Source organism: Staurois parvus, unplaced genomic scaffold (assembly GCF_062004578.1).
Source record: "Staurois parvus isolate SC_StPar_1 unplaced genomic scaffold, SC_StPar_1.0 ptg000018l, whole genome shotgun sequence".
NCBI lineage: Eukaryota > Metazoa > Chordata > Amphibia > Anura > Ranidae > Staurois > Staurois parvus.
The window spans coordinates 21,393,077-21,465,165 of record NW_028317814.1 but is presented as its reverse complement, the minus strand read 5'-3'; the positions used below and the strand labels follow the sequence as shown (position 1 = coordinate 21,465,165).

The 72,089-nt window shown below is 43.7% G+C and overlaps 2 protein-coding genes across 2 annotated transcripts; one reads left to right on the top strand and one right to left on the bottom strand.

Annotated features, from left to right (window-relative positions):
* Positions 1–20,560: 20,560 nt before the first annotated feature.
* On the bottom strand, positions 20,561–51,709 carry LOC149473173 (structure-specific endonuclease subunit EME2-like). Its single transcript, XM_089681762.1, has 8 exons — positions 51,703–51,709; positions 51,242–51,378; positions 32,315–32,406; positions 28,657–28,761; positions 26,480–26,582; positions 24,602–24,717; positions 22,805–22,994; positions 20,561–20,791 (listed from the first exon to the last, which is right to left on the bottom strand). Exons 1-8 carry the CDS (start codon positions 51,707–51,709, stop codon positions 20,561–20,563), a joined length of 981 nt encoding a protein of 326 aa, XP_089537888.1.
* On the top strand, positions 51,709–59,433 carry LOC149473172 (small ribosomal subunit protein mS34-like; the record flags this gene model as incomplete). Its single annotated transcript, XM_089681753.1, has 3 exons — positions 51,709–51,807; positions 55,505–55,547; positions 58,982–59,433. Coding segments are annotated over 3 exons (435 nt in total), but the record flags the coding sequence as incomplete, so codon positions are not given.
* Positions 59,434–72,089: the final 12,656 nt, after the last annotated feature.

Genomic DNA, 72,089 nt, shown 5'->3' with positions numbered 1-72,089 from the left:
GATCTTCTCTCCACGATGACCGGAAGTGGGAGCATCATGGGCATGCTGTAGCATCAAACCTCTAAATTTAAGTGGGACGACCCATTGTTGTACGCCACCCTTTGAGGTTCGTATCAACAATCCCTGGTATAAAGAAAATTGGGATTTGGATTTCATTAAGATACGTAAATCCTCCTTCCCACTATATACTTCCTTATTTATGGGATTTTGGTTGGGATCTTCTATATGACTATAAAACAAGCCAATTATTGGGTCTTCTTTTTGGGCAGTAATTAAATCCTCACTAGGAGAATCGTGACTCCATTGTAATGCATTTGGATCACCAGTTGTTCTGGCCTGTTGCCTGGTGACAGCTTCAACCTGTACGGTACCTAAAAATTGATCAATGTCTAACAGTTCACCGGTGATTGCCCCTTCCTTGGCTAGAGAATCGGCCAGATCGTTCCCTTCTTTCTCGGCACCTAGAACCTTGGAGTGGCCTTTGGTCTTCTTGAAGTGCAGAGTGAGATCATTGTACCTTACCAGTTCATCGATGTGACAAAAGAGCTTACCATGTTTCACGGGTTTGTGATTACTCTTGTTCATGTTGTTTCGCTTCCACCTAGGAAAATACTCCACAAAACTATTCCTGACATAATTGGAATCGGTTATGATGGCACACTCTCTGATGTTGAACTCTATAGCCATCTCAACTGCTCTAAGAATTGCAGTAAGTTCAGCAACCTGACTGCTTTTTGGTCCAAGTTTGTATCCCACAGAAATTGGGGTGACACCTTGGGTCCAAACGATTCCAATACCTGCCACTAGTTGGAGCTGTTCCCCATCCTTGTGATGAAAAGCACAACCATCCACATATACACACGGCAGCTGTTTACAGTATTCTTCATCGTAAACCTTGTAGGGAGAGAACAGTTGTTCTTCCAGAAAGTCAGTGTCCGGGGCCTCCATAGCAGGCGTAGTTGCGGAACAATCATGGAGCTCGGCTAGGCCCTGGGCTACTGGACTTTCCTTGTTCTGTTTGTACCGAATTTCAAGAGGCCACCCTTGCAAAGACAAAGTCCAAGCAGTGATGCGGCTATTAGACACATTTCCTCCCTTGATACGTTCACTCTTTAAATACTGTAAAGGCTGGTGTGCCGTTTCAACAATGATTCTCTCTCCCTGAATGTAACTGCGAAAATTCTGTAATGCCCACACGGTGGACAATAGAGCTTTTTCACAGTCACTGAACTTTACTTCAACCGGGGACAAAGTTTTACTGGCATAGGCAATCACCTTACTGACATCATCACGTTTCTGGTAAAGAACAGAACTCATACTTACCTGCGTAAACCCTGTCTCTAGATAGAAATTTTTACCCCCTTCGGGATATCCGAGACACGGCGCTTGTGTGAGACGTTCCTTTAATTCCTTCATGGCGTCCTCCTGTTTCTTACCCCACGACCATTCGACATCCTTCTTCAGTAGGTGAAGCAGTGGCTTGCTTATCTCGGCGTAATTATCAATAAACTTACGCGAGTAGTTTACCATACCTAGGAATGATCTCAATTCTTTAAGGTTAGTAGGGACTTTACAATTCAGAACCGCCTCAACTTTCTTCTTTTGTGGGTTCAAACCTTCAGCAGTAACTTCATGGCCTAGGAAGTTTACCTTCGTGCGACACCACTGGGCTTTTTGTAAGGACAGTTTTACTCCTGCTGCTTTTAATTGGCCCAGGACATGCCGAAGTTCTGTAATGTGTTTGGCCATATCAGTACTTTTGATCAGGATATCGTCCACATATGCCAACGTCCCCCTTTCGAAGGCGTCTGGCATGGCCTTGTGCATGAACACAGCAAATTCATGTCCGGAATTTATGAATCCGAAAGGCATTCGTACCCAACAATATTGTCGATTCCCAAAACTGAAGGCCAGTTTGTATTGGTCTTCCTCACTCACCTTTATGGTCCAATACCCCTGTGCACAATCCAAAGCTGTGAAAACCTGGGATCCTTGGAGCTGGGCGAGACACTGGTCTATGTATGGGACCGGCCATCCTGACATGTACACACGTTTGTTCAGCTGACGGAGATCAGCGCATAAACGCCATTGTCCATTGGGTTTTAAAATACCCAGGATCGGGTGGTTGTAGGAGCTGTGGATGGGCCTAATTATACCCCTTTCATGTAACTTCCTGATAATCTCAGCTAGAGATTCATAGGAAGCTAATGGTAACCTATACTGTCTTACGAATACTGGTGGGGCATCTGGATCTGTTTGGATCCTAGCGATGTGTAGGTCAGTAGTCCCACAATCGTAAGAATCCTTGGCAAAGATCTCTTGGAATTCAAGGAGAAGCTCTCGGAGCAATTGTCGGTCGAGATCACTGGCACACGCGTCGGCGAGGGCCACCATCTCTTCCACTAACTCCTTGAATCCAGGAAAGCTTTCCGGCTGACCTATCTCATATGCCTCTTCAAGTTTTGTGGTGAGGTCATTGGGTATGTGATGTGTGTGTGTGTTCTCCTGCCATCCAGGTTCTTTGGGGTACTCTTGTTCTTTGATTGGGTGATCAAAGACAATTGATGTCTCTTCGATTCGACAGGTGCCATCTTTAGAATCGAATGGATAAATGGACTCTATGGTAAAAATACCCTCTGGTAATGAATGGAATGTTTGTTCAATTAATTGTTCCTCCGACAAATATTCATCGGGGATGAGTCCAATCACCTGGTTAGTAACCCCAAAGGTATAATATTCAGTCTCTACCGCTAGACCAATAAGGGTCTCTTTGGGTAAGACGATGTCCTGATTGGACAGATTATGTACGTAAATGTACATCGGGGATTGATGTGTGTTGACTAAGGGCGTGTGTGTAATGTTCAGTCCCTCCCCCTGCATTTTATGGGAGAGGCATACTAATGCATCTGACCCCTTCAGTCTATGTCCCTTTTTAACTTGGATGGGGAGTATGAAGTTATTTATGCCCTTAGGAATTGTAATCCTCTGGGCTACCTGGACTTCAACAGCATAAGGCATCTGTTGCTGGGATTTTAAAGCTAAGTCCAGATTTTGGTATTTTTCGGGGTCCCCCTTTAGTCGACTCCATAAACAGTCATTAATTAGGTCGACTTGCATTGCAAAGCGATGTAATACATCGTTGCCAAAATAAATTTTAGTTTGGGGATTATCCAAGACTAGGAACACATGGGTGGCTGTTTTGTTTCCTACAGTGACGTTTAAGAGACACCTAGCCATTGAATTGTAATCATCAGAGTCATCAAGGGAGTCTGAAATCCAATGACGCTGAGGTGTGGAGAAACGGATCATTTCCATTTCGGTCAGGTGTTTTATCAACCCATGGCTTACAAAGCTGTGTTCCTGTCTCAAATCTAGTTTGGCATATTTTGACCTATTAAGACCATTTATCCGGATGGGGATAAACAAGTCGCTGTTAACCCTTTCAATACCTGTCAAGAATTGGGTGTGATCTCCCCCTTTTCTTGGTTTATCCTCCTGATGAAAAGATATCGTAAGGATGTCATCTTGGAGGGAAATATCTTTGATTTTATCTTGGGGAATTCTAAAAATGTGTTCCTCATCTCTTCTGATAGGGTTATGGTCATCAGGTTTGATAACCGTTATATCAGGAAGTTGGCTGTTCCTGAAATGGATTTCTAATGATCCAGGCCTTTCTTCCACCAGGTGGCAGTGTTGTCGGGAATGGGGAGTTTTAAGTTTCCCATATTTAATTGGGGTATTTACCTGTGACCACAGGACTTGGTTCACACAATCAACTATGGTGTTCAGCCTTTTTAGGAAGTCCATCCCAATTATCATGTGGTGCTGGGAGATACTGGCAATGATGATGGGGTGTCTCAGTTCCTTATTACCCAGTTTCAATTTAAGCCAGGCGGTACCCATGACTTGTAACGGGTCTCCACCTACACCAATCAATGAGCTGTCAAAACTTTTAAGTCTCGGCTTGGTGGGCATGACATTCGCCACTTTGTCAAAATGTTCCTGTGACATGATGGTTGCTTGGGATCCAGTGTCTATTAAGCCGACAATCGAAAGATCACTGGCATCCTGCACCTGCACCGTGGCATAATATCTCCCATCAGATTCAGTCAGCTCACACATGAAATTAGTGTGGTTGAAGATCTGTGGGCCCTTCAATAACCTATGACTAGCTCTTATCTCACCGCATGTGGTGGACACATCACCCTTATCCTCCCTGGTGGGATTCTTGGACTGTCTCAAGACAGAAGCACAACTAGAAGTTGGTGCTCCGTCTGGCTTGTCAATCCCGACGACTTCCGATGCCGCGACTATATTAGGGGCAATAGATGGACACTGAAAAACAGGAGAATCATTAATAACCAACAAATGGTCCCCCCTTGCCTGAGAACTAGCTTCTCCATTAGTAGGCGTGTCAGGGACGGGGCACACATCTCCTGTCATTTGACTCAGTGTCCTCCCCTGTTGGTTTAAGGCTTGGTTGCCTGTTAATTCTGTGACCCTTGGTTGGTCACAGGAGCTGCTCCTAAAAAAGGATTGGATGGAAATTGAATGACAAGCCTGTCCATTTGTTCAGCCATTTTGCTGACCTGTGCCTCTATTTGTCCAATACGCTCAGAGGAGTCATTCTGTTGATTCTCCCTCTTCCTATACTTGCGCTTGTATTTTGGACGGGACTGGTAATGAGACTCAGAGTCAGAACTACTGCTCTGGTCCCGACGCCATTGTTCTCTCTGAGGTTTTGGGGTCTCCCTGTTATTAAAGGGAGCCTGGGGTACTGTATCCCCCCTTTGAGCCTGAGGGTGTTCTTGGCGTGGAGGAAATCTTTGGAAATCGGAGTTTTTATTAAAATTGGGATTCTTATTGTAATTATGGTTCCTGTTGAAATTGGGGTTCCCATAAAAATTCCCATGTTGGTTTTGGCGAGGATAATAGAACCTCTGAGGATACCATTGCCTCCTTTGATTTTCATCACTGTACTGGCCCTTACCATACTTTTTATTCTTCTCACTTCCACTACCGTAGTTCCCTGGCTTTTGCCTATCCTTTCTCACCCACTGGTTTTGGGGTGCAAAGTTATGGACCTCCTTCACTTGCTGGGTTTGAGGTGCAAATCTAGGGGAACCATTGGTTTTACCCCCACGGACTACTTCCGCATATGATTTCTTCTCTGCCTGCACATTTGGATTTGGAGGGGAAACGGTAGTGGCTGCTACTATCTTGGGGCTATTTTTAGGTTCTCTTTTTATCCCGCCCTCACTGGACTGTTGGATCGAGAATAAATAGTCACTCTCTCTCACCAACCAGTCAAGAGAGCATCCCTTTCTGTAATCCTTTGCAAGTCCCAATTTTATGTAAGCAGGTAATGCTTCATAGAATAGTGTCTTGAATTCTGGCTGGTTAGGATTGGGATCCTTTTCAGCCAGGAAATAGGCATTTCTGAGGACAGCCAGAAATTCTGCAGGGCTTTGGTGAGGACCACACTTTAAATTGTAGGCCGCAGCCTTGGCAGAGGTTACAGTTTTATAAGGCCCAAATTCCATGTGGCACTTATGTTTAACCTCTCTCCAGGACTGATTGGAATAGGCCCTCAAGGTCTCAAAGAATTGCCGGTATTTCTCCTCAAACACCCATGGCAGCAATTCTATTTTGGTGTGGTCATCTCTAATGCCCAGAATCTCTAACGTCTGTTCATATGTTTTCATGTGTTCGGTGATTTCAAGGGACCCTTTCTTAGAAAACATAGGAACAGTGTCCTTCAGGAACTTAATGACCTTTGGGGTGTCATATCTCCTGAATGACCCCTGGGATTTCCCTTCCTGCCTATATGAAACCTCATATCTTTCTTCAGAGCGCTCTGGAGTGTATCTTGAAAGCTTAGGAGGTGACCTATATTCTGACCCTGACTCACTATCAGATACTTCGCTGTGATGCGGGTATCTCCGCTCATCAGCCTCTGGCTTGACTGGGTTGGTCCGTCTTTGGACCCCAGAATTTATTTGGGCCGTCAACCTTATAATCTGCTCCTCCAGAGTTTTCTGCTCAGATTTTATCAAGGTAAGTTCTGACTGGTCATGCTTATCCCCTGGGTGAACTTTAATTTTGACAGGAGATAACCTCTCTGATCTGAAGTACTCCACCTCATCTTTTAAGTCCTGATACTTCTTTTGAAGTTGTTTTAATTCCTGAAAGTTTCTTTCATATAGGTCCTGAGCACTTCGAAAGTCTCCGACCAATCTATCATAATGTTTCTCGGATTCGTCTAAACGAACACCGGCATGACCAAGCTTCCCTTTCAAAGACTCAATGTCCTGATTTTTGCTTTCTAACAAGAGGCGGGCCTCTGACAACTCTTCCCTTAGAGTCATGGTCCGCTGGGCAGCTCCAGCGGTCATGAACCATAACATGGGCCAAGCTTCTAGGAGAAGTCTGTCACGGCCTCTATCACTTTCTGCTCCAGCAAATGCCATTAAAAACCCAACAACCTGGCCCTTTTGGTTAAACAGGTCCTCAAAGGTGCTCATAGCCTGTTTTTTTTCTTCATCCACAAACTCATTATGGCTATCCCCCAGACCTAATCTCTTGCGGAGATAATCTATTACTCCACATTCAACATAATTCTGCCAAGCACCGGCAGCTTTCCGGGCTGGCTTCAGAGTTTCTTCCTCAATACCTTGGGCCGCCATATTTTCCTCGTTATGATTGGAAGAGGTGGATCCGTGATTACTGGATGCCATTTTGATACCAAATATATGTTTGACAACGTGTACAAATATACAATCACCAGTGCGTTTTGTGTTATGGTACGATTTCTATGGATCTCAGCAGTGCCTCCAAATTTATGTTGTGGTGGTTTATGTAAGGATATATTATTTATAAAGGGCGTGTCCCTTTCCCTTAGATGAAATATTACAGTGCCTCCAGCCGTTAAAATACGGCAAATATTTAGTAAACCAATAATTTGGACACCTTGATAATTTGATCACCACTTATTATTATACCTTGAATTCTTTTAGCCAATATGATTTCGTACCATACACACAAAATTTGCCTTATAATAGATAAATATAAAAATTTATTTATGTACAAAAATTATATATATATTAACACAAAACACAAAAGACTGGTGATAAATGAATATTGGTACACACAATCAAAAATATATCCTACCAATGTAAGACACACTAATAATGTCTCTAACTAATTACATCAATCACAAATTTAAATGATATGATTTTTATTAAATTTATTAATAATTAATAATTTCGAATATCTCAAAGGTTATATTCTTACATGCCGTGGCCATAGGCTTGCAAGAAGTAAGCCCTTGATATATGATACTCTGGTTATTAATATTCAATAAATTATGAAATATGGAAAAATTTATAATATGGCAATCAACAATTTTTTTAACAGTAACACAGTATCTGACTACATATATCTAACTATCCAATATTGTTGTAATACACTACGGTAATTTTTATGATTCTACACAACAGAGAAAGTAATTAATACAAATCAAATAAACATCTCACCACACCCGGACGTCAGACTAGGCAACTCTCCCGTGGATTTAGCTGGCAGTGGAACGCCTTTAGACTGATATATAGGCAAGTGAGAGATTCAATAGGGGAGAATGTAGGAAGTTATAAGTTTAGAGGTTTAAAGTTTTAGGAAGTTTGAAAAGATGGAAGAGTAGTTATTTCAGCAGAGATCTTCTTCAGATGTCAGGTCTTTCCATGAGGTCTTATGAGGGTTCTTCTTTTTCATGAGGTTTTTTTTTTTTGTTACAGCACATGGGCTTTTTATATCCACTAGTCCATTGTTCTAAGATACCTTCCCACCAGGCTTCCTGATTGGCTAGTTGAGAAATGTGTGTACATAAGCTATTTCTCACCTGCCCGCCAGGTGGCGGTCATGTATCACAGAACAATGTGAGTATTTGATATGACTCATATCTTGGGTGGAATCTTCAGGTAATTTCAGGAATAAAATATACAGCACTTTCCAGATATAGCAGTGATCATACCTATGATATTCTAAATAGGGACCATGGAATATAGGTGTATATTCGGTTATTCCTCCTTGAAGTATCATCCTGTTTGTTTCCTGATAAGACATGTAACTAATGCTAGTTTATAATACATCTTACTTCCCATCATCTCAATACTCAAGTTAGTGATATATAGTTCCCATTGCTGAGTATTTAGTGGTGTTTAAAGTCTATGACATCTTATTTATAATCTGTTTTTGTAGTACATTTTTGTAATGATATACAGTGAACTTTTAAACTTAAATGTCCTGAATTTCACCCCTTGGTTTCAGCATCAACATTCCCTCTGTGTAGGGAAAAAAATCTCTGTTTGCCTAGCCCTTGTATTTGACTCATGGTAAACAATTGTTAATGCTTTCACCCTTGGTGAACAATAGTAGATAGTAATAGTTTCAGAGGTTTGTTGGTTCATCACACTCTACAGGTTTTGGTTAAGCTCTCAGACAATCAGTTTGGTTCCTCTATTGTCATGTCCAGACCTTGTATATGTTTACCTGCTTATTGAAGTCTGAATAATGGTGTTTGATCACCTGAGAACTTTAAAATAGTATTGTCTCTAGGAGGAAAGAAAAACAATCCCTTTACCCATTACATTTCTCTAGCTAGATGGTTCAACCAAGACAAAATTAACTCTTAGCATCCGGCTATTGCTGAGCTGTTTGCCATATAATATTATGTCTTGATAAAAGTCATATTCTTGAGACATGATTCAAAAGCCCACAACAAGCCTACAATTCTTTAGACAAAGCTCTGTTATAAAATAAAACACTCTTAAAACATTCAGTTTTAGCCTACCTAAAAGCTTAAAATTGTTTCATCTCAAATGGGCAACCAAATCATAAGCAAGGTGGGCTATTTAATGTAGAATTGAAGAGTCAAATTTGGTTTCCAGCAGCAATTTTATGGAACCAAGAAATATACAGTAAAGACATCGAAAATGATTTAATAGCTGTCTCCTGAACGCTAAGATTTACATATTGGAATCCTATTCACATTCTGCATCTTTTTTCTTTTAATTTCATATTTTACAGGCACTATGATGTCACATTCAGAAGCTACAATGACTGATCAGCCTGACAGTTTTTGCACTGAAGGCAATGGAAAAAAATATCTAAAAGTAGGGAGTCAAAGGCTGGGAATAGAGATGAGCGAATCGAACCAGGCGAACCGGAATTCGATACGAATTTCAGGAAAAATTTGATTCGCGGCGAATCCGAATATTTGCCTACTTCGGGTGCGCGAATTGGATTTTTCCCGATCAGCCGGCAAAAGTGTCCCTGCAGAGAGCTCCGCTATTTCTGACATTTCTCTGACAGTTCCTTCACATGTACAGCGGTTGAAACATTGTATCTATTAGTTTCCATTTAGGATACAGATGTTTTTATTCGGAAACAGATGTTTCAACCGCTGTACATGTGAAGCAGCTGTCAGAGAACTGTCAGAAATAGAGGAACTCTGCAGATACACTTTTTGCCGGTTTGGAATTCTTATTTTCATCCTACTTCTTCTTCTTCTTCTTCATCCTCATCCTCATCCTCAGAAGAAGAAGAAGAGGATGAGGATGAGGATGAAGAAGAAGAAGTAGGATGAAAATAAGAATAATTCCAAGCCGGCAAAAAGTGTATCTGCAGAGCTCCTCTAAGTGTATCTGCAGAATAGAGGAGCTCTGCAGATACACTTTTTGCCGGCTTGGAATTATTCTTATTTTCATCCTACTTCTTCTTCTTCTTCCTCTTCATCCTCATCCTCTTCTTCTTCTTCTGAGGATGAGGATGAAGAAGAAGAAGAAGTAGGATGAAAATAAGAATAATTCCAAGCCGGCAAAAAGTGTATCTGCAGAGCTCCTCTATTCTGCAGATACACTTAGAGGAGCTCTGCAGATACACTTTTTGCCGGCTTGGAATTAATCTTATTTTCATCCTACTTCTTCTTCTTCTTCTTCTTCATCCTCATCCTCATCCTCAGAAGAAGAAGAAGAGGATGAGGATGAAGAAGAAGAAGAAGAAGTAGGATGAAAATAAGAATAATTCCAAGCCGGCAAAAAGTGTATCTGCAGAGCTCCTCTATTCTGCAGATACACTTAGAGGAGCTCTGCAGATACACTTTTTGCCGGCTTGGAATTAATCTTATTTTCATCCTACTTCTTCTTCTTCTTCATCCTCATCCTCAGAAGAAGAAGAAGAGGATGAGGATGAAGAAGAAGAAGAAAAAGAAGAAGTAGGATGAAAATAAAAATAATTCCAAGCCGGCAAAAAGTGTATCTGCAGAGCTCCTCTAAGTGTATCTGCAGAATGTCATTTATGGAAACAAATAGATACAATGTTTCAACCGCTATATGGAGTGAATGTCCCAGAACTGTCAGAAATAGGCTATTTCTGACAGTTCTGGGACATTCACTCCATACAGCGGTTGAAACATTGTATCTATTTGTTTCCATAAATGGATTCATTTATGGAAACAAATAGATACAATGTTTCAACCGCTGTATGGAGTGAATGTCCCAGAACTGTCAGAAATAGGCTATTTCTGACAGTTCTGTGACATTCCCTCCATACAGCGGTTGAAACCGCTGTATGGAGTGAATGTCACAGAACTGTTAGAAATAGACAGAAACTGTCACAGAACTGTCCTTCTTCTCATCCTTCTCCTTCTTCTCATCCTTCTTCTCATCCTTCTTCTCATCCTTCTCCTTCTTCTCATCCTTCTCCTTCTTCTCATCCTTCTCCTTCTCCTTCTTCTCATCCTTCTCCTTCTTCTCATCCTTCTTCTCATCCTTCTCCTTCTTCTCATCCTTCTTCTCATCCTTCTCCTTCTTCTCATCCTTCTTCTCATCCTTCTTCTCATCCTTCTCCTTCTTCTCATCCTTCTCCTTCTTCTCATCCTTCTCCTTCTTCTCATCCTTCTCCTTCTTCTCATCCTTCTCCTTCTCCATCTTCTCATCCTTCTCCTTCTCCTTCTTCTCATCCTTCTCCTTCTCCTTCTTCTCATCCTTCTCATTCTTCTCATCCTTCTCCTTCTCCTTCTTCTCATCCTTCTCCTTCTCCTTCTTCTCATCCTTCTCCTTCTCCTTCTTCTCATCCTTCTCCTTCTCCTTCTCCTTCCTCATCTCCAAGGGCATTTAAATTAAAGGTACAGTGTTCTGCACTAATTTAAAGGCTCTCTGAAGCCTAGAAACCCTTTTTATAAGTTAACTTCGTAGCGAATAAATTCGCATCGAATCGAATTTCTTCCTGAAATTCGCCGAATCAGCCGAATCGAATTTTTGAATAATTCGCTCATCTCTAGTTGGGAACATGGTACAGTGAATACGGAGCAGCAGTAAAGGTTATTTTAACAACTTGGTACATTTGATAACAGCTTACCCTGGCAGGTTCTCCCAGCTTTACAATGTGGCATGTGATTCAGAACATTCTTCATGGTAAGACAATGGGGAAGACTGCATACATGCATGACACCACTGCCTTTCTGCTGTCGTTGACACTTGTGTGCATGTAGCAATAACACCAACTGCTGCTGGATAAGCTTGCGACGTTCTAGGCCAGTAAAGGTTCTGGTTCCCATTGAGGAAAGTGTACCTGTGCTGGTTTCAGTGGTAGGAGTTGTGGCTACTGGGTGAACCCAAGCCTGTAAAGGGGACTGGAGAATGGAAAGAAGACATCCAAACACTGTAAAGTACATACGCTAAAAATAAAGCATACTTTATTCAATCAATAAAGTGTATAAGCAATAAAGACATGGGGCAGACATAGAGAGAGCTGACAAAAACTTACCCACTTCAATCAAAAATTAATAAGTGCAGTCAGAAAAAACAAAAAACCTACAACAAAGTGTTAGCTTTATGCTCCAAGCATTGCCTTGAATCTGTCGGGGAAGGCTCTTGATTTAACTTAAATACAAAACAGTCTTCAATCATATCAAAGCAAACCAAGCCCTAGCAACCTGAAGGTTGCAGACTGATAGTGCTAAGCCACTATCTTCCAATTGACAGTGGCATTGTCAGTCTGCTGTGCAAGTTGCCTTAGTTGTCCATTTGGCTGCCTCTCTGACAAATCTGATAGGCAGCCCTATGGCCAACTGAACGAATTCACTCATCAGACTGGAAATGGTAACTGGAAACACAAGGGAAATGTGAAAAATATTCTGAGAATTACATGGGACGAAAGTGATCAAAAGGTGAAGATTAGGTGGCCAAAGGAATATTGTACAAGTAGGAAAGATGACAAGGTGAGTTATATGGGGTCATTGAAGGTTTATGAGGAGTTACCTGGAAATAGTGAGTGAGGTGTGGTCAGGCAACAAAGGGTTCATGAAATGGTGTTGGTCAATGTGATTTAGGTGTGGACAGCCAGCACAGGTTTCATGGAGAAGTTCTGTATCAGAAATAGAGGAGTGATGTGTAGTAAGGTAGTAAAGGGTTCATGGAAAGGTGTAGGACAGAGGTAAGCAAGGTGTGGTTGGGCAACAAAGGATTCCTGGAATAGAAACGGAGAGGTGAGTGACGTGGGGACACGAATCAGAGGGTTCACAAAGAGGTGTCGGGAAGAGGAGAGTAAGTTGTAGGCAGGCAGCGGAATGTTCACAGAGAACAGACAGGTAGAGATGAGTGAGGTGAGTGATGTGTGGACACAAAAATAAGAGTTCATGAAAAGGTGTCAGGTTGAGGTAAGCAAGGTGTGGGCAGGTAGGAAGAGGGCTCCTGAGAAATGTGAACGAGAAGTGGGCAAGCAATAGGTTGAGATTATAGAAGGAGAGTGGATGGCAAAAATGGAAACATGAGCAGAATGCTCTTAAAGTAAAAAATATAGGACATATAGGAAATTAATAAGGTGTAGTCAGGCAGCAGGGGTTCATGGAGAGGTGTTAGGGAGAAGTGGGTCAGTTGTGGTCAGGCAGCAGAGGGTTTAGGGAGAAATGCAAGTGAGATGTGGACAAGGCATAAAATAGCTAGTATTGGGAGGTGTGGACAAGCAGCAAAGGGTTCATAGAAAGGAAACAAAGAGATGTGAGTGAGGTGTAGATGGCAAGCAGAGGGTTCATGAAGAGGTGTCAGGCAGAGGTAAGTAAGGTGTGGGCAGGCAGAGGGTTCATGGAGAGGAAACAGGGAGAGGTGAATGAAGTGTGGGCAGGAAGAAAGCGGGTGGGAGAGGTGAGAGGTGGGAACAAGTTGGAGAGGGTTCATAGGGAGATGTTGAGAAGAGGTGAGCGAGGTGGGGACAGGTAGCAGAGCACTGATTGAGATTACAGAAGGAGAGTGGAGGGCAAAAATGGAAACACAGGCAGAATACCCTTATGACAAATATATACAGAACAGAATTGGTAGCAGGGGTTCATGGAGAGGTGTTGGGCATTGGTAGATTACGTGTGGTCAGGGAGCAGAGGGTGTATGGAGAAGGGTTGTGTAGAGATGAACAAGTTGTGGACAGGAAACAGAGAATTCATGGATAGATGCAGGTGAGTTGCGAACAAGGTGTGGTATGCCAGAAATACAATCTAAGAAACAACAAGAAGCTATTTAAATTGGCCAGTGAGCTCCTAAATCACCAGCCTGGCATGTCCTCTTCATACATTGTGGGGGACATTTAACAATTTTATTGCACAGCAAGGTAGTGCTAAATAGGGATGAACTCTGGTGTGTTTGGATCCTAGTCTAAACTCTACTACTTACTCCGCATTATATTCACATCATCCTCTGCCTCGGAGCCTCTATACTGGAACACAAGACTAAGATTCCAATACTAGAATCTACTTATCTGAGACCAGGGTTCAGAATGAGAGCCCTGCTTGCAGTGGTTGTGGGGTTGCTAAAGCTGGAGAAACACTCCCTGAGCACAAAAGACAATAAAGACTTCCATGTGATCTCATACTAACAGACTTCAGGATACAAACACGGGAACAGAAAATGAAATAGAATACATACATGATACCCCGGTTTTCTCCTGTTCTCTCTGCATTGATCTGAAGTATTCCACTATATTACGTAGCTTCCTGTTCTTCTTCAGACAAGTCCTCTTTGGGTACTTTCCTCTGCATTCAGGACAGGTATAAGATCTACCCCCTTCCTGGGTGTCTAGTGCCTTCACTATGCAGTCATGGCAGAAGTAGTGACCACATCTCAATGATACGGGATCCGTGTAAATTTCCAGACAGATACCACAAGTCAGTTCTTCTCTCATAGCAGCAGACGCCATACTAAACAGAGCAAAATGAAAGTGAAAGAAATCTCAGGAATAGGTGACTTCTCAAGGACTCCAGATGGTGTCAATACTGAGCCACTGGCCTGAAATAAGCAGAGAGGTAGAAAAAATGACAGCACCTGATCCGCATTCTTGTCTTGGGTTGGTGATTCTTTACTTCTGAACTTCAGCCAGCAGTAAACTTGTACAAATACGGGTAGATAAGCGTTGCCTTATTGGATATTCAAACGCATAAGTGCAACACAACGTGTAAACAAATATCACTATAAAAAGTCCATCATATCAAAAGTACATTAATATCAGTGCCAGTGTGCTGTTCTCCATACAATTAGTGGCAAATTCACATGCTGTGCTCCCCACCAATGATCCCACTCACTCACCGACTTCAGCGGACTCTTAGACTTGGACTCTAAAGCACTTAGTGGGAAATTCTGGCTCTGCTGGGGCTTGTAGTGCTCCTTGATTCAGACGATATCTTAGAATGTAAGCTCCAAGGAGCAGGGCCCCCCTAACCCTCTTGTATTGAACTGTATTGTTGCTGTATTGTCTCCCGTTATATTGTAAAGCGCTGAGCAAACTGTTGGCTATATAATAATAATAATAATATAATCTCCACATATTTATTTATTTCAGGTACTTATACAGCACCATCAATTTACACAGCACTTTACATATATATTGTACATTCACATCAGTCGCTAACCCTCAAGGGGCGTACAATCTAAGGTCCCTAACTCACATTCATACATACACACACTAGGGCCAATTTAGACAGGAACCAATTAACCTACCAGCATGAGTGGCGGACCAATGGACTGTAGAGCCTGTGCAAGAGTTTGGAGTGGAGAACTAAGAGAGGAGAAGGAATAAGGAGTTTGCCAGGAGGGATATACCACTGAGGTGGAAACAGCTCTGCGGCCCTGTGAGGGTCAAGGAGGGGAGGTGAGCAGGCATTGCTGCCATTTGGAGGATTCATTTTACACCTAGAAGTGGAGAACACGAGTGGTTTTAAAAGCACAGAGTCACATGCATGGACATTTTATCACCTATGATGTATATATAATGTGTGTAAATTAGGCACGATATTTTAGTGGTTAATTGATATATTATATGAGTTTTTATTCACTTGTATATTCACTCTTAATTTGATTTGTGGAGTCCTTTTGATTATATGCCCTGCAAAATAGTATCTTTCACAGTGTGTGTTAATTCACCAATTTAATAAGTTTGGTTGCACCATTTTTCTTCCTCCGCTAGAGGGAGATATTAGCGTATATTATATAGAGTTGTCACATATTATTATATTTATTATAATTTTTGAAGGCACTTTTTATTTTATATTAATTTTTATGTAATGTAAGCGCTTCACTATTTTTCTTTATTTATTGTTGCTGTATTGTCTCCCGTTATATTGTAAAGCGCTGAGCAAACTGTTGGCGCTATATAAATCCTGTATAACAATAATAATAATATAATCTCCACATATTTATTTATTCCAGGTATTTATATAGTGCCATCAATTTACACAGCGCTTTACATATATATTGTACATTCACATCAGTCGCTAACCCTCAAGGGGCGTACAATCTAAGGTCCCTAACTCACATTCATACATACACATACTAGGGACAATTTAGTCAGGAGCCAATTAACCTACCAGCATGTCTTTGGAGTGTGGGAGGAAACCGGAGTACCCGGAGGAAACCCAAGCAGGCACAGGGAGAACATGCAAACTCCAGGCAGGTGGTGCTGTGGTTTGGATTTGAACCAACGACCCTGTACTGCCAGGTGGAAGTGCTAACATTTTAGCCACTGTGCTGCCCAACATATACCAGGATGTCCCGGTTTGCACAATCACAGGTAATGGATGCTCATGTATGGAAAATAAAGGATGGGGGCCATGTAGTGTAATTTATGAAAAGCGACATGTTTACTTACTTTCCCTCACCCCACCCACCTTGCTTAAAGTGGAACTCCACTTTCTCAACATTGATTATTTTAATTTTTTTGCTGCCAGCAAATGAGGTCATACATCCCAGGAGTCTTCGGGAGGGGAGGAGGGGTTTTCTCAGCTAAGCACACCTTCCTGCCTGTATTCCTGAGCTAAGGGCAGATAAATTCCAGGAAGTGAATGTTACATGAATCATCTGCCCTTACTCAAGATGGCAGCAGCCAGAAACGCTAGGGAGTTGTTTTTCAAAGTGATTTATAAAAGGACAATAAACCATGGAGACATGGCTTGATGGGGGAGTTTGCTTTGTATATTAAAAATGAATTAAATAGCGATCTTGGTTTGTGGTGCTCAAATGCAGTGTAGTTCCACTTTAACTTAAAGGAATATTTTACTGAAATGAAACAGAATATAGACAGATAGCTAACACTTTGTCTGAGCCTACCTTGAAGAAGAATTTCATTAAAGTGCTTCTAAATGCAAAACCTTTTTTACCATTAAAGTTAAAAAAGTACTGCAATACCTGTCCTAGCCCCCCTGCCCCTAAACATCTAGCTGGCTCATCTCACCAATCCCGTGCTGTCTTGGCTGCAGCACTGCCCCTCCACTTCCTGGGTTCAAAGGCTCCTACTGCTGTCATCAAACTTCTGAGCAGGGAGCACAGATGTGGCTTACCAGTGCTGTGTGTGTCTATGGATGCATACAGCCTTGCTCGGAACCGCTGCTGCACGGGTGCCCCCTTAGCACACGGCTTACTGAAGGGGCACCCAGAGGAAAGGGGAGCAGACAGCACTGGCAGGGGACCCCAAAAGAGGAGTTAAGGAGCCGCTCTGTGCAATATCACAGAATATCCTTCTACAGAGCAGGGAAGTATAACATCTTTTTTTATTTTAAAGCAAAAAAAGTATCCTTTAGTATTGGTTTAAAATAGTTACAAACTACACAGCAATGAGCAACTTTTGAGAAAATAAACACTTTATGCATAATAACTGTATGTAAAACATAACATAGCATATCAGGTCTATGTGACGCTCTAAACCAGTGGTTCTCAACCTGTGGGTCGCGCCCCCTTTGGGGGTCAAACGACCCTTTCACAGGGGTCCCCTAAGACCATCAGAAAACACATATTTCCGATGTGTAAAGAGCAGCTACTGTGTAGAAAGCAGCTGCTGTGTTGAAAGCAGCAGTATTGGAGGTAAAACGACACTCATGAATTATAATTACTGGATAAATAATTTTATGGTTGGGGGTCAACACAACATGAGGAACTGTATTAAAGGGTCACGGCATTAGGAAGGTTGAGAACCACTGCTCTAAACCGTATATAGAGCATAGCGGTCAGGACTATGCAATGTACATAGCAGTGCTGGAGAATGTACTTACATTTCTGGTCAATGGCAGAACAAATACCCCAGCATCAGTGGAAGGAAGAAGCCTCAGCAGCAATGGTCAGTAGGGGAAAATGCCTTAGCTTCAGTGGTTAGAAACAAATACTTGTGGTTAGTGGGAGGCTGAATATCTGGCATCATTGTCTGGTGGAAGAAGAATGCCCTGACTTTGGTGGTCAGTAGGAAGAAGATTGCCCTGGCGAACATGAGCAAATTAGTTTTTTTTTCAAAGTGTAAAATCTTCAGATCCCCCTTTACATTGGTGGTCAGTATGAGGGCTTTCTACCCCGACCACCAATGTAATCTGAGCATTACACTGACCACCAATATAATGGAACATTTACATTAACCACCAATGTAATGGAGCAATTACGCTGACCACAGAAAAAAAATGGAGAGTTCTACATTGACTTAAAATTTAAAGACGATCCTACACTGCCCCGACCTCCTTTCATCCACTGATCACCTCTGCACCCCCTCCACCTGCTGGTCAATTCTTCCCCCACCTCCATCCTCTGGTTACCTCTCCACCTCTTTCCTTAATCCACTGGTCACCTCTTTACCCACCTCCCATCATCTACTGGTCACCTCTGCACCCCCTCCATCCACTGGTCATCTCTGCACCCTCTCCATCCGCTGGTCACTGCTGTACCTCCTTCCTTCTCTGCTTACCTTTGCACCCCTTTTCCATCCATTGGTCACCTCTACCCCCACCTCCATTCACCAGCAATCTCTGCATCCCTTACCTTCATACGTTGGTCATCTCTGCAACCCCCCCCCCCTCTTCTATCCACTGGTCACCTCTGCATCCTTCCTCTATTGGTCATTTCTGTACCACCCTCCATCCACTGGTCACCACTGCACCCCCCATATCACCTCCATTGCTCACCTCTGCAGCCACTCCCTTCCTCTGTTCACCTCTACACCCCTCCCTCCATACACACTATATTGCCAAAAGTATTGAGACACCCCTCCAAATCATTGGATTTAGCTGTTCCAATAATTTCCATGGCCATAGGTGTATAAAATCAAGCACCTAGGCATGCAGACTGCTTCTACAAACATTTGTGAAAGAATGGGTCGCTCTCAGGAACTCAGTGAATTCAAGTGTGGTACCGTGATAGGTTGCCACCCGTGCAATAAGTCCATCCGTGACATTTCCTTGCTACTAAATATTCCACGGTCAACTGTTAGTGGTATTGTAACAAAGTGGTAACAACAGCAATTAAGCCATGTAAAATCACAGAGCGGGGTCAGTGCATGCTGAATCGCACAGTGCGCAAAGTCACCAACTGTCTGCAGAGTCAATAGCTAAAGGCTGCCTTCATATTAGTTCAACAACAGTGTGTAGAGAGCTTCATGGAATGGGTTTCCATGGCTGAGCAGCTGCATCCAAGCTTTACATCACTAAGCGCAATGCAAAGCATCGGATACAGTGGTGTAAAGCATGCCGCCACTGAACTCTAGAGAAGTGAAGATGTGTTCTCTGGAGTGACCAATCACGCTTCTCTGTCTGGCAATCCGATGGGTTTGGCGGTTGCCATGAGACTGGTATTTGGCAAACTGCATTGTGCCAAGTGTAAAGTTTGGTGGAGGGGGGATTATGGTGTGAGGTTGTTTTTCACGGGTTTGGCTTGGCCCCTTAATTCCAGTGAAGGGAACTCTTAAGGCGTCAGCATACCAAGACATTTTGGACAATTTCCTGCTCCCAACTTTGTGGGAACAGTTTGTGGATGACCCCTTCCTGTTCCAACATGACTGCGCACCAGTGCACAAAGCAAGGTCCATAAAGACATGGATGAGTGAGTTTGGGGTGGAAGGTATTGACTGGCCTGCACAGAGTCCTGACCTTAACCCGGTAGAACACCTTTGGGATGAATTAGAGCGGAGACTGTGAGCCAGGCCTTCTCGTTCGACATCAGTGCCTGATCTCACAAATGTGCTTCTGGAAGAATGGTCAAACATTCCCATAGACACCCTCCTAAATCTCGTGGACAGCAGAAGAGTTGAAGCTGTAAAGGTCGGGGCCAACTAAATATTGAACCCTATGGACTAAGACTGGGATGCCATTAAAGTTCATGTGCGTGTAAAGGCAGGCCGAACAATACTTTTGACAATATAGTGTATATGGGAGTGGCCTCATAATTATTTTGAGGGGTATTTTATGTGGTGGAGGGGAGGGAGGAGAGTGGACACACGTCCACTCTCCTCCCCTTCTTGCTGTGACCCAGAAAACTATGTGTATGACATCTTTTCCAGGTCACTTGTCACTTTCGTTGGCTAGCAGAGTCGGGAAGGAATGTATTGCAGTGCGATTTGCATTGCAGTACACTCAGTGAAGTACAGAGGAGACATCTTTTAGACTGAGAACCTGTCACCTAAAAATCATCAGCAGGTAAGTAACTTCAGTGCAGAAGAGACAAAGCATGTCTTTTCTGCATTAAACTTCCTGCCTGTTTGCCCATTTTTATTATTTTAGCTAAAGTACCACTTTATTGACTGTAGGCATGTGGCCCTTTCATATATGATGTGTGGCCCTCAGACCTTAGTGGTCTATAGTGGAAACATCGATTGGGGCAATAGAATTGATGTTTACTAGTTTCATGTAACGTGTTCCCTGTTTTCTATTGTCTTCAAAAGCACACCCCCAGCCCAAAATGTGGCACGTCTACACTCTCTAGCCCTCATTTTCATCTATTAAAGTCTGAAGTCTCCGACAGTCCACTCAAGCATTATATATATTGAACAGTATGTGCGGTCCTTTGGTAATGTCAGGGGCCACATTTGATGCCCCCTTTATCTCATACGTTGACAACCACTGATCTAAAGTGACTATAGATCTTTCCATAGGGTGTGAATGAGCCAGTCATTAAAACACACAGGCACATTTTCCTTACTGCAATGATTGGAAACATATTTTTATTATAAATACTTTACTGCCAAATAACAGTACAAAAGCACCAGTGATTATGTACTAGGAATTTAAGTCCAATACCAGTTCTGGATTGGTTGAGGTCATGAACAGCCAGATGCGTCGTGACAAATCAGGACCAATGCGCCTCTCTCTTGTCTGGTCTTGGTCATTAGACTGTGTGACATCTTCATCTGGATACTCCATATCGTCTGTGGCACCTCCAGCACGTGGTATCCTCAGGTTACTGAGGAGAGATAGTCTCTCTTTATCAGTATTACATGCCACATATGCCTGGATAGAGAGAAAAGATACAGAATTTACTTTCTTTGAATAACATCAGCTTTATACACCGACTACTAGAATTAATACGGAACAGATGAAATGCGTACATGTGAGCTTATTTACCTGCTAAAGGATTTGTGTTTCTGTCCATCCGGTCTTACCATTTACACAGCTCTGCCTCACAGCACATCCCTGCCTGGAAGGGGAGGGGACTTGATTTGTCTCTGCTGTGGATTCATTTTTACTTACAGATCTATTTTCCACCCCACCCTGTGTCAGGGCAATGAAAGGAGAAGCAGCACACTGCGCTCATCCCTTCATCACTGCTCTTTTATCAGCATGCTCCTTTTGCACTGCAGCAACACCTGGCTGATTGTGCTTCCTCCTTTCTGAGCTCTGCTGTACAGGGGAATGCAGGCTGATACCAAGCCAAACATGGTGCTTACACTGCTGACACTGAAAAAAATACATTAATATGATGTAATAATGATTACAGAACAGCATCAATGTATGTTTCTATTAAACTAGTAAGGTAAAGTCTAAGAAATACTTGAAGCACTTACCTTTTAATACCTTCCAGACTAGTATGGTAAAGTCTAAGAAATACTTGAAGCACTTTCCTTTTAATATTTTCCAGATCCACCAGAGATCCCCATATTCTGGGGTGCTCGAATATGCAAATATTGCCTTAAAAGAGTAATGGTGAGGGTTGACACCCCCTCCCCCTCTCCTGGCTCCTGTGCCTCCCTATTGGCCACTGAGCTTACCTGTCAGTGGGGAATAGTAGATGAGAGGGGCTTTGGGAAAGATTGTAAAATTTCAAAACCACCTTATACAAGCAATTAAAAAACAAGGTCTATTTTTATATATACTGTACATCAGCTTGATGTAACTAAGTAAATGTCTTACTTCCAGTCAATTTCAGATATGTGCTTTTCTACGGCATGCCTTAGAACAGTGGTCTCCAAACTGTGGCCCGGGGACCAGATGCGGCCCTTTACTTGCTTTTATCTGGCCCTTGGGGAACTATTTCATCCAATGATACCAACAATGGGGCATAATTACCCTCACTGACACCAATGATGGGGCACTATTCCTGCCAATGACACCAAGGATGGGACACAATTTCTCCCAATGACACTAACAATAGGGCCATATGACATTAATGATGGGGTACAATTCATCTCAATGACACCAACGATGAGGCACAATTCCTCCCAATGACACCAAAGATGGGACAGAATTTATCTCACTGATACCAATGATGAGGCAAATTTCCTCCCAATGACACCAAAGATGGCGTCAATGACTTTTCCCCACTAACATCAGGGACTTTTTTTACTCCTAATCCAGCCCCCAGAAAGTCTAAAGGACATTACCCCTTGGCACCGGCGCCTCCTGGCCCTTTAAGGGTTTCAGAAGTCGGGAGGCGGGGCAGGGTTTAGCGTCATGTGACCGCTGTGACACACTGTCACATGATCGGGAAAGGTCGCGATCGAAAGAGGAGATTGGGACCTTTCCATGAGTACTGGACATGTGTGCTGGGAGTGCGCAGGCGTGTGCTCTCAGCACATATGTTTTTTTAATAGAACGCAAATGTGCGGCCGCTCAGCGTCTAGGCCCAGACACCGGGAGGCCGCACATTTGCATGCGTCAAGAGGTTAAACTGGCCCTTTGTTTGGAAAGTTTGGAGACCCTGCCTTAGAAGATGGTCCATTGTTTTGATAGGAGTGACCAATGATCCCTATGGCTATACACTCCTCTGTCTAATATCTGCAGATGCTCAAGCTTTCCCTTTAGTGTGAAAAATAGTGGGGGAGATTTGCTAAAACTGGTGCACACAGAATCTGGTGCAGTTGTGCATGGTAGCCAATCAGCTTCTAGGTTTTATTGTCAAAGGATAACTGAACAAGCTGAAGATTGAAGCTGATTGGTTACTATGCACAGCTGCACCAGCTTTAGTAAATCTCCCCCATTGCATGTGGATCCTGGGCAGAAAACACATTACACAAAGACACTGACCTGCATAAGGAGTTGTGGAGAAGGATAGGCCTCTGTTATAGTTGCAGCCATTGCTGGACTGACTCTATTAAACTGCTGAATCTGTCTCTTCCAGGCCAATGGTAAGCCAGTGAGCGATCCTTTGGGTCCCCACCCTCGCCAGGTGCCTGCTGAGGTGCAGAAGGAGTAGCTCTGAGCCTCCCAGTGCAACCTGCAGACAGAGAGAGAACGTTGTTTACCACGGTCCACCTTGCTGCACCATCACTTATAGGTCATCTGACCTCAATGTTTGCTGCAAAGAAAAGAAAAATTTGGGGCATGCATGCGTGTGCCCACTGCTGACCCCCACTGAGACTGGACACTGTGCAATTTTGTCAGCAGGTTTCATCCAATGATTTATGGCTGACACCTGCTGATTGGCTGTATCCATTCACAGCACACAGCCCTGTGTTTACAAACACACAGGACTCTGTACACAGAACAGCGATCTGTCTGTTTCTTCTCCCTGAAAAGCAGGGAAAAAAAACAGCCAGATCTCTTGGGCCCCTTTCACATAGACGTTCTGATCGGGTCCATCTGCCCGTTTTTCAGGTGGACCCATTGAAACCTCTATTCTCCTCTATGGAGCGGCGGGTGTAAATGGACATGTGTCTGTTTACACCCAACGACATCCAATCCGATTTGATCCGTCGAAAAGAGATGGATGGGGATCCATTCCCCTTCTGTCCACCGGATCGGATGGGATGGCAGTTGGATGGAAACACACAGGCGGTTGTTTTCCATTCGACCGCTCATAGAAGACAGTTGATCCGCTGACTGGTCCACCCCGTCTGAAAGGGGCCTTAGTAAAAGCAGCACATATTACACATACAACACTTGTTAGGCACACAGTTAACCCCTTGACTGCCCCTTGATGTGAACCCTTTCCAAGCCAGTGTAATTAGTACAGGGACAGTGTAAAGTATTATATCTGATCACTGTATTAGTGATGTCAGTGTCATTTAATTTACCTCCCAGTGACGGTCTGTTAGCACTAGATTGCCCACCACACTATCACAGTCCAACTGTAAGTCACTGATCACCAGCACAGCGTTAAAGCTGCGTAAATTCCAGTATATATACACCATAGTTTTTAGATGCTATAACTTTCAAACAAACCAATTATTATACACTTAGTGGGATTTTTCCTTTACCAAAGACATGTAGCAGCATTTTGGCCTAAATTTATGAAGAAATTAGATTTTTTACATTTCTTTATTTTTTATAACAGAAAGTAGAAAATATTGTGTTTTATTTCCCCAAACTTTTTTGGGTTTTTTTTTTGTTTATATAATAAAAAATAACACCAAAAGAAGACTCAAATTTCACTTGGGTACAGTGTTGTATGACTGAGCAATTGCCAGTTAAAGTAGCACAGTGGTGAATATAAAAAAAATTCCCTGGTCATGAAGGGGGTAAAACCTTCGAGAGGTCAAATGATTAAACAGAGGCTAAGAAAATAGCTTCCTTGGCTGTAAAGGGCAAGAGGGTTTAGCTCTGCTCTAAGTGTATGTTATTTCAAGATGTTGCAGTTTGGTTATTGGCGTACACCTAAAACGGAAATAATTTAGTAGGCATTCAGTGGATTCAAAATAGACAATTCATTTTAAATGTAAATTCTTTTTCCTTTATACCACCTGAAAATGCTGATTTGCTGAAAAACAGAAATCTAAATAATCCATTAAAGCAGGGCAATGATTATAAGGCTGCTCATGTCACTTGTATAACCTTTCACTCACAAGGAATTTACATTGTCCAGTCACTTTTTTGTGAACTCACCGGAACGGGCGCTGAGCTATACTCTTGGTCACAGCACACATATGTTGCCCCAGTTCTCTCCATGTATCCAAGAATAAGACTTCGGTCTCATGGTACAGCTGTAGAAAGATAAGTGCCTACCTCCACAGAGGAGGATAACAGTTATCAAAGAAGGTGACATCACAGAGAAAACTTTATTAGAATATACATAATGCTTTCACATTAAAATTTAGATTTGACAGCATGCCTAACAGTGATAATAAACTAGAGAAAAATCAGAGTTAAAGGGCAACTCCATCTTTTTGCACCATGTTACGCCCATATTTAGGTGCTGCCCCAATCTAAAAGGATCTTGTAAAGAGATGCAAAGGTCGCTCCTTTTCTTACAAAATAATTTTACATTCATGACTACAAAAAGTAAAAAAAAAAACAAAAGAAAAAAAAACACCTAAGCCGGGGCCACTGATGCAGAGAAGGTCTGAGATTCTTATTACAGCTCTGAAACTGATCAGAAAGAGGGCTGATCTTGCCACTTGGCAGTCAGTTTGCAAAAAGTTTTGACAATAACTCAGTTTCTACTGTAAATTACACAGGAAGGTTAAATAAAGTGACAAATCTTTAGTAAATTCTCCCCAGAAGCTAGTTTGAAAAATATATTATGGCTTCAACATAAAAGCCTCATTGCTCACTGGGTGTTTAGCCCCCCGTGCCTGAAATCCTGGCATTTTGGTGCAAATGAAAAGTTCACCATCCAGCCCCACTGCTGACAGTCTGAAAAAATCTATGAGAGGCTGAAAGCTGCTGCGGATGGATGGGACTGGATGGTGCGCAGAGTGGTACTAACATTTAGGGCAGTATGTTCCCAGGAACGAATACCCAGAATACATGCAGTGTGCACTCCCAGCATTCATCCTTGGCCACATACTGCCCAGGGGCGGACTGACCATTTGGAAACTCGGGCACTGCCCGAGGGCCCGGGGTCAGTAGGGGGCCCCATGAGATGCCCCTGGTACCTTTTTCATAGGCTTTTTTGAGTTTGGACAAGGACACAGGGGCCCCATAATCCCCTATTGCCCGGGGGCCCCATGAGTTGTCAGTCCACCCCTGATACTGCCACAAACATTAGGAACACTCAGTGCAACATCCAGGCCTGTCCAGCCGCAGCAGCTTTCAGCCTCTCATAGAGTTTTACAAGTTGCCGACAGTGAGGCTGGATGGTGCAACCTTTGCCTTCCGCCCGCATCAAGATGCTGGGATCTCATGCTTCGTTGCTAAATGTCTAGTGTGCATGGGACCTGAGGTGTCTGGAACATGTAAACTTAAAGTGGAACTAAATGTAAAATAGAAACATTTGTGAACAGGCAGTCTTTTTATTGCAGAAAAAAAATGCAATGTTACACTTTCCTGCCTATTTGCAGTCCTCTGTAGAATGTACACTGAACTGCACAAACTGGCAAACTCCCAGCGTGCCCGGATGACTGCACTCCTGCACATGTATGGGAGTGATGTCATCCCACATCAGCCAATCAAAACAAACAAAAACCAGGGTCCAAAAGAACCCAGGGAGAAGAGAACAGCGCCGAGCAGGGACTTTATGGGTGTCAGATTGTTGGAACTAGAACTAAGGTAAGTACGTGTGCCTTTAGTTCCACTTTAAGACAAAAATGTATTGCATAAGCTCACTGGGCCACATAGTCCCCCCCCCCTTTAGGACACAATGCAGCAAAGTAAAAGAACTATGTAGCAAAACAAAATTCATTTTAGGCTCTTGCTTAAAACAAAAAATTGTATTCAAAATTTAGTTTCCAAAACTAATCCTAGAAGATGATACTAAAGAAGATGATGTATGGAGAAGTCTTTAACCGAGGACTGGTATTTAAATGTAGATTAGCTACCAACCTCATCTATATGTCGCCTGGTCACTTGGCTTTCTGGCTGTTCATCATAGCAAAGGCTTGGCTCTAGAGAGTGTCTCTCCATCTTACGCGACAGTCTTTGACATCTGGTGGTCAAAAAAACATTTACTATTAAAGCTCAGTCAGTTCACTTATACCATCTCAGTGTTTTCCGTCTTCAAGCATAAAAAGAGAACCCCAAATAAATAAATAAAAAAGTGAGTGCTTTCAACGTCAGCAGCTATGCACTAAAGGTAACCAAATAAAACTTCAGTCAAAACAGTAAGTAAAGTGCAGCGCTATAAATAATTAAATAAATGATAATAATGTCTGTATAAATGAATATTCTTATGGTGACAATCCGTGTGTAGAGTGCCCACTATGGCGGTACTTCAGTGCTTGTGTTTTTAAAAGTGGGGTAAGAATACGCACTCACCAGATGTGTAAAGAAATTACGCATTTAAATCAATCATCAGAGGTCCCCTTTAAGGAAGCGGATTAAGCCATGTATAGAGATATCCTCCCTCTGTATGGGTGGTATGTCAGGCACTTCTGGGTGGTATATGGATCCAGTAAACCAGAGGTCCCCTTTAAGGGATGAGTGGGTGTAGCAACCTGTGTAGCAGGAACTCCCTCCTCTGTGTAATAAGGTAGATCTTGATTCAGGGGTGAGCTCTAGGAAATCAATGACTCCACTTCATTAAAGGGGACCTCCGATCATTGATCTATATGCGTAATTTCTTTACGCATCTGGTGAGTGCGTATTCTTACCCCACTTTTAAAAGCACAAGCACTGAAGTACCGCCATAGTGGGTACTCTACACACGGATTGTCACCATAAGAATATTCATTTATACGGACATTATTATAATTTATTTACTTATTTATAGTGCTGCACTTTACTTACTATAAAAAGAGAACCCACCTCTTTGTTACGTTAGCTTTTGGAACCAGAAGTCTGGTGTTGTTAGTGCACGGTTTTTAGCAAAAAACTGAGGACTTGGGGTAAATAATGCAGGTGCCTGTGAACTACACCCACTATGCACTGATTACACTTGCAATGCTCTGCAGGACTGAATGCATATATTTAAAAGAGAAGCATTGCCAATCGTCTCCTATGGATCATAGGTGTGCAGCTTGTTCTGCACTCCTGTGATCCATTTTCTGACCTCACAGAGCCAGTCCAGGCTCCGAAAGATCCTAACCACATGGTTGGAATCCACCCAGAATCCTGGACCGGCAACTGACTCAGCTTCTCAGCAATCCACTGATATCCTGAGCCAGCCACTCCCACCCCCGCCTATCACTCCAGTGAGTGCTGGAGGGGCAGAGCAGAGAGCCAGTCACTGACAATCACTGCTCCCTTCTCAGAGTGGAGGGGAGAACTGAGCGATCAGCAGTGTCTGATCACTTAATTCTCAGTGGATAGCCGGTGGGGGACAGATGCAGCATCAGATTGATGCTGCATCAACCTAGGTGAGTAGAAGATTTTCTCTTTGTATAGCCCATACTTCTCTTTTAATAAATGCACATTTTTGATTTTATTAATGTGTGTGCAACCTCACCTTCAACACTTAACCTTTAAGCAGAAATCGGGGCAAAATGTTTTTTGAACCATTCAGTGGTGCTGTGCCCATACTGCACGGGCCATCTGCTCGTTTTTGTCTAGGGGTCATAAGAGTGAAAATATACTTACCGAATCAGATGATCCTCAGAGCGCAACACTGGTCCTTGCCGCTTCCCCCCCCCCGCATACTAGCGGTCTTGTCAATGGACTGTTCCTGACGTCATCATGCCAACAGACCGTCTCAGAGCCTGAGGATGGCAGGAACAGTCCACCGCTGGACTTGGGGGAGCGTGGTTTTCCGGAGGATCGGAGGACGGGATATATATAGCTTTTCCACTAAACCCCTGGACAAAACGAGCAGTTTTCCCATGCAGCGCACAGCCCCACTGCATGGGAAAGTAAAATTTTACATGGAGTTCTGCTTTAAATTTCAATCTGTAAACCAGACTTGCATCTTAAAATCAGACTGACTATTGAACACTGTAGCTTTGAACAGAAAGTTTTTTGGACAAAAAAATGTAAATAAAAATGTTTAACTTGAATCAGACTAATGGTATTATTTCAAAAGTGAAAGGTCCTCTTTAATGAAAGTTGCAGTCTGTAATCCAACTTACCTTCTATAATCATGTAGCCCCAAAACAGCCAAGGGGATCTTCTTTCCAGAACACTTCCTATCTATTCCAAACACAGAGGTCGGAGTCATGGCGTTTTCAGGAGCCAGGAATGGAGAGGGATCAGCTACTTTAGATCTTACAAGGCTGTTATTAACTTTTTCACTGCTGGGCCCGATGTCCATTTTTTCACCTCACATACCCAGACCACTTTGGCAAAGTTTTCACTGGTTATGATCGGCAGCTGCTGATTGTGGCCCTTCATGAATTAGGAGAGTCTCAGGTACCACTCTGCCATAAGTTCATGATCAGCGTAGTGGCTATTAGCTTATAGACTAAGGCAGTGGTCTCCAAACTGTGTCCCGGGGGCCAGATGCAGGCCTTTGCTTGTTTTTTCCAGCCCTTAGGGCACTATTTCTTCCACTGATACCAACCATACCTCCCCCCATCACTGATCCCAATGAAGGGACACAACTCCCTTTAATGACATCAACAATTGACACCAATGATGGAGCACAATTCCTCCCACTGACACCAAAAATGGGGCATTGCGTTTTCCCACTCATGTTAGGACCTTTCTACTCCCAAGGGCCACAATCCGGCTCCCCAAAAGTCTGAAGCACAGTAATGGCTCTTTGTTTAGGAAGTTTGGAGACCCTTGGCTTAAGGGAATGCAACTGCAAAAAGGATTACTGACATGGCCTACTGCAAGCAGTTCTGCCCTTACATCAGTGCCAGTGAAAGGATTAAACACAACCTCCACCCCGATCATGCCATGCTTTTAATACCAATGAAAGCGGATCTATCATTACAAATTGGAAAGCACATGAATCAATATGGGAACATTTTACCATGACATTCTTTTGAGTAAAAAAAGTACCTTTTTGTTGTTATTAAAAAAAATGGCTGCTCAGGTGATCTAAAGCCTGAGTGGAAGAAAATGTGGGTTCAGTTCGCATCACTCCCTTGTTTTCCCCTTTGTTCTATCTGTATACTTCATATCTTTTCTATATCCATCTACAGTACATGCCTTTTCTTACATATTCCTTTGTAATTAAACTACTTCCACGTATAATCTCCCAAAATGAAAACAACTGAAATATACATAGACATTTAGCAACATTTTACTACTTCAAGTCTCTCTAAGGTAAGATTCACACTACTGTTGGTTGTGAACAAAATTGTGCGCTTTCCTGACGCAAAACATCCTGTACAACAAACACTTTACTCCTGCGCTAGGAAAGGACTCAGTAGACCTAATAAGAATGTTCTGGAATTTTCTGGAATATGCACTGCTTGCTGCCCTCAACAGACCGGGGTGGTCCGAATACACTGGATACAAATGGAGAAACAGAAAAAGGGCGCACCGACCTAGTGCATTATCGTTTAAAATAATGTATTAAAGAAACAAAAATAGGTATCATACTCACAATGGACATAATAACACAGGCATGTCAAACTGAACAAGGTGTATGATCCAAACAACATCTGAGTCCATACGATGGAACCCTGGATGACCAACTGGCTAACGCGTTTCGAGGACACAACCTCTTCTTCAGAGCCAACACTACAGGAGTCTGTACTTCTCTTTATATAAGTTACTAAATGGTAACAAAAGGGCTGTCCTTTGGCAGACACGTGGCAGTGCCAATATTTCTGAATTAATTAATTATTATTATTAGTAGTAGTAGTATTTATCAACTCCTAATGGCACTCCCATGCGTCTGTTTTCACACATACTGAAATGCAGGGTACGTTTTGATGCGGCATAATTTTTAACAGGGGTCAGGGGCTTCTTTACCATGATTCCTACATGTAGGGAAGCCCACTGAAATTAATAAACTGATCCACACATAACTCACAGGAACTTGATAAAAACGCAGTTAAATGCACAGATGTAAACTGAGCCTTAAGGCGGAGCTCCTCCCAAAAGGTGAAGTTCCGCTTTAAGGACTGCTCCCCCGCTCCCCATTAAGGACTGGCACCTTTGGGTGCCCAAATTTGACAGGTACCTGCTCCCATTTCCGGTCTGATTGCCTAGGCGATTGGAAACAGAAGTTGTCCTCCCTCCCTCTCTGTAGTCTTTTGGGACACGTGACAGGTCCTAGAAGACTACAGGACCATTCAGGAAGTGCAGCACTACTCGCGCATGTGCAGTGGGTACCCGGCTGTGAAGCCGCAAGCTATCACAGCTGGGTGCCCACACTGAAGATGCCGGCCTCCTGGAATACATGACGGCCTGCTGGCCTCCTGGAATCCAGGACGGCCGGTGAAACGGGCTGCGGGAGACACACCACAGGACCGAGGGACAGGTAAATGGCTGTTTTTTAAAAGTCAGCAGTTTTGTAGCTAATGAGTTATTTTTTGACAAGTGAGTAGAACTCCACTTTAAAGTGTTACTAAACCCTGGACCCTGCATTAACTATATCTGGCCTCCCACAGTACATAGAACATGGAAATATAATTATTTTAGTAAATATAAACTGCTAAGTACCTTTTATTTTATCAGCGGGTAGAGCAGTCCTGAGACTTCTATCAATGTCCAGCAGAGTACTGGATAAAGATGGTAGGAGGAGTTTTCATTCTCCCGACTGACTTATGAGGCTGCATGACCCCTAAACCTCTGTCTGGACAGTGCTTATTGACCCTGTGCTGGATATATGCACTCTCCCAAGAAAATAAAAAAAGGTCTCTAGCAATACACACCAAACTGTGCATGTGCAGCTTGTCTCCAAGGCTCTGTTCTATCAGCAGATGGATTGGGGACAGCAGTAGAAGGGGAGGATCAGAGAAGTCTGGATCAAACATAATTTTTACACAGTGCAGAGGATTAACCCCTTAGGTTCCACAGTGAGTATAACAAGCATGATTTACTGCATATACAGACTGATTTTACTGTTGGGGGTTTAGTAACACTTTAAGCGCAAAAAAATAAAAAATCTAGGACACATACTGTAAACCTTTTTTTACATCTATTATAATTGACCTCAGCAAATGCAATTATTGTACATATGGCACATGGATATTGAGCTATATGCCCCATGGGTCCCTATATTATTATTAGTATATTATTATACAGGATTTATATAGCGCCAACAGTTTGCTCAGCGTTTTACAATATAACGGGAGACAATACAGCAACAATACAAGAGGGATAGGAGGGCCTTGCTCCTTGGAGCTTACAATCTAAGAGGGAGGGGCTAGTGGTTCAAAAGTTAGTAACTGTGGGGGATGGACTGGTAGGAGGAGTAGAAGATTCCATTATTAGCTGAGGGCAGGATAGGCTTTCCTGAAGAGATAGGTTTTCAGAGATCACCTAAAAGTGAGCAGAGTAGGCGATATTCTGATAAATTGGGGTAGAGAGTTCCAGAGCATGGGGGAAGCTCTGGAGAAGTCCTGGAGATGAGCATGGGAGGAGGAGACAAGGGAGCTAGAGAGTAGAAGGTCGTGCAAGGAGCGGAGAGTACGGTTTGGATGATATTTGGAGACAAGATTGGTGATGTAATTTGGGGCAGAGTTATAAATGGCTTTATATGTTATTGTTAATGTTTTGAATTTTATCCGTTGGGCAATGGGAAGCCAGTGGAGGGATTGGCAGAGAGGGGTGGCAGATACAGAATATATATAAATCTGCATGTTCTTCACCTTTCCAAATTTTACCTGAATGTAATAGAAGACACTCTTGAGAAATTCTCTAGGCTCCACCAGAATCAGCATTTGCTCTTCTTCCCCTTTACATAGATCCAGACCATCCTGGAATATAGAAACAGCGATTGGAAAATCCAGAAATATTTTTGTGTTAGCTGAATGAAAAGAGTTCGGAACTTCATTTCTGTGTTTCTCGTGTGTAGAGCAGTCCATGGAAATGAACAGGCTGCCATTCATGCCACACATGGAAATGCACCTGCATTTGGTTGCATCTGCAGGTGTGAACCAAATCTAAGAGGAAGAGAGGACACCCCAAGATAGCAGCTCTCAATATCACCATTCTGAGTAAATATTTGTAGTAGGTCTTATGTGCACTCCTTATCCCCCCCCCCCCCACACACACACACACATACTTCTTTTTGCCTCATAACATATTATTATTACAGTGCTAGTGTTACTGTTTGTGTTCTTGTTGTATAATTTTGCTGTTGTTTTGGTAAAAATTCTCTTCTTTGGTCCCGGTAGAGTAACAATTTTCTTACTTAATCCCCCAATACCAGGGTGGATTTGATTTAAATCAAACTGATTTAAATTACGATTTAAATCACTAGTCAGTAAGGCTTGATTTAAATCAGAGTTTTCTACATAAAGACTAATTCTTGCTGGTATAACTTTAATATGCAAGTAGATGAAGATTTTTAGAATAACAACTTTTCATATTAGTTTTTTTATCCCCAGTTTAATAGGTTAATCATTCATATTTGGACAACTTTTCTGTTGTACTTAGGAAGGAGAAAAATAATCATTACCTTAATAATAACAATTTAAATAGATTTATTCAACTGAAACAATAACATTCCAGCATATGTTATTTGCTTAAACAAACATCCATGTTTATTTACTAATTTGGCTAAACAAAATATATATATTTTAAGAAATTTAGACTGTCAGCCCCTTCCTCCTCACACTTAGTTTCACTTTTTTCTTGTGCAGATCTATTCCACTCCAAACAATCAGAAAAATATTGTTTCTATTCTATTCACTGAACTTCTTGAAACTTAGCAGTGAAGGGGTTGATTCTGTATTCATAGGTTTGTAGAAGTTAGGATGAAGGTCTTTTTCTTAACTCTGTTCATGTTAAAACATTTTTGCTGTGAAGAAGAGGCATGTGATCTCCGCTGAGTCAAATTCAGTTTTGAGAACTGCAAAAGTAAACCAAGCATCTGTGATAATATCTAGAGATGAGCGAATCGAAGTATCCGAAGTGGAATTCGAGTCGAATATCGGAAAAATTTCGATTCGTGCCGAATCCGAAAAATAGCCTAATTCGGACGCGCGAATCGAAATTTTTCAGAAAATGGCGGCTGACATGTGCGGCGACGGAGCGGGGATGTCTGGGAAGGCGCGCAGACAAGGCGCGCTGACCCATAATGCATTCCTCAACTACATGTGATCGCATCAGCCTATCAGCAGCCAGCCAGCCAGCACTGTGTAATGGTCGAGCTATAAATAGCGGCCATTTTGGAATTCTTCATTTGCCTGCAGTTATTGAACAGAGGCAGACCGCTCTGTACTAGGGACAGGGACAGAGTTAGGGCCACAGAAACGATAATTGGGGACAGAGAAAAGTTACTTAGGGACAGAGAACCATTACTCAGGGACACAGACTTGTTAATGAGGGCCACAGAATCGTTATTTAGGGACAAAGAAACGCTAGTTAGGGCCACAGAATTCATAATCAGGGACAGACAGAATTGTTACTCAGTGCCAGAGAATTGTTACTTAGGGCCACAGAAACGTTATTAGGGCCACAGAATTGTTACTCAGGGACAGACAGAATTGTTACTGAGTGCCAGAGAATTGTTACTCAGAGACAGACAGAATTGTTACTGAGTGCTAGAGAATTGTTACTTAGGGCCACAGAAACTTTAATTAGGGCCACAGAATTTTTACTCAGGGACAGACAGAATTGTTACTGAGTGCCAGAGAATTGTTACTCAGGGACAGACAGAATTGTTACTGAGTGCCAGAGAATTGTTACTTAGGGCCACAGAAACTTTACTTAGGGCCACAGAATTTTTACTCAGGGACAGACAGAATTGTTACTCAGTGCCAGAGAATTGTTACTCAGGGACAGACAGAATTGTTACTGAGTGCCAGAGAATTGTTACTCAGGGCCCCAGAAACTTTACTTAGGGCCACAGAATTTTTACTCAGGGACAGACAGAATTGTTACTGAGTGCCAGAGAATTGTTACTCAGGGCCACAGAAACTTTACTTAGGGCCACAGAATTGTTACTCGCACAGACACAGAATTGTTACTCGCACAGACACAGAACTGTTACTGAGGGCCACAGAAACTTTACTTAGGGACAAAGAAAGGCTAGTTAGGGCCACGGAATTCATACTCAGGGACAGACAGAATTGTTACGGAGTGCCAGAGAATTGTTACTCAGGGCCACAGAAACTTTACTTAGGGCCACAGAATTTTTACTCAGGGACAGACAGAATTGTTACGGAGTGCCAGAGAATTGTTACTCAGGGACAGACAGAATTGTTACTGAGTGCCAGAGAATTGTTACTTAGGGCCACAGAAACTTTAATTAGGGCCACAGAATTTTTACTCAGGGACAGACAGAATTGTTACTGAGTGCCAGAGAATTGTTACTCAGGGACAGACAGAATTGTTACCGAGTGCCAGAGAATTCATACTCAGGGACAGACAGAATTGTTACTGAGTGCCAGAGAATTGTTACTCAGGGACAGACAGAATTGTTACGGAGTGCCAGAGAATTGTTACTCAGGGCCACAGAAACTTTACTTAGGGCCACAGAATTTTTACTCAGGGACAGACAGAATTGTTACTGAGTGCCAGAGAATTGTTACTTAGGGCCACAGAAACTTTACTTAGGGCCACAGAATTGTTACTCGCACAGACAAAGAATTGTTACTCGCACAGACACAGAACTGTTACTGAGGGCCACAGAAACTTTACTTAGGGACAAAGAAACGCTAGTTAGGGCCACGGAATTCATACTCAGGGACAGACAGAATTGTTACGGAGTGCCAGAGAATTGTTACTCAGGGCCACAGAAACTTTACTTAGGGCCACAGAATTTTTACTCAGGGACAGACAGAATTGTTACTGAGTGCCAGAGAATTGTTACTCAGGGACAGACAGAATTGTTACGGAGTGTCAGAGAATTGTTACTCAGGGACAGACAGAATTGTTACTGAGTGCCAGAGAATTGTTACTTAGGGCCACAGAAACTTTAATTAGGGCCACAGAATTTTTACTCAGGGACAGACAGAATTGTTACTGAGTGCCAGAGAATTGTTACTCAGGGACAGACAGAATTGTTACTGAGTGCCAGAGAATTGTTACTCAGGGACAGACAGAATTGTTACCGAGTGCCAGAGAATTCATACTCAGGGACAGACAGAATTGTTACTGAGTGCCAGAGAATTGTTACTCAGGGACAGACAGAATTGTTACGGAGTGCCAGAGAATTGTTACTCAGGGCCACAGAAACTTTACTTAGGGCCACAGAATTTTTACTCAGGGACAGACAGAATTGTTACTGAGTGCCAGAGAATTGTTACTCAGGGACAGACAGAATTGTTACGGAGTACCAGAGAATTGTTACTTAGGGCCACAGAAACTTTACTTAGGGCCACAGAATTGTTACTCGCACAGACACAGAATTGTTACTCGCACAGACACAGAACTGTTACTGAGGGCCACAGAAACTTTACTTAGGGACAAAGAAACGCTAGTTAGGGCCACGGAATTCATACTCAGGGACAGACAGAATTGTTACGGAGTGCCAGAGAATTGTTACTCAGGGCCACAGAAACTTTACTTAGGGCCACAGAATTTTTACTCAGGGACAGACAGAATTGTTACTGAGTGCCAGAGAATTGTTACTCAGGGACAGACAGAATTGTTACGGAGTGTCAGAGAATTGTTACTCAGGGACAGACAGAATTGTTACTGAGTGCCAGAGAATTGTTACTTAGGGCCACAGAAACTTTAATTAGGGCCACAGAATTTTTACTCAGGGACAGACAGAATTGTTACTGAGTGCCAGAGAATTGTTACTCAGGGACAGACAGAATTGTTACTGAGTGCCAGAGAATTGTTACTCAGGGACAGACAGAATTGTTACCGAGTGCCAGAGAATTCATACTCAGGGACAGACAGAATTGTTACTGAGTGCCAGAGAATTGTTACTTAGGGACAGACAGAATTGTTACGGAGTGCCAGAGAATTGTTACTCAGGGCCACAGAAACTTTACTTAGGGCCACAGAATTTTTACTCAGGGACAGACAGAATTGTTACTGAGTGCCAGAGAATTGTTACTCAGGGACAGACAGAATTGTTACGGAGTGCCAGAGAATTGTTACTTAGGGCCACAGAAACTTTACTTAGGGCCACAGAATTGTTACTCGCACAGACACAGAATTGTTACTCGCACAGACACAGAACTGTTACTGAGGGCCACAGAAACTTTACTTAGGGACAAAGAAACGCTAGTTAGGGCCACGGAATTCATACTCAGGGACAGACAGAATTGTTACGGAGTGCCAGAGAATTGTTACTCAGGGCCACAGAAACTTTACTTAGGGCCACAGAATTTTTACTCAGGGACAGACAGAATTGTTACTGAGTGCCAGAGAATTGTTACTCAGGGACAGACAGAATTGTTACGGAGTGTCAGAGAATTGTTACTCAGGGACAGACAGAATTGTTACTGAGTGCCAGAGAATTGTTACTTAGGGCCACAGAAACTTTAATTAGGGCCACAGAATTTTTACTCAGGGACAGACAGAATTGTTACTGAGTGCCAGAGAATTGTTACTCAGGGACAGACAGAATTGTTACTGAGTGCCAGAGAATTGTTACTTAGGGCCACAGAAACTTTACTTAGGGCCACAGAATTTTTACTCAGGGACAGACAGAATTGTTACTCAGTGCCAGAGAATTGTTACTCAGGGACAGACAGAATTGTTACTGAGTGCCAGAGAATTGTTACTCAGGGCCCCAGAAACTTTACTTAGGGCCACAGAATTTTTACTCAGGGACAGACAGAATTGTTACTGAGTGCCAGAGAATTGTTACTCAGGGACAGACAGAATTGTTACTGAGTGCCAGAGAATTGTTACTTAGGGCCACAGAAACTTTACTTAGGGCCACAGAATTGTTACTCGCACAGACACAGAATTGTTACTCGCACAGACACAGAACTGTTACTGAGGGCCACAGAAACTTTACTTAGGGACAAAGAAACGCTAGTTAGGGCCACGGAATTCATACTCAGGGACAGACAGAATTGTTACGGAGTGCCAGAGAATTGTTACTCAGGGCCACAGAAACTTTACTTAGGGCCACAGAATTTTTACTCAGGGACAGACAGAATTGTTACGGAGTGCCAGAGAATTGTTACTCAGGGACAGACAGAATTGTTACTGAGTGCCAGAGAATTGTTACTTAGGGCCACAGAAACTTTAATTAGGGCCACAGAATTTTTACTCAGGGACAGACAGAATTGTTACTGAGTGCCAGAGAATTGTTACTCAGGGACAGACAGAATTGTTACGGAGTGCCAGAGAATTGTTACTCAGGGACAGACAGAATTGTTACTGAGTGCCAGAGAATTGTTACTTAGGGCCACAGAAACTTTAATTAGGGCCACAGAATTTTTACTCAGGGACAGACAGAATTGTTACTGAGTGCCAGAGAATTGTTACTCAGGGACAGACAGAATTGTTACGGAGTGCCAGAGAATTGTTACTCAGGGCCACAGAAACTTTACTTAGGGCCAGAGAATTTTTACTCAGGGACAGACAGAATTGTTACTGAGTGCCAGAGAATTGTTACTCAGGGACAGACAGAATTGTTACTGAGTGCCAGATAATTGTTACTCAGGGCCCCAGAAACTTTACTTAGGGCCACAGAATTTTTACTCAGGGACAGACAGAATTGTTACTGAGTGCCAGAGAATTGTTACTCAGGGACAGACAGAATTGTTACGGAGTGCCAGAGAATTGTTACTCAGGGCCACAGAAACTTTACTTAGGGCCACAGAATTTTTACTCAGGGACAGACAGAATTGTTACTGAGTGCCAGAGAATTGTTACTCAGGGACAGACAGAATTGTTACGGAGTGCCAGAGAATTGTTACTTAGGGCCACAGAAACTTTACTTAGGGCCACAGAATTGTTACTCGCACAGACACAGAATTGTTACTCGCACAGACACAGAACTGTTACTGAGGGCCACAGAAACTTTACTTAGGAACAAAGAAACGCTAGTTAGGGCCACGGAATTCATACTCAGGGACAGACAGAATTGTTACGGAGTGCCAGAGAATTGTTACTCAGGGCCACAGAAACTTTACTTAGGGCCACAGAATTTTTACTCAGGGACAGACAGAATTGTTACTGAGTGCCAGAGAATTGTTACTCAGGGACAGACAGAATTGTTACGGAGTGTCAGAGAATTGTTACTCAGGGACAGACAGAATTGTTACTGAGTGCCAGAGAATTGTTACTTAGGGCCACAGTAACTTTAATTAGGGCCACAGAATTTTTACTCAGGGACAGACAGAATTGTTACTGAGTGCCAGAGAATTGTTACTCAGGGACAGACAGAATTGTTACTGAGTGCCAGAGAATTGTTACTTAGGGCCACAGAAACTTTACTTAGGGCCACAGAATTGTTACTCAGGGACAGACAGAATTGTTACTCAGTGCCAGAGAATTGTTACTCAGGGACAGACAGAATTGTTACTGAGTGCCAGAGAATTGTTACTCAGGGCCCCAGAAACTTTACTTAGGGCCACAGAATTTTTACTCAGGGACAGACAGAATTGTTACTGAGTGCCAGAGAATTGTTACTCAGGGACAGACAGAATTGTTACTGAGTGCCAGAGAATTGTTACTTAGGGCCACATAAACTTTACTTAGGGCCACAGAATTGTTACTCGCACAGACACAGAATTGTTACTCGCACAGACACAGAACTGTTACTGAGGGCCACAGAAACTTTACTTAGGGATAAAGAAACGCTAGTTAGGGCCACGGAATTCATACTCAGGGACAGACAGAATTGTTACGGAGTGCCAGAGAATTGTTACTCAGGGCCACAGAAACTTTACTTAGGGCCACAGAATTTTTACTCAGGGACAGACAGAATTGTTACGGAGTGCCAGAGAATTGTTACTCAGGGACAGACAGAATTGTTACTGAGTGCCAGAGAATTGTTACTTAGGGCCACAGAAACTTTAATTAGGGCCACAGAATTTTTACTCAGGGACAGACAGAATTGTTACTGAGTGCCAGAGAATTGTTACTCAGGGACAGACAGAATTGTTACCGAGTGCCAGAGAATTGTTACTCAGGGACAGACAGAATTGTTACTGAGTGCCAGAGAATTGTTACTTAGGGCCACAGAAACTTTAATTAGGGCCACAGAATTTTTACTCAGGGACAGACAGAATTGTTACTGAGTGCCAGAGAATTGTTACTCAGGGACAGACAGAATTGTTACGGAGTGCCAGAGAATTGTTACTCAGGGCCACAGAAACTTTACTTAGGGCCAGAGAATTTTTACTCAGGGACAGACAGAATTGTTACTGAGTGCCAGAGAATTTTTACTCAGGGACAGACAGAATTGTTACTGAGTGCCAGATAATTGTTACTCAGGGCCCCAGAAACTTTACTTAGGGCCACAGAATTTTTACTCAGGGACAGACAGAATTGTTACTGAGTGCCAGAGAATTGTTACTCAGGGACAGACAGAATTGTTACTGAGTGCCAGAGAATTGTTACTTAGGGCCACAGAAACTTTACTTAGGGCCACAGAATTGTTACTCGAACAGACACAGAATTGTTACTGAGGGCCACAGAACTGTTACTTGGGGCCACAGAAACGTTAATCAGGGACACAGAATTGTTACTGAGGGCCACAGAACTGTTACTTAGGGCCACAGAATTGTTACTCGCACAGACACAGAATTGTTACTCAGGGACACAGAATTGTTACTCAGGGACACATAATCGTTTAATTAAAGAGTATGTCAGACAACATGCAGAGGAGTGGCAGAGGAGGCAATGTTTTAGGAGCGAGCAGACGTGGCAGCAGAGGAAGGGGTCGAGGCAGCACTATTCGCAGCCAGAGGCCAGTGCTCCCGGTGTCATCCAGCGGTCGTGTCTCCACCGACAACCCTGCCGTCGTCGATTGGTTGGCTCGGTCGTCTTCCTCTTCCCAGGTCACCTCTGACACCTACAGCCAACGGTCGGTGGGTACGTCAGACACAACCGTTAGTTGGCATGGCCCGGGACCTAGCCCACTGAAATCACGTGTCCTCTACCTGCCCCTGTCCTTTGGTGTTCCCTCACCAAGCGAAGTATCGCATGCTGTGGGCTCAGCCCCACTGTACAGTGAGGAAGAGCTAACAGAGGGCGGTCAGGAACGGGGGGAGACATCCGCCTTTTCAGCAGCTAGGCGAAGAAGTAGTGGCGAGGAGAGTGGCCCGGTAGCCGGTCTAGAGACAGGTCTGTCTCCTGACCCAGACGCAGCCGAGGGGGCTAGTAGTGAGGCGGAGACCCTACTTGATGATGAGGAGGTTGATCGCACTTGGCAGCCTCGTCGTCATCAGGCAATTTCTTCCGCATCATCAGGAGAAGAGGGTGGCAGCTTGGCAGTGAGCGAAACAGTCGGTGGGTTGCCCAGGAGACAGCAGGAGGGTCGCAGCAGTGTCAGTGGAAGCAGTGTCAGTGGAGCCAAACGGCCACGGAGTAGAGCACCAGCTCCACTGCAGCCTACCACCACGGCCAGTAGTGGTGCCGGTGTGCACGGAGGAAGCAGCAGTCAGCCAGTGAGGAGTATCGGGGGCAAAGTTTCCTACTCGGCGGTGTGGCAATTTTTCGTCAAGCCGCCCGAGGAAGTAAACGTAGCCGTATGTCGACTATGTGGCCAGAAAGTCAAGCGTGGCCAGGGGGCCCATGTTGGGACTATTTGGGCCATGTTGGGACAATGGGAGACCTCCCATTGCTGCTGTCTCCATCGCCACACTCTGCCATGTGCCACTTTCAGGTCTCCTCACACACTGCTGGTGTGTTCAGTTTTTTGACATAGGGTGCTGGCAGATTACGGGCCTCCCATAGCTGCTGCCAGGCCCCTAATCTGCCATAGGCCCCTATATACCGCCTCCTCATGCTGCTGCCAGGTCCAGAGTCTGTCATGGGTCCCTGTACGGCCTCCCATTGCTGCTGTCTCCATCGCCACACTCTGCCATGTGCCACTTTCAGGTCTCCTCACACACTGCTGGTGTGTAGAATTTTTTGACATAGGGTGCTGGCAGATTACGGGCCTCCCATTGCTGCTGCCAGGCCCCTAATCTGCCATGGGCCCCTATATACCGCCTCCTCATGCTGCTGCCAGGTCCAGAGTCTGTCATGGGTCCCTGTACGGCCTCCCATTGCTGCTGTCTCCATCGCCACACTCTGCCATGTGCCACTTTCAGGTCTCCTCACACACTGCTGGTGTGTAGAATTTTTTGACATAGGGTGCTGGCAGATTACGGGCCTCCCATAGCTGCTGCCAGGCCCCTAATCTGCCATAGGGCCCTATATACCGCCTCCTCATGCTGCTGCCAGGTCCAGAGTCTGTCATGGGTCCCTGTACGGCCTCCCATTGCTGCTGTCTCCATCGCCACACTCTGCCATGTGCCACTTTCAGGTCTCCTCACACACTGCTGGTGTGTAGAATTTTTTGACATAGGGTGCTGGCAGATTACGGGCCTCCCATAGCTGCTGCCAGGCCCCTAATCTGCCATAGGGCCCTATATACCGCCTCCTCATGCTGCTGCCAGGTCCAGAGTCTGTCATGGGTCCCTGTACGGCCTCCCATTGCTGCTGTCTCCATCGCCACACTCTGCCATGTGCCACTTTCAGGTCTCCTCACACACTGCTGGTGTGTAGAATTTTTTGACATAGGGTGCTGGCAGATTAAGGGCCTCCCATAGCTGCTGCCAGGCCCCTAATCTGCCATAGGCCCCTATATACCGCCTCCTCATGCTGCTGCCAGGTCCAGAGTCTGTCATGGGTCCCTGTACGGCCTCCCATTGCTGCTGTCTCCATCGCCACACTCTGCCATGTGCCACTTTCAGGTCTCCTCACACTGCTGGTGTGTTGAATTTTTTGACATAGGGTGCTGGCAGATTATGGGCCTCCTATAGCTGCTGCCAGGCCCCTAATCTGCCATAGGCCCCTATATACCGCTTCCTCATGCTGCTGCCAGGTCCAGAGTCTCTCATGCCATGTGCCACTTTCAGGTCTCCTCACACTGCTGGTGTGTTGAATTTTTTGACATAGGGTGCTGGCAGATTATGGGCCTCCCATAGCTGCTGCCAGGCCCCTAATCTGCCATAGGCCCCTATATACCGCCTCCTCATGCTGCTGCCAGGTCCAGAGTCTGTCATGGGTCCCTGTATGGCCTCCCATTGCTGCTGTCTCCATCGCCACACTCTGCCATGTGCCACTTTCAGGTCTCCTCACACTGCTGGTGTGTAGAATTTTTTGACATAGGGTGCTGGCAGATTACGGGCCTCCCATTGCTGCTGCCAGGCCCCTAATCTGCCATGGGCCCCTATATACCGCCTCCTCATGCTGCTGCCAGGTCCAGAGTCTGTCATGGGTCCCTGTACGGCCTCCCATTGCTGCTGTCTCCATCGCCACACTCTGCCATGTGCCACTTTCAGGTCTCCTCACACACTGCTGGTGTGTAGAATTTTTTGACATAGGGTGCTGGCAGATTAAGGGCCTCCCATAGCTGCTGCCAGGCCCCTAATCTGCCATAGGCCCCTATATACCGCCTCCTCATGCTGCTGCCAGGTCCAGAGTCTGTCATGGGTCCCTGTACGGCCTCCCATTGCTGCTGTCTCCATCACCACACTCTGCCATGTGCCACTTTCAGGTCTCCTCACACACTGCTGGTGTGTTCAGTTTTTTGACATAGGGTGCTGGCAGATTACGGGCCTCCCATAGCTGCTGCCAGGCCCCTAATCTGCCATAGGCCCCTATATACCGCCTCCTCATGCTGCTGCCAGGTCCAGAGTCTGTCATGGGTCCCTGTACGGCCTCCCATTGCTGCTGTCTCCATCGCCACACTCTGCCATGTGCCACTTTCAGGTCTCCTCACACACTGCTGGTGTGTAGAATTTTTTGACATAGGGTGCTGGCAGATTACGGGCCTCCCATTGCTGCTGCCAGGCCCCTAATCTGCCATGGGCCCCTATATACCGCCTCCTCATGCTGCTGCCAGGTCCAGAGTCTGTCATGGGTCCCTGTACGGCCTCCCATTGCTGCTGTCTCCATCGCCACACTCTGCCATGTGCCACTTTCAGGTCTCCTCACACACTGCTGGTGTGTAGAATTTTTTGACATAGGGTTCTGGCAGATTACGGGCCTCCCATAGCTGCTGCCAGGCCCCTAATCTGCCATAGGCCCCTATATACCGCTTCCTCATGCTGCTGCCAGGTCCAGAGTCTCTCATGCCATGTGCCACTTTCAGGTCTCCTCACACTGCTGGTGTGTTGAATTTTTTGACATAGGGTGCTGGCAGATTATGGACCTCCCATAGCTGCTGCCAGGCCCCTAATCTGCCATAGGCCCCTATATACCGCCTCCTCATGCTGCTGCCAGGTCCAGAGTCTGTCATGGGTCCCTGTATGGCCTCCCATTGCTGCTGTCTCCATCGCCACACTCTGCCATGTGCCACTTTCAGGTCTCCTCACACACTGCTGGTGTGTAGAATTTTTTGACATAGGGTGCTGGCAGATTAAGGGCCTCCCATAGCTGCTGCCAGGCCCCTAATCTGCCATAGGCCCCTATATACCGCCTCCTCATGCTGCTGCCAGGTCCAGAGTCTGTCATGGGTCCCTGTACGGCCTCCCATTGCTGCTGTCTCCATCGCCACACTCTGCCATGTGCCACTTTCAGGTCTCCTCACACTGCTGGTGTGTTGAATTTTTTGACATAGGGTGCTGGCAGATTATGGGCCTCCTATAGCTGCTGCCAGGCCCCTAATCTGCCATAGGCCCCTATATACCGCTTCCTCATGCTGCTGCCAGGTCCAGAGTCTCTCATGCCATGTGCCACTTTCAGGTCTCCTCACACTGCTGGTGTGTTGAATTTTTTGACATAGGGTGCTGGCAGATTATGGGCCTCCCATAGCTGCTGCCAGGCCCCTAATCTGCCATAGGCCCCTATATACCGCCTCCTCATGCTGCTGCCAGGTCCAGAGTCTGTCATGGGTCCCTGTACGGCCTCCCATTGCTGCTGTCTCCATCGCCACACTCTGCCATGTGCCACTTTCAGGTCTCCTCACACTGCTGGTGTGTAGAATTTTTTGACATAGGGTGCTGGCAGATTACGGGCCTCCCATTGCTGCTGCCAGGCCCCTAATCTGCCATGGGCCCCTATATACCGCCTCCTCATGCTGCTGCCAGGTCCAGAGTCTGTCATGGGTCCCTGTACGGCCTCCCATTGCTGCTGTCTCCATCGCCACACTCTGCCATGTGCCACTTTCAGGTCTCCTCACACTGCTGGTGTGTAGAATTTTTTGACATAGGGTGCTGGCAGATTACGGGCCTCCCATAGCTGCTGCCAGGCCCCTAATCTGCCATAGGCCCCTATATACCGCCTCCTCATGCTGCTGCCAGGTCCAGAGTCTCTCATGGGTCCCTGTACGGCCTCCCATTGCTGCTGTCTCCATCGCCACACTCTGCCATGTGCCACTTTCAGGTCTCCTCACACTGCTGGTGTGTAGAATTTTTTGACATAGGGTGCTGGCAGATTAAGGGCCTCCCATAGCTGCTGCCAGGCCCCTAATCTGCCATAGGCCCCTATATACCGCCTCCTCATGCTGCTGCCAGGTCCAGAGTCTGTCATGGGTCCCTGTACGGCCTCCCATTGCTGCTGTCTCCATCGCCACACTCTGCCATGTGCCACTTTCAGGTCTCCTCACACACTGCTGGTGTGTAGAATTTTTTGACATAGGGTGCTGGCAGATTACGGGCCTCCCATAGCTGCTGCCAGGCCCCTAATCTGCCATGGGCCCCTATACCGACTCCTCATGCTGTGACGTTGCAACAAGGTGGAATTCAACCCTACATATGTTAGACCGCCTTTACGAACAGCAAAAGGCCATCACAGATTTCCTGATGTTAAAAGCGGATAAAGGTATTCCCTGTGTAACTTAGATGTCAGCCATTGGCAGCTCATGCGTGACACCTGCGCTTGCTCAGGCCCTTTGAGGAGGCCACGCTATTCGTGAGTCGGCAGGACTATGGGATGAACGACGTCATTCCTCTGTTGCACGTCCTGGAACAAATGCTGTTAACAATGGCTGGTCAGGGTGCGGTAGACGTGGCGCACAGATCTCAACGCCACATGACCCCTGTGGGGGCAGGACAGGAAGAAGAGGAGGAGGTAGAGGAGGACATTGGTGCTCAGGAATTATTGAGTGAAATGGGTGGTTTTTCCACTCAGCGGACAGGAGTGGAGGAGCAGGAGCATCTGGTAGAGGAGGAGGAGGAGGAGGAGACAGAGGACCCAGACGCACCGTGGCAGTATGCTGTGGAGATGGAGGCAGGGAGTCCCTCGCATTCCTTGGCACAAATGGCCCATAGCATGCTCGCTTGCTTGCGTAGCGACAGCCGAATAATAACCATCAGACAGAGGGATGACTTTTGGCTGTCCACCTTGTTGGACCCTCGCTACCGTTCAAAAATGGTGGCCTTTTTCACACCTGCTGAGAGGGAGGCCAAAATAACGTACTATAAAAACCACCTATGTAGTCAGCTGGTCTCTGCCTGTCTGCGCCAACGTCCATCCTCAGACACTGTGGGCCCTGTGCGCTCGCGTTCCGCTGCCATGGCAGCAGGGGAGGGGTGGGGTGGTAGGAGCAGTGGCAGCTCCACCAGCAGCGGCTGCCTCAGTCTGCAGTCGATGATGAGTAGCTTTCTTCACCAGCGCAGTGAGGAAACTACTAACCAGCCACAGCAGCAGCAGCAGCAGCAGCATCAGGTGGACCTGGAGCAGGACCTCAAACAACAGGCTTAGGCCTACTTGGACAGCACCCTGCCAACCGAGGTAGACAATCCCCTTGACTACTGGGCAACGAAACTTGACCTTTGGCCCCAACTAGCTGAATTTGCCCTTGAAAGGCTGTCATGCCCGGCCAGTAGCGTGGCATCGGAGCGCGTGTTTAGTGCGGCAGGAGGTATTGCAACTCCGCGGAGGACACGACTGTCCACCCAAAGTGTGGAGAGACTGACGTTTGTGAAAATGAATCAGGTGTGGATTAGTCTGGATTTCAAACCACCAGTTCCTGACACAACTGACTAAATCCGCCATGAATCATGCCCCAAACATGTGCCACTTTCAGGTCTCCTCACACTGCTGGTGTGTTCCATTTTTTGTCATAGGGTGCTGGCAGATTACGGGCCTCCCATAGCTGCTGCCAGGCCCCTAATCTGCCATGGGCCCCTATACCGCCTCCTCATGCTGCTGCCAAGTCCAGAGTCTCTCATGGGTCCCTGTACGGCCTCCCATTGCTGCTGTCTCCATCGCCACACTCTGCCATGTGCCACTTTCAGGTCTCACACACTGCTGGTGTGTAGAATTTTTTGACATAGGGTGCTGGCAGATTACGGGCCTCCCATAGCTGCTGCCAGGCCCCTAATCTGCCATAGGCCCCTATATACCGCCTCCTCATGCTGCTGCCAGGTCCAGAGTGTGTCATGGGTCCCTGTACGGCCTCCCATTGCTGCTGTCTCCATCGCCACACTCTGCCATGTGCCACTTTCAGGTCTCCTCACACTGCTGGTGGGTTCCATTTTTTGTCATAGGGTGCTGGCAGATTACGGGCCTCCCATAGCTGCTGCCAGGCCCCTAATCTGCCATGGGCCCCTGTTGTCGCTTGTTGGCATATTCCGCTCGTTCAGATGCTCCTTCTCCTGCTACTCCTCTTCACGGATTCCGTCAGCAGTCTTTCTTGGAATCCGTTTCCAAGAGACAACAGTTTGCGAGCACGCACCAGACGGTGCAGAAACTGAACGTCCTCCTGTCCAAGTTGCTGCTGCCAGGCTCGTAATCTGTCATGCGCCCTTGTACCGCCTCCTCATGCTGCTGCCAGGTCCAGAGTGTGTCATGGGCCCCCGTACCGACTCCAAATGCTGCTGCCAGGCCCGTAATCTGTCATGGGCCCCTGTACCGCCTCCCCATGCTGCTGCCACGTCCAGATTGTGTCATGGGTCCCTGTACGGCCTCCCATTGCTGCTGCCAGGCCTGTAATCTGCCATGGGCCCCCGTACCGACTCCTCATGCTGCTGCCAGGCCCGTAATCTGCCATGGGCCCCTGTACCGCCTCCTCATGCTGCTGCCAGGTCCAGAGTGTGTCATGGGTCCCTGTACGGCCTCCCATTGCTGCTGTCTCTATCGCCACACTCTGCCATGTGCCACTTTCAGGTCTCCTCACACTGCTGGTGGTTTCCATTTTTGTCATAGGGTGCTGTATGGCCTCCCATTGCTGCTGCCTCCACCGCCACACTGTGGCTCCACACTCTGGTTTTGGCCCCGTGACTGGCCAAATGAGTGAAGTGTGCGGTGATTCTAAGATCGACGGCACTCATCTGCATGTCATACTGCCTGACAGTATTATTTCTCTTCCCCAGCAGACTCCAAGGGCATTTAAATTAAAGGTACAGTGTTCAGCACTAATATTAAGTCTCTCTGAAGCCTAGAAACACCCTTTTTTAAGTTAAATTCACAGCGAATATATTCGACTCGAATCGAAATTTTTCTACGAATTCGCCGAATCAGTCGAATCGAATTTTTGAATACTTCGCTCATCTCTAATAATATCTTGTAGGCAGAGAAACTGCCCAATAATCTTACAAAAACCTCGGGAAGAGCATGACATTGTGAATGGATTCATGGAATTTATTTACCGAAAAAATTAAACATATACAGCCTTATTCTATATAATTAAAAAACTAATCTTTATTTCATGATGGAATAACCTTTGGATGGTAATATATTTTCCTCAAAAAGCATTTTATTAAAAAAAATCCGATTTAAATAAAAAAATCAGATTTTTTTTAAAAAGCATTGATTTTTATCCACCCTGCCCAATACTGATGATCTCATCCCTCTGATTCCCACCCTTGGAGGCTGCTCCCAGTGTTAGCCATGATAAGCTCAGAATACCTCTCTCAGTCTTAGTGCCCCCTGTGCAGGCTGATATCAAGTCAGAGGATTTTCAAAGTCCCCCCAAAAAATTAAAAGTCAGCAGCTACAAATACTGTAGCTACTGACTTTCATTATAAGGATATTTAGATATCCATGGATCAAGTGCCGCCCTCACCTGGGCTGGTTACTCACTGGTCTTTGGCAGCCTGGTGCAAGCATGTTTATTAATTGAAGTGCGCAGTGAGCCCTAACAGCTTCACAGCCAGCTACCTACTGCGCATGCACAAGTTGAGCTGCACTTTGTGAATGGTCTTGCAGCTTTCTGGGACTTGTGATGTGTCCCAAAATGTTGCGGGTTAAGAGGGGGGTGGGGGTGAAGTTTCTCTTGGATCGCCTGGGCGAAGTTTCACTCGGATTGCCTAAGCGATCCAAGTGGAAGTGGGAGCAGATACCTGTCAAAACTAGATACCCGCTCGACCCCCCCCCCCGTATGACCGTAACGTAACAACGTATGACCAAACATGTTGGGGGGTGAGTTGGCGGCAAAAAAGAAGAACTTCCTCTTTTGTGTGAAATTCCACTTTAACACTATATGCTAGTTTTATGATATATTGATTATAGTTTACTGAATACTTACCAGATTACATGATGACATTATACACATGGTTAGCTTTTGGCATTCAGCTTTAAAAAATGTATTCTGCATATAGGTAAAAGGAATTACAGAAAACAGTGTGTGAGAATTACATTGTGTGCAGTGGCTTGCTGTTTGTGCACAAAGGTGGTGCCATAAAAAGAATACAATGGAGACCTTTTCTCATAAAATATGAATTATTAGAATGTATTGTTCTCTTTTTAACATAATAACATAAAGGAAACCAGTACTGACACAGCCTGGATGCCTTCATTACTGACCTTCCCCTGAAAATGTTTGTTGTTTGGCTATTTTTGGCATCAATAAATTCAGAGCTTCCAACCTAGGGCAAGAATTTAGCTAATGAACCCTGAAATCAGAACGGCTCATCTAATCTGAGTTATTGACTCAAAGTACTGAAAGCCTTTGGGTTAGCATAATAGTCCAGCAACTAGAATTTCCAAAAGAGACTTTAGTACTGACAGCTCCTATTTGCTCTTACCAATTGTTCAGTGTCTGCCACCCCTCTCTGCCAATCCCTCCACTGGCCTCCATTCAGTGTCCTCCACCCCTCTCTGCCAATCCCTCTACTGGCCTCCATTCAGTGTCCTCCACCCCTCTCTGCCAATCCCTCCACTGGCTTCCATTCAGTGTCCTCCACCCCTCTCTGCCAATCCCTCCACTGGCTTCCATTCAGTGTCCTCCACCCCTCTCTGCCAATCCCTCCACTGGCCTCATTCAGTGTTCTCCATCCCTCTCTGCCAATCCCTCCACTGGCTTCCATTCAGTGTTCTCCACCCCTCTCTGCCAATCCCTCCACTGGCTTCCATTCAGTGTCCTCCACCCCTCTCTGCCAATCCCTCCACTGGCTTCCATTCAGTGTCCTCCACCGCTCTCTGCCAATCCCTCCACTGGCCCCCATTCAGTGTCCTCCACCCCTCTCTGCCAATCCCTCCACTGGCTTCCATTCAGTGTCCTCCACCCCTCTCTGCCAATCCCTCCACTAGCTTCCATTCAGTGTCCTCCACCCCTCTCTGACAATTCCTCTACTGGCTTCCATTCAGTGTCCTCCACCCCTCTCTGACAATACCTCCACTGGCTTCCGCTTACTCAACTAATTAAATTCAAGGTACTTACAACAACTTCTAAAGCCATCCACAACTCAGCCCCCAGCTACATCACTAACCTAGTCTCAAAATTCCAGTCTTCCAGTTCTTTTCCTTCCTCCCAAGACCTCCTGCTCTCCAGCTCCTTTGTTACCTCCTCTTATTCTTGCCTTCAGTACTTTTCCAAAGGTACTCCCATCCTCTGAAACTCCCTTCCCCAATGTGTCCGACTATCTCCTACCCTGTCCACTTTTAGACAATCCCTAAAAACCTCATCTCTTAAGAGAGGCTTATCCTGCCCCCTCCTAGCAACGGTACATGTATTTTTCTCTATCAGCCCATCCCCCGCAGTTATTACTTTTTGTATCAATTGACCCTCCCTCTTAGATTGTAAGCTCTACTGAGCAGGGCCCTCTGATCCCTCCTGTATTAATTTGTATTGTAACTGTACTGTCATCCTTTGTGCAAACTGCTGGCGCTATATAAATCCTGCATAATAATAATAGTACAGATTTCCTCAAATAGGACTAACCCTCTCAGATGGATATTTTATTGCAGGTGACATCTGGCAGACTGAGACTGCCCCAGGTTTCTTACTTAGATCTTGATTGCTCTTACAGGGAGATCTTCCTGCTATAATCCATGACTGTTCCTGGCCACCTTTGCTCTGGCTATGTTTTCCGCAGTCTAGAATAAATATGAAAACCCAATAGAGAGAATGGGAAATCTCATAATGGCCACATCAGCTGTGAAAACCTGTGATGCTCAACAAAGATCTCAATAAGAGAATCCCCAGGAGATATAAAGAACTAACAGGCATTTTATCTCAGCAGCACCTACAAAGAACTAAAATATCAGTTTGGAGTTGACTGATCCTTCCACTTTAAATATAAGCGGCTCTAATACAAAAACGTGTTGTCTGTTCCAATCACAACTTACTACACATGTCCAGTCAGCAGGCATCTCTCTTCTCCAGGTAATGCTCCATGGCACAGAGTGTGGCTCTAAGGAGTAAGTATACCCAGCTGAACTCAGAGCTTCCAGCATACCTTCTGACCCTGCATCTTGGAGAAGACCTGCGCAATAAGAGATCAATCAACAACGCAATGTAGACATATATGTGTGATTTGCAATGATGCAAAAAGTTGATCTGTAATGTTAGCAAGCACCAAAAGACAATTTATATAGTGCCAACTCTCAATGAGTCAAATTTGCTTGTAAACTCTACATGTAAGAACAGAAGGCCTAACCTGCCAGATACCCTCTTCTGGTCCTCCAAAAAAGCTGCCAAACACCAATCTGAAATGGTAGCTTGCGCCAAAAGACTATATATATATATATATATATATATATATATATATATATAGCCAGTTCTCAATGTGCCCCATTTGTTTGTAAACCCTGCATGTAAGAACATAGAGGTGACCAAGAAGTCCTGGCTGGAGCAATTCGATGAGCCTTGCTACTGGAATATTACTAAGGTCAAAGTGGATTACAGAGCTGAGGTGAGGGAGAGTTCAGAAGATCATGACCGCCGTCCTGCAAAATTGAGAGGGTAGAAAGTGGCGCTGACAATCTTAGCCAGAATACACACCATGGTATTTAAGCTCATCAGACTCTAAGGACTGATTCACACTAGGAATCACACCGGTATGCGCTGCACGTTCCTGTACGATTCATATGCAGTTATGTGCAGTACGATTTCAGCCTATTCATTTTAAATGGGCTGAAATTGTACTGCACTGCACCTAAATTAGTGCATGCACTACTTTTGTAAACGCACTACAACTGGATTGCATTGTACTTTTGTACCATGCAATGTGGTGTGGGCCAATGCACTGTGTTTACTGTGTCAGTAATATTGCACTGACACCCACTGCAGGTCGCAAGGGCAGCGCATTCAGAATGCAGTGCACGAAACCCGCGCAGCATTCTAGTGTGAATCAGCCCTTAAGGATACTGCACACATGGACATGGTAGACAAGACAGCTCGCTTGCTTGCCTGCCTCTTACGTCTTCTGCATGTTGTGTTCATTTTTGTGGGCTAGAAGCCAAGGTGGGGTCATGTGTAATATGGGGCTGTGGTGATGCCATGGGAACCTCAAAAATTTCATTTTTTTTTTCCCTCCTGGTGCATCAAGGGAGGGAGGCCTTGGGGTACTTTACAATGCCACGTCATCAGGGGGCTTGCTGAGGCTCTGGTTCTTGCAGCCAGCCCCCTGATGAAGTGAAACATGCATGCCATCATGAGGCCAGCTACAAGAACCCAAAATAGATAGTTCCCCCCTGATGTTGTAAGTAAATGAGATGGTGGAGCAAGACCTGGAATGCTGCAGTGGATCGGTGGTTTGACCCAGGACAACACTATATCAGCTGGATGTGTAAGTATGTATTTTGAAGGTAACCCTGCTAACAAGATAGGAGGGGAACAAAAATAGAACACAGGGATGGTAAAGGGTCATTGAGGTTGCTCTTTTAATAATACATAGAACCTTCCTAGATCTATTGCCATAATTTTCCCTACAGTTCTACATATCACTATTCTTATAGTAAATTATTTATTGTATGGTGACATAGGTTCAGATGTAACAAATACTCCAGTACAGGGTGGATTTGATTTAAATCAAACTGAGTTAAATCACAATTTAAATCACTAGTCAGTAAGGCTTGATTTAAATCCTAGTTTTCTACATAAAGACTGATTCTTGCTGGTATATCTTTAATATGCAAGTAGATGAAGATTTTTAGAATAACAACTTTTCATATTAGTTTTTTTATCCCCAGTTTAATAGGTTAATCATTCATATTTGGACAACTTTTCTGTTGTACTTAGGAAGGAGAAAAATAATCATTACCTTAATAATAACAATTTAAATAGATTTATTCAACTGAAACAATAACATTCCAGCATATGTGATTTCCTTAAACAAACATCCATGTTTGGTAACTAATTTGGCTAAACAAAATATATATATTTTAAGAAACTTAGACTGTCAGCCCCTTCTTCCTCACACTTAGTTTCACTTTCTTCTTGTGCAGATCTATTCCACTCCAAACAATCAGAAAAATATTGTTTCTATTCTATTCACTGAACTTCTTGAAACTTAGCAGTGAAGGGGTTGATTCTGTATTCATAGGTTTGTAGAAGTTAGGATGAAGGTCTTTTTCTTAACACTGTTCATGTTATAACATTTTTGCTGTGAAGAAGAGGCATGTGATCTCCGCTGAGTCAAATTCAGTTTTGAGAACTGCAAAAGTAAACCAAGCATCTGTGATAATATCTTGTAGGCAGAGAAACTGCCCAATAATCTTACAAAAACCTCTGGAAGAGCATGACATTGTGAATGTAGTAATGGAATTTATTTACCAAAAAAAATTAAACATATACAGCCTTATTCTACATAATTAAAAAACGAATCTTTATTTCATGATGGAATAACCTTTGGATGGTAATATATTTTCCTCAAAAAGCATTTTATTCAAAAAAAATCCGATTTTAAATAAAAAAAATCAGATTTAAATAAAAACAAATCAGATTTTTTTTAAAAAAATCATTGATTTTTATCCACCCTGCTCCAGTATATACACTATATTGCCAAAAGTATTGGGACACCCCTCTAAATCATTGGATTCAGGGGTTCCAATCATTTTCATGGCCACAGGTGTATAAAATCATCACCTAGGCATGCAGACTCCTTCTACAAACATTTGTGAAAGAATGGGTCGCTCTCAGGAGCTCAGTGTATTGAAGTGTGGTCCTGTGATAGGTTGCCACCTGTGCAGTAAGTCCATCCGTGACATTTCCTTACTACTAAATATTCCATGGTCAACTGTTAGTGGTATTATAACAAACTGGGAAGAACAGCAACTCAGCCACAAAGTGGTAGGCCACGTAAAATGACAGAGTGGGGTCAGCGAATGCTGAATCGCACAGTGTACAGATGTCGCCAACTGTCTGCAGAGTAAGTAGCTAAAGGCCTCCATACTTTGTGTGACCTTTAGATTAGCACAACAACAGTGTGTAGAGAGCTTCATGGAATGGGTTTCCATGGCCAAGCAGCTGCATCCGAGCATTACATCACCAAGTACAATCCAAAGCATTGAATGCAGTAGTGTAAAGCATGCCACCACTGGACTCTAGAGCAGTGGAGATGTTTCTCTGTCTGGTAATCCAGTGGACGTGTCTGGGTTTGGCGGTTGCCAGTAAAACGGTACTTGCCTGACTGCATTGTGCCAAGTGTAAAGTTTGGTGGAGGGGGATTACGGTGTGGGGTTGTTTTTCAGGGGTTGGGCTTGGCTCCTTAGTTCCACTGAAGGGAACTCTTAAGGCATCAGCATACAAAGATATTTTGGACAATTTCATGCTCCCAACTTTGTGGGAACAGTTTGGGTATGTTCCCTTCTTGTTCCAACATGATTGTGCACCAGTGCACAAAAGAAGGTCCATAAAGACATGGATGATTGAGTTTGGGGTGGAGGAACTTGACTGGCCTGCACAGAGTCCTGACCTCAACCCCATAGAACACCTTTGGGATGAATTAGAGCGGAGACTGTGAGCCAGGCCTTCTCATCCAACATTCGTGCCTGACCTGACAAATGTGCTTCTGGAAGAATGATCAAACCTTCCCATAGACACCCTCCTAAACCTTGTGGACGGCCTTCCCAGAAGAGTTGAAGCTGTTATAGCTGCAAAGGGCGGGGCCAACTCAATATTGAACCCTACGGACTAAGACTGGGATGCTATTAAAGTTCATGTGTGTGTAAAGGCAGGTGTCCCAATACTTTTGGCAATATAGTGTATGTTTAGATAGCACAAACTGAGAGCTGTTGATTTCATGATAGATGTACCAGCTACATCTTGCAGAACTTTAGTTAAACCTCCAGTGTATACTTATGATAGGACAGATTATAATTTAGAGTTGTTATTGAAAGACTGTCAGCTAAGAGCACGCACACATAAAGAGGTTTAAGGGGTGTTTTCTTTGATGTACTCCAGTGAAGATAGCTGCAGGATTCTAGAATACCACTGAAGAACTCCGAAGACCTAAGGTGACCGAAGGAGGATGGATAAATTTGAAAGGTTATGTTTGCCAACTTGCTTGATTTTCCTAAATAATATATGAAACTAGCTAGGTTTTGTTAACAGTGTGCTCATTCTTTAATCTTAATTTACATATTATAACTTGTGTTTGTGTCTTCCAGAACATGGACCATGGGCAAGCCTGGGGTTATTTAACATATCACGGTAGGTCCTGGTACATTAAATGTCATTACAAAATAAAAAAAAAAGCAACAGACCAAAAACATACTGTAAAAAGTTTAATAGAAATCCATGTTAATATTTTAGTTCAAAGAAAATATTAAGGGAAAGTTAATGTGTATTAAGGTAAAAAAAACCTTCTGCATGTAGCTTCCCCTTGTACTCACCTGAGCCCAATCTCAATCCAGCAGTGTGCACAGGAGCAGCCGTTCTCTTGGCTCTCTCCCTCCTCATTGGTTCCCACTGCTGTCAATCAGAGCCAGGGAGGAGCCGCGCTCTGTGCGTCTATGGACACACAGAGCCAGCTCGGAAGCAAGCATGCTTGCTATGAGGGCACTCGGTGGGGGCAAAGAGCCAGGAGTGCCAGCAGGGGAACTCACGGAGAGGAGAATTGGGGCTGCTCTGTGCAAAACCATTGCACACAGCAGTTAAGTATAACATGTTTGTTATTTAACCACTTCAAGTCCGGACACTTTTACCCCCTTCCTGTCCAGGCCAATTTTCAGCTTTCAGTGCTATCACACTTTGAATGACAATTGCGCGGTCATGCATTACTGTACCCATATGAATTTTTTAGCATTTTTTTTTAAACAGATAAAGCTTTATTTTGGTGGTATTTATTCACCACTGGGATTTTTTTTTGCTATGTAAATGAAAAAGTCCCAAAATTTTGAAAAAAAGTGTTTTTCTTACAAAAGTTTGCAAATAATATTTCATCGTAAATCTTGGCCAAAATTTATTCCGTTTATCTTTTTAGTAAAAAAAAAAAAATAACCCAAATTAGTTTATAACCAAAATTATAATTTTTAAACATTTGTTTGTACATTTTTATTTTATTTTTATATTATTATTATTTTTTTTTTAACATACTGTCGCCCTAGCAGTACAGTGTCACCATGGTGACACTACTACTTGTGGGGGGTGATGAAGATTTTTTTTTTTTTTACACTGATTGCTTTTACACCCATAAAGGCTATAAAAGCAATCATTGCTCCTTCTCTCTGGCTGCATTCTTGTAGCCATTGAGAACTACTGTGTGAGCTGTGATTGGTCACAGCTTGTCACATGGTACAAGGCTGTTGTGAATAGCTTTGTACCATGTGACCTCTGTGATCATTCACAGATTTCACACGTAGTAAGCAATGATGTCAGAAGTAACATCTTGCTTAATACTCTGCATGTGATCACTGATTGGCCAATCAGTGATTACATGATCGGTACCTTGCACAGAGGTCCCATACGAGGATCGGTGTTCCACTGTGTCCGGAGGACACAGCGGGCACTAGATCACAGTGCTCCCAGGGAGCGCGCACAAGCAGGGGGCGGGGAGGCTGTTTATAAATGTTTACCCGACCCTGTACTGCCACCGTCTGGCCGTTTATATACAACAGCTGGACAGGAAGTGGTTAAAAAAAAAATAAAAAGCAATCCTTTACAATTAGTTTAATAATTAAGGTTGGTGGTAAAAATGTCTGGATGACATCTAAAATAGTGTTTTCTATAAAGGAAGGGGTGTGGGAGTTTGCTTAAAACCGTGCGTACATGCTCTCTGATGATCCCGTCCAGCTAGTCTTGAGGGAACATATCAATGTAGAGGAATCTTGGGGATGCATTTTGTTATATAATTCTGTTTTCATAGATCCTGTTGTCTGCAGATGACTTTATTGAAGAAAAAAAAAAAGCAAGTCTTTCTGGCAGGACTGCTTAGAACCCAGTGCAGCCTTCAAATGATAGCATCTGAAAGGGAGTATGCCATAAAATTTGATTGCAACATCCGACCTTTTACTCATAGGCAAGCAACACAAACTGAAGCCACAGCAAATGAGGGGTTATGAAATTAGAAAAAAAAAAATAATTGGCCAAACTAACTCATTATATTAATTTTCCAAATTCCAGTATAAATTCTTAAACATATACATAGGGGTAGATTTACTAAAACTGGAGCATTCAGGATCTGGTGCAGCTGTGCATGGTAGCCAATCAGCTTCTAACTTCCGCTTGTTCAATTAAGCTTTGACAATAAAACCTGGAAGCTGATTGGTTTCTATGCAGAGCTGCACCAGATTTTGCACCCTCCAGTTTAAGTAAATAACCCCTATTGTTTCCTTTTAATTCTTTGTAGAGTTTGCAGTGAATAGTTTGGTAAACAGTTTAGAAAAGTAATTGATGAACTAAGCTGTGTAATAAAGAGAGTGAAGTACACTATATGGTTAATGATTTGCGGACATTTATTGACCATCAAACCCATATGAGTTTGTTGGACATCTCAGGTTAATTAAGGGTATTCGTATTGAACAATTGTCACCAGATTGTAATTGTCTGAATATCTTAGGAACAATCGAGTATTGTCCATGATACATTTTTTATTTGCACTAAAGCCTGGTACACACTGAATGAGAAAAAAAAAACGGACAGCTCAGGAGGAGCCGCTGCACTAATTATTATTATTATTATACAGGATTTTTATAGCGCCAATGGTTTGCTCAGCGCTTTACATTATAGTGGGAGACAATACAGTAACAATACAGTTCAATACAAGAGGGAATTGAGGGCCCTGCTCCTAGGAGTTTACAATCTAGGAGGGAGGGGTGAGTGGTGGTACAATAGGTAAAACTGGGGGGGATGGAGTGGTTAGAAGCATAGAGGATTCCAGTGTTAGCAGAGGGCGGGATAGGCTTCCCTGAAGAGAGAGATTTTTAATGATCGACTAAAAGTAAGTAGAGTAGGTGATAGTCTGATAGATTTGGGTAGGGAGTTCCAGAGAATGGGTGATGCCCTGGAGAAGTCTTGGAGACGAGCATGGGAGGAGGAGATAAGGGAGCTAGAGAGTAGGAGGTCTTGCGAGGAGTGGAGAGTACGGTTTGGGTGATATGTAGAGATAAGATCAGATATGTAAATTGGGGCAGTGTTGTGGATGGCTTTGTATGTCATAGTATACTAATGATATGATATTGGTACAGCGAGCTCCCCTGGGTTCTGACAGGGACGCCCCCCATCCCGGACAGAACACTTCGGTCAACACTGTCAGCCATTGGCTGAGAGCACTGATCAGGAGCTGATCAGCAGACCTTCTTCAATCATGCCTCTTTGACAGAAGCCGACCGAACGTCTGGCTTCTGACAGACCGGCTACCACATTGGGCCAAATATCCAATAAAAATTGGAAGATGTCAAAATACCGCTCGACATTTGGCCCGTGTGTAGTAGGCTTGACATCCAAATCTAAATGTCTTTGTCTGCTAGAGAATTGTAGAATGAACAGTACCCTTCACTAAAACACATTCACTCAATTATTTGGAGTGGGGTCCTTGTAGCTTTGGCCATATAGCATATTTCTCATCCAGGATCATAAGCAGAGCCTATCTGAGGTAGAGTGACTTGGTGATCTTATATTGATGGTCATCTTCTTCCTTCACTCAGGTAAAACCGTGCCTGAAGAGCAGGAGATCAGCAAAGTCATGTACCATGACTGGCGTCTTATACCACGGCATGAAGAAGAGAACTTCAAGCAATTTATCCCTCTGCCGGAGCCAGAACCCATCCGCTATGTGCCATACCCACCACTACTGAGGGCTATTGCTCTGGCTCAGTTGCAGAAAGAAGGAAAGCCTTTAACAGAGCCCATGCTGGACATTGGGAGATTACGGGAATCTGATCATGAGCTCCAAAAGGAGCTTAAAGTGAGGAGAGCCAAAACAGGGACACCGGTGTGATAACGCCATGGACTTCTGCTACTTCCTAGAAACATGGATTCATGTACAGTTTGTCAGCAGCGTGACCTACAAACCAAAATGGCAACGAAGTGCCATGGTAATTGGGGTTATGGGCTCTGCTCTTTGTTGAGGGTTGTTTTCAGTTATAGGCCATACTGAGTAAAGAGTACACAACACCTTCCGTAATTGAAAATTGTCATTTTTACTCAATGACACCATAAGTAACTGTTGGACTTTCCTATTTGATGTTTACTGGGCTGTAATAAAACTTTATATAAAATCACACCATTATGTGCTACTGATAATTTAAAGGCATTCCATATATGCAGTGCTCAGCATAAATGAGTACACCCCTTTTGAAAAGTAAGATTTTATTCAATATCTCAACAGAAGAACAATTTCCAAAATGTTGTCAAAACTGAGTTTTATGTAACATTTGTTTTGCTCATTACATGAAAGTAAGGTATAACGTAGATTGCAAAATCTTCAGTTTTACTCCAATTAGTTGATGCAAAAATGAATACATCCCACAACAAAAACTACTACATCTAGTATTTTGTATGACCTCCATGATTTGTAAGGACAGCACCAAGTCTTCTAAGCTTGGAATGAACAAGTTGGCAACATTGCAACATCTAAATTTTTCCATTCTTCAAGAACAACCTCTTAGAGCCTGGATGCTGGATGGAAAATGATGCTCAACTTGTCTTTTAAGATTTCCCCATAGGTGTTCGATTGGGTTCAGATCAGGAGACATACTTGGCCACTGAATCACTTTCACCTTGTTCTTCAGAAATGCAACAGTGGCCTTAGATGTGTGTTTTGGATCATTGTCATGTTGGAAAAGTGCACAACTTCTCTTTCAATACAGAGCAGTACATCAGTGAATTCATGATACCATGAATTAAATTCAGCTCCCCGACACCAGCAGCACTCATGCGGCAGCACAGAAGGACGTTGCCACCGCTATGTTTCACTGTAGGCACCATGCATTTTTCTTTGTACTCCTCACCTTTGCAACACCGTACAGTTTTGAAGCCATCAGTTCCAAAAACATTTATCTTGGTCTCATCACTCCAGAGTACAGAGTCCCAGCAGTCTTCTTTTTGAGTATGGTCCCTGGCAAATTCTAGGCAGGATTTTTTGTGCGTGGGAGAGGTTTCCTACGTGGATGACACCCATGCATGCCATTCCTCTGCAGTATACGCCATATTGCGTCATAGGAAACAATTGCCCCAGTTTTTGCTTTCTATTTTAGACAACTGCAATGAACTTGCATGGAGATTTTCTTTAACCCCTCTCATCAGAAGACGCTCTTGTTGATGTGTCAACTTCCGTGGACAGCCTGGAAGTCTCTGTGAGATGGTTGCAGCTCCATATTTTTTAAATTTTTGTATCACTTTTGCTACAGAATTCTGACTGATAAGTAAAGCGTTGCTGATCTTCTTGTAGCCTTCACCTTTCTTGTGTAAAGAAATTATTTTATTTCTCAGGCCTTGTGACATTTCTCTTCCATGTGGTGCCATTGCTGACAGCATGAAATGGGAGGGGTTTTCTTTGTTAAGTAATGCCCTTTTATAATCAACTGCTGTACACCTGTTTAATGAATATTTAGACTCACCTGTAGTTGAATTCTTGTTAATTAGGATTTTATTGTCTAAAACTTAGCTTTGCGTCTAAGACTTTCATTGAGGTGTATTCATTTTTGCAATATGGTCTTGAATGAATTTGTTAGGAAAAATATTTTCTTGAATATTACTAAATAAGTATAAACTAGGTGGAAACTGAACCCACATCAGAGGGAAGCAACTCTGCCCATGGTATCGAAGGACACTAGCACATCGAGGGGAGGGGATATATGAGCCGTGGCATATAGTGTGGCCCCTCTCGGAGGCCACGTAGGCCGTGAACCTCCAGCTCTACGGATGGGGGTCAAACAGAACCCGATTCCCCGCTCCAGGCAGCGGAGCAGGTCCACAGGGATCCCCAATGTCGGCAGGATCCCATTATCCCCAGGATGGAGACAGATGCTGTAAGGTGATTTTTATGGTGGTATTTATTCACCACTGAGTTTTTTTTTTTTGCTAAATAAACATTTTTCTTTGTTTCTGTTATAAAATGTTTTAAATAAATAACCTTTTTTCACAAATTCAGGTCAAAATGTATTCTGCTACATTTCTTTAGTGAAAATAACCCAAATTATTGTATATTATTAGTCTGTAGGAAAGTTATAGAGTCCACAAACCATGGCATATACATATATCTACCAATCAATCAATTCTGATGTACTGATGGCCAATCTCATTTCTTGAGGCCCAAAAATGCCAGGACAGTACCAATACCCCCCAAATGACCCATTTTTGGAAAATAGACAGCCAAAGTTATTTAGTAAGAGGCACGGCAAGTTTTTTGAAGTTGTAAATAAATATATATATATATATATATATTTTTTTTTTACATATTGTCACCAGTCCAGTCCAGTATTATCATATAAGTGGTGTGGCGGTGATTAGGGACACTGACCTGGTGACAGTATGTAAAAATAAATAATAATTTAATTATTTTTTTCAGTTTTTTATTACTTTTTTATTTTATTACCATTTTCAACACACGGTGACCAAAGCAATACAATGTTACCATAGTAATATTGTACTACTCTGGGCAAGGATTTTTATTTTTTTTTGCATTTCATTGGTTTTAGCAACCATTGTTACTTAATGAAACTGAAATAGTCTGGATTAGGGTGTACGCCCTTCTCCGCACTATCCTTCACACAGACATCAAGCGTAATCCGTATGAAGCGCTTCTAATTAAACCATTGGAGGGTCTTCTCCGTTCTGAATGGCAGCTGGCATCACACTTATTTATGGCAACTAAATTGACAATTGCAAGGGCTTGGAAGACTCCTGTCCTTAGTTTTGAGGCTGTCAAAAACCGGATGAATTTCATCATGGTTAATGAAAAATTGACGGCCATATTGTTAGATACCCATACAAAATTTTTGCAGATATGGCGCTCCTGGTTGGATGTAGCTCAACCCTCGAGATTCGACCAATCCCTCCTGTCGATATGAGGTTGGATTTTGCCGTGATCCCCTTAGAGCCCCAACTTCCCCCCCTTTCCTTTTTTTTTTTTTTGTTGTCGTTGTTGTTTGTGATGTCCGTGTCTCTCTACTGTATGTCTTTTCCTTTCCTGCTGTTCAATTTGTCCTTAAATATATTTCACAGATTGTGCTTGTTGTTTTCTGCGCTACATCCGCAATACACTCTCTAGGTTATGAGCATGAACAATTTTTTGGAGAAGCCTCTTCTTGGGCCTCTCCTGTTTTCTATAATGTTGATGTAGCTAAAACTCTCTCTGGAGTTTACATTATCATTGACCCACAAAGGTTTGTTAATCATTCCCTTATAACCCCTTCCTCCACCTATTCCTACAAGGCTTCTATGTTAACTCTTCAGCTTATGCCTTTATTGATGCATGCCTTGAACAAGTTCCTCGTCATTTATTATGATCCATAATTGTTGGTCCTTGAATTTATGCTCCGAATGTCTGTTTATTTTTTGCTTACTATTCAATAAAGCTCTTTGTAAAAGAAACTGAAATAGTCTGGGGGAAGGGTTAGATTTTTGTCTTTTTTTTTTTTTCTATTGGTGTCCCCATCTGGGGAGATTCACCCTTCACCCTCTCTATGCTTCCTGCAGACCACTGCCACTGGGACGGAATGTGCGACAAAATGCAGAATGTTAGCATTTCCACTAGAGCAAGAAGTGAAATGAAATGGCGTAGTGGAGACACCTGTTCCTGTGAAAAAAATGAATTAAAAAAATTGTTTTAAGCCGCCACCCCCACGCATATTTAAAAGTAAACACGTATGTAGCATGTGCCCAGGATTTTTATATTATTGTGGATCATGTGTTTCCTACTCTAGGTGGGAGGAGGATATATTGTATCTTTCTCTTCTTGCACGAGAGGAAGAAGTAAATAAACAAATGTGTGTAAAGAAAATATATTAGAAAAAATGAAAACAAAGAAAAAATTAGCTATACCATGGTACGATCTAAATCAATGCCAGGGTCAGCATTAGGGTTAAGGTAAAGGTAAAAGGTCAAGGACAGTATATTTTAAGTAGGATTTAAAAAATAAAAACATTTTTAAAATTATTAATTAGTACTGTTTAGGTAGGATAAAAAAAGCAAAATACACACTGTTGTCTATGGGCTGCACTACGGGTACAAACAAATAATGTACACATATGTGGTATCGCTGCGATCATCAGGAGTAGGAGATATTATTTTGGGTTGTTTCTTGGTGGTAAAGCATGGTAATAGCAAAAAATACAAAAGCTAAATTTTTAAAAATAAGTTTTTGCTTTTCTTTTTAAATAATTTGAATCAGTTTCCCTTTGATAATAAAAATAAAAATCAGGAGCTATCCATTACCATTTACCCCTATAAGAAAGCCCCATTTGTCCTGAAATACACCATGGTATAATGGACCTGGATACAATAAGTAGTCACACCGATATGTACAGTTGTACTAACACTTGCCAAAGTTGCAAAATGGTGTTCAGGCATTAACATTTGTTTTGCCTTTGGTCACCAAGGGGTTAAAGCCCCCCACCGTCTACATAAGCGCATGCACATACAAATGTAAACACGTATGTAGAGTGTGCCAAAGAAAAACAGTGAGTGTATCACACATATTAGATATGAATGAGAGATCAATTCTAGGGCCATCATTCATGGTTAACTGTGAACTGAAGAACACCAAAACTACTGCTCCAGGCTGGTCCACCCTTGTCTGCCAGGACTATCAAGTGCTAGTCCAGCTTAGATCTGAGGATGGAGGAATGACTGCCATCCGATAAAACCATTTCTTTATTAGGACAGATCTAAAAAGACAAAACTGATGACCTGCAAAGAGCCCTTTAAAGCATCACCTATGGATAATTTGGGGTATCAAAGCTTGTTGCCATTTCAATTTTATGACTTGACATGTTGGGTTTGTACTTGGCTCAACCTTATCTTTTATATTTCATCAAACAATGAGAATTTTTTAGTGTTTGTATACATCAAAACTAACTTATATACATTTTTTTACTAACAATAGGGGGTTTATTAAACCGCTGTGCTAGTATGTTGTAAGATAAAAATTTGAAACTAGCATCAATGTGTTCTCCAGAGTCTCTGCTTTCGGAAAATATATAATTTATTAGGAATATAAAGTCATTGTGAGCCACAAATCATGCAGTTTAGCCGGAGTGCAAGAAAATGAAGAAAGTCTCCAGTGATTGGTCGGTCAGGGTCAGGTGACCTCCAACTGTCACTTCTGACACTAACAGCTCACTCTGCTTTGAGAGATTGGAGAGGAGGGAAGCAGAGAAATTTGACTGGGGATTTCTAGTCACATCCACAGCGATTTTACAGTGATTTCGTTTCAGAGAAGACCGGAGATGACGTCTGAACGCCCAGAGACAATAAGTGAGTGTTATTAAATAAATTTTTTAAACCGTTGCTATGGTTACCGTTTCTCTGTTTTGATGGGCCTGTCCCTAGCAGTGTCCCTAGGAATCTGAATGGCCCACCAGTAATCCCAATTACAGTGCTAGCCCCACCTACAAGGCCTACCCCTCCTCTAGAGGACTAGTTATTCTCCCTGTGGGTGGGGTTTGGTGTGGTAGGCCTGCCCTGTGGTTTCCAGGCCCCTCCCATATGCCATGATATAGGATGTAGTCATGAGCCTGAGGCTGGAGTCTGTGCAGACTACAAGTCCCAGCATCCCTTTGGGTATCAGGGCTGTGTGTTATGCACAGCCTGCCATCATCCCTATGCAGCAATCACTGAAAGCCCTGTCTGGGGATGATGTAGGAGAAGTGTGCTGTGACAGAAATCTCTTGTTGCCCCTAGCAACCAGTCAGCCTCTAGCTGTCAGTGCTGCACCAGGCTGTGAAATGAATTCTGACTGGTTGCTAATAGCAACAATAGATTTTTCCTTATAATACACTTGTCATACAATGCATTTTTAATCCCCTAAATATGTAGAATTTGTAGAATTCATTCACTAGATCACATTTTGGTGGATGGGGTTGTTTACATTTTGCTGGAATGTTATTGCAGTGTCCCAAGTGACATGTCATTCAGTTCTCTTCATCATTGGGGCCTTGTGATGTGGAGGCTTGAGTCCCTAATGCTGAACAGAAAACATGTCCATGTGTGAGATAGATATATATATATATACACAGGGCTTTCCTTCTGGCTGAACTAGGGTCTGACACCCCCACTGATGTACGCGGGGAACGAGTGGGACTTTCTCAGCTCTCTGCAGCTGTGCCGGCCACAGAGTAAGCAGACGGATGCATTTGCCAACGCTGCCTCTATAGTGCTGGCCGGCGGCTGCAGCAGTTCTGACAGTCTCCAGCAGAGATCTATGTGAAGCTGCCCTCTCCCTGTATAGGGTAGGGGATATGCCTTGGCAGGAGAGCCAGGAACAGGCTGCAGGGACTGAGAGAGTTCTGCTGCCTGTAGGTTTGCTGCTGTGCCCACTCCTAGTGTCCTCACTCCTCCTGGCTGAGTGCACAGTTTCCCCATAACTAATTGTTCATGTTACATAGAGAATGTGGATCTATTGTTGCTGCTGAGGAACGGTATGGGGATCTATTGTTGCTGCTAAGAGGCACATTATTGCTGCTGGGGTATCTATTGTTGCTGCTGGGCTATCTTTTCTTGATGCTTGGCTAATGATTGTTGCTGCTGGGGTAACTATTCTTGCTATCTATTGTTGCTCATACACCTACTGTTGTTGTTGGGGTATATATTCTTGCTGCTGGGGTAACTATTATTGCTATCTATTGTTGCTCATACATCTACTGTTGTTGTTGGGGTATATATTCTTGCTGCTGGGGTAACTATTACTGCTATCTATTGTTGCTCATACATCTACTGTTGTTGTTGGGGTATAAATTCTTGCTGCTGGGCTAACTATTATTGCTATCTATTGTTGCTCATACATCTACTGTTGTTGTTGGGGTATATATTCTTGCTGCTGGGGTAACTATTGTTGCTATCTATTGTTGCTCATACATCTACTGTTGTTGTTGGGGTATATATTCTTGCTGCTGGGGTAACTATTCTTGCTATCTATTGTTGCTCATACATCTACTGTTGTTGTTGGGGTATATATTCTTGCTGCTGGGGTAACTATTCTTGCTATCTATTGTTGCTCATACATCTACTGTTGTTGTTGGGGTATATATTCTTGCTTCTGGGGTAACTATTGTTGCTATCTATTGTTGCTCATACATCTACTGTTGTTGTTGGGGTATATATTCTTGCTGCTGGGGTAACTATTACTGCTATCTATTGTTGCTCATACATCTACTGTTGTTGTTGGGGTATATATTCTTGCTGCTGGGGTAACTATTGTTGCTAGAAGGGGCCTATAATTCCCGTAGTCAGTGGGGGTTATCGTTAATACAAAGATGTGTTCTAATGGCTCATGCACATGGGAACTGAGAGCTGTACTGTATAAAAACTGGGCATGTTCCTGTGCTAGCAAATAACAGGTCTTGCATTCAGCTAGTAGAAATCAATGCCAAGGTGCAACACACAGCAGCAGTTCCCATTTATTAATGCCCATCCCCCGTGGTACTGCAGTTTTGTGATTGATGTGTATGGGGACATATGCTCTGCATCCCTGTAGGTATTTGTCCCTGTATGGAATTACTGCTGGGATGTGTAAATATGAATACAGCTGCTGCGGATATCATTCTGGTATTGATTTCTACAGGCTGTTGGCAGCCAACTATACATAAGACCTATGGCAAAGATATGCCTGGTATTACACTATATGGCTCAGAGGGCCTATGTGCATGAGCCCTCAACGTCTCTGTCACCCACCAGGCACGGGGTAGTTGAGCGCAACAATATGAAGCGCATCCATGCCAAATATTGCAATTAAAGCCTCATTCAGATGGGCATTGGACCCCGTCCTGTGTGCAGGCTGCCTTTGCCTGCATGCAGCTCAGGGTGGATGCAGAAACAAACTACAGAAGCGGATGCAGATGCAGCAGCTGCAATGACACAGCCACATGTCAAAATGTGATCGCTGCGCAGCCCCAAATGCAGATTGTGTGCACACAGGGCCGTGCAGATGATCCAGATTGTGACATGCATCTACTTCTATAGGCTGTTTGCATGTAGCTCAGGCAGATGCAGAGCAATGCTAGAAGGAGGGGGCGGCTCAGACAAGGGGTTGTGCTAGGAGTGTATAGGAGGTGGAGAACAGCCTGACCTAGAGGCAGGGGGGTGAGTAGTTTTTCCACCTATACTTTGAGGAACTTTAGACAGATTTTATATATATATTGCTGTCAATAAGGAATGCTTTCAGAAATAGAAGTGTTAATCATTTATTTTTATTAATGAACAAAATGGAAAGTAATTGAACAGAAGAGGAATCCAAATCAAATCAATATTTGGTGTGACCACCCTCTGCCTTCAAAACAGCATAAATTCTTCCAGGTACACCTGCATACAGTTTCTGAAGGAACCCGGCAGGTAGGTTGTTCCAAACATCTTGGAGAACTAACCAAAGATCTTCTATGACTGTAGGCTGCCGCAACTCTTTCTGTTTTTTCATGTAGTCACAGACAGACATGATAATGTTGAGATCAGGGCTCTATGGGGGCCAAACCATTACTACCAAGACTCTCGTTCTTGTTTACACTGGAGATAGTTCTTAATGACATTGGCTGTATGTTTGGGGTCATTCTCCTGCTGAGGAATACATTTGGGCCAATCACACGCCTCTCTGATGGTATGGCATGATGGATAATTATCTGCCTGTATCTCTCAGCATTGAGGACTCCATTGATCTTGAGCAAATCTCCAACTCCACTTCCAGAAATGCAGCCCCAAACTTGCATGGAATCTCCACTATGCTTCAATATTGCCTGCAGACACTCATTATTGTACCGCACTCCAGCCCTTTGGCAAACTACCTGCCTTTTGCTACAGCCAAATATTTCATATTTTGACTCATTGGACCACAGCATCTGCTGTCATTTTTTTGCACGCCAGTTTTCATGCATAGTTGAGTCGCCTAGGCCTTGTTTCCATATCTTATGCATGAAAACATAGGAACCGGGGTGCAGAAAAATGGCAGCAGGTGTTCTGGGCCGATGAGTCAAAATTTGAACTATTTGCTTGTAGTAGAAGGCAGTTTGTTTGCAAAGGGCTTGGGAGCAGTACAATAATGAGTGTCTGCAGGTAACAGAAGCATGGTGGAGGTTCCTTGCAAGTTTGGGGCTGTATTTCTGCAAATGGAGCTGAAGATTTGGAGTTGGAGATTTGGTCAGGATCAATGATGTTCTCAAAGCTGAGAAATACAGGCAGATACTTATCCATCATGCCATACCATCATTGTGGTGTGTGATTGGCCCCTAATTTATTCCGCAGCAGAACAACGACCCTCAAACATGCAGCCAATGTCATTAAGAACTATCTTCAGTGTACACAAGAAAAAGGAGTCCAGAAAATAATGGCTTGGCCCCCACAGAGCCCTGATTTCAACATCATCCAGTCTGTATGTGATTACATAAGGAGAAAGAAGGATTTGAGGCAGCCTACATCTACAGATCTGTTGTTATTTCCAAAATGTTTAGGAACAACTTACCTGTCAAGTGCCTTCAAAACTGTGTGCAGGTGTACCTAGAAGATTTAAAGAATTCATGCTGTTTTGAAGGCACAGGGTGGTCACACCAAATATTGATTTGATTTGGGATTCTCTGCTGTTTATTTTTATGAGCAAAATGGAAATTACATAAACTATTAACACGTCTATTTTTGAAAGCTCTAATTTTTTTAGTGTGCTACTAGCAAATGAACCCAGCCGCTGCTTTCAGTTGTACCCGCTAGGCAGCTCTACCTATAAGTCTGTGAATTATCACTCAACTTTAGAATATAGTTTCCTAGAATAAAGAACAAGCCATATACAGTATATATATATATATATATGTGTGTGTGTAGGTGACCCTAATATGCAAACAAAAATAGTGAAGAAAACACAACTGGGGAATAATTCTAGAAAGAAAACCCAGGGGATTTACAAATTGGAAGCCCTGAGCCCACAGGATTTGAAGATAGAGAAAGATCTCAATTGTTTTATCTCCAGTATCAAGGAGGAGATATTTCATACTTCTGAGATTTTATCATTCAAACTAAGCTAGATAGGTGTTGATAGCGATTTTATAAATGGGGAGCACACATTTTTTCATTTTTATTTTCATTTTACTATTTTTCATAAATGGCCACTAGATGACATTAGATTGTATATGCATTTTTGATGATGATGGTTATGTATTACAACATCACTAAATGGCAATTTTCTTAGATAACGGTTTATGGATTTTTATTATTACTGGGTACAAATTGGTTGATCTTATTTGTTCTTAATTGTAATCCTGCTCTTCCACATGATATTTGTAAAAAAATAATTGCTTATAATAATATATCATGGCCCAGCTGGCTAACTTACATGCAGATGGTTCATTGTAAAATAGTTCTTAGCGAGTGGAGGATGTCGCAGCCGTACCTCTGCTTGATGACGTTCAGATGTGACAAAATGTGTAGATTGTGACCAGGGGCGGACTGACAACTCATGGGTCCCCCGGGCAATAGGAGATCATGGGGCCCCTGTGTCCTTGCCCAAACTCAGAAAAGTCTATGAAAAAGGTACCAGGGGCATCTCATGGGGCCCCCTACTGACCCCGGGCCCTCGGGCAGTGCCCGAGTTTCCAAAGGGTCAGTCCGCCCCTGGTTGTGAATTCAGTTGGTGACCTCACCTCTGCTTAAGTTGGGACACACTCTGGCTCCAGGTGAGTAGTGGAGCAGCGGGGTTCCCTTACAGCTTATGCAGGCTTGTCATTCCGGGTGCAGGATCAGGCACAGGGCAACGTCAATACATATGCTTATGTTTTTATATGTGTGTTAAAAATAATACAGATGGAAAATGATGAGGGTTCTTCCTGGTCTGTGTCATCACATGAGCTTTATGAAGTGACAGTTTGGTGACCAACTCTGGGAGTCTGATGGTTAAAGGAAAGGAGCTAACTGGCAGTACAGATATTTTTACCTTCCAAGGTTGGAGAAGAGCAAGGTGGAGTATAACAGCAGGAGAGTGTGGAGATTACATCCAACGTGCATTCAGACCTGATTATTATTAAGGGGTCCATACAGTATGATGAGTGAGCATTTTAAAGGAGAAGCAGCACCAATCACAAGTGTTTTTATGTGGATAGAACTGGGCTTTCAATATCTGCTATAAGTTAAGGTTTACATATATCTATGCTTTTATATATATGACTGTATATCTCTCTCAGGGATGTGCAATTCATATGGGCCGACGCCGAGGACATGTAGTTCCGGGCGCCGGTCAGGTAGTTTTTTGTTACCTGTAGCCCTGCTGCGGGCAAGCAGCAGGGCTCACCTGTCAGGTGGAAGCATTCAGGTGGCAACGCTGCCACCCGATTGCTTCCACACAGCCTACTATGTTGCCAGCCTCTGCCCCGGCTCCGCTTGCCCATCTGCGGGCTCAGGACCATTTCAGTGACTGCCGACGTGTATAGCAGAGGGAGGAGAGCGAACACATCTGTTCCCTTCCCCTTCTTGTCCTGACCTGGAAGTGATGTGACGTCACTTCCGGGTCCCCGTCGGCAGATTACCGGACATCAAGGCTGGAATAAAATGTAATGCGTTGCGATATGCACAGCATTAAATTCAGTGGAGCACAGGAGGGACATGCAGGGTCTTTTAGACCCTGTATGTTTTTAAAAAAAGAGAATCTGTCACCAAAAATCATCACTTTTTGTCCCATCTGTGATGAAAAAAAAAGTTAAGTAAAAAAAAAAAAAATGTTTAATTTTTAAAAAATTAAAAGTTACATCCAAATATATAACCCCAACAAATTTTTCAAGGACTCCCCACCCCCACATATGTACGCACGTACAAACATAAAAGCGTGCGCAGGGGCGTCTACGCATGAAAGCGATGATTGCGATACACGTTACATATCGCAACACACGCCAGAATGAGAGCAATAATTCTAGCACGAGATATCCTCTGTAACGCTAAACTGATGACCTATAAGGGGCTTTAAAAGTGTCACCTATAGAAAATATAGGGTTACTAAAGTTTGTTACCATTACACAAGTGTGCGCAAATTTAAGGTTCGACATGTTGGATATCTATTTACTCGATGCAACCTCGTCTTTTATATTTTACTAAAAAAATAGATAATTTTTTGCTTTTTGTGCCCTAAAATTAACTTAAGTGTATTTTTTACTGAAATTTTGCATTTCATAGACCTTTGCGATAATATCGTGTGACATAAAAAAAACTGGAACTACCACTATTTTATTCTCTAGGGCAATGGGTCCTCAAACTATGGCCTGTGGGCCAGATACGGCTCGCCAAAGTAATCTACCTGACCCAAAAAAAAAAACAAAATATGGCGCCAGCAAATAGCTAGGCTGCTTGCTGGGTTCTCGGCTGTGAGGACCAAGCATGCGGCAGCCTGGTGAAGAATCACCCCCTGACTTAAGGCTGATTTCTCTGCAGCCAAAGGAGCAACAGGAGAGGAGGAGGAGAGCATACAATGCACCAGGTCCAGTGCATTACAGTGTACAGTGCATTGCGGTGTCAAGTGGGTTACAGTGTACAGTGCATGTTGGTGTCCAGTGCGTTACAGTGTACAGTGCATGTTGGTGTCCAGTGCGTTACAGTGTACAGTGCATGTTGGTGTCTAGTGCGTTACAGTGTACA

What these genes read in the sequence shown, in the direction of transcription:
- LOC149473173 (XM_089681762.1), bottom strand. An exon ending in GGGCTACATGATTATAGAAG is followed by an intron (nt 26,583 to 28,656) that starts GTAAGTTGGATT and finishes TTTGACCACCAG; the next exon opens with ATGTCAAAGACTGTCGCGTA. An exon ending in ATAGCTCAGCGCCCGTTCCG is followed by an intron (nt 22,995 to 24,601) that starts GTGAGTTCACAA and finishes CTCTGTCTGCAG; the next exon opens with GTTGCACTGGGAGGCTCAGA.